At 44.8% G+C, this 69,988-nt stretch overlaps 2 protein-coding genes across 5 annotated transcripts; one reads left to right on the forward strand and one right to left on the reverse strand.

Moving 5' to 3' along the window:
* Positions 1-11,215: 11,215 nt before the first annotated feature.
* On the forward strand, positions 11,216-12,337 carry LOC130210661 (ATP-sensitive inward rectifier potassium channel 1-like). Its single transcript, XM_056441142.1, has one exon. It carries the CDS (start codon positions 11,216-11,218, stop codon positions 12,335-12,337), a length of 1,122 nt encoding a protein of 373 aa, XP_056297117.1.
* Positions 12,338-14,125: 1,788 nt separating this feature from the next.
* On the reverse strand, positions 14,126-53,549 carry fli1 (Fli-1 proto-oncogene, ETS transcription factor). 4 transcript variants are annotated; one of them, XM_056441139.1, is made up of 9 exons: positions 53,483-53,549; positions 38,616-38,827; positions 38,196-38,350; positions 37,018-37,221; positions 30,013-30,081; positions 20,905-20,964; positions 19,514-19,573; positions 18,866-18,913; positions 14,126-17,954 (listed from the first exon to the last, which is right to left on the reverse strand). In XM_056441139.1, the coding sequence occupies exons 1-9, from the start codon at positions 53,519-53,521 to the stop codon at positions 17,425-17,427; spliced, it is 1,377 nt and encodes a 458-aa protein (XP_056297114.1). In that variant the 5' UTR covers positions 53,522-53,549; the 3' UTR covers positions 14,126-17,424. The 4 variants fall into 4 exon arrangements, with proteins under 4 accessions (XP_056297114.1, XP_056297115.1, XP_056297113.1 ...); XM_056441140.1 differs by lacking the exon at positions 53,483-53,549 and adding an exon at positions 44,005-44,299; XM_056441138.1 differs by lacking the exon at positions 53,483-53,549 and adding an exon at positions 43,835-43,953.
* Positions 53,550-69,988: the final 16,439 nt, after the last annotated feature.

The raw sequence follows: 69,988 nt of genomic DNA on the forward strand, positions 1-69,988 counted from the left end.
CGAGCGTACGTACGCACCCCCCCACACACACACACACACACATACATTAGAAGCAACGCAAACAGTTATCTCCAAAGTGTTACGCTCTACGAGAGCTCCACGAGTGAACGCACAATACTGAACACTATAGCGAGGAGACAGAACTTATGAAGGGAAACCGGTTTATTTCTCCAAAAACCCGTTATACTGACGACAGGGGAACTAATAATCCACAAAGTCCCGGACCAGCAGCGAGTCTCCTCCGAGGTGGAAGTGGAGGACCGAAGCCGGGGATCCAGAGCTGACTAGAGCTAGCAGGCTAAGACAGGCGTGCGCGGAAGCACGGAGGAGAGGAGGAGCGGAGGTCCGATGCCGGGGTTCCAGAGCTGACGTGAGCTGGTAGGCTGGGGCAGGTGTGCGTGGAAGCACGGAGGAACCCAGACGGAGGAATGGTGGCTGGACGTGGCAGGCAGAGGAGCAGGCAGGGGGGTACTGGACAGAGATACTGAGAGTACAAGGTACTGCTAACTACGTTTTACCGAGTCGATCTACCAGCGTGGTGAAACGACGAACTGGTAAATACTGGATGAAGGAACCGGGTATATATGCAGGTGGAGGTGAGTAGTAATCAGGAGGATGAGCAGCAGCTGAGGAGGAGAGTTGGTGGGAATCAAAAGTGGGTCAGCCACGCCCAGCCCGGAAGACAGATAGACAATAACAAACACAAAACAAAGGGGAACAGAAGGAGAGAGCACTGCAAATCCTCACAGTACCCCCCCTTCAATGGGAGCCTCTGGCGACCACCAGGCTTGTCAGGGTTTGCCCTGTGGAACTCCCTCAACATGACCGGGTCCAAGATGCGTGACCGAGGCACCCAGCAACGTTCCTCCAGGTTGCAACCCTCCCAATCAACCAGGTATTGAAAGCCCCTGCCCCGGCGCCTGACATCCATGAGCCGACGCACGGTGTAGGCAGGATGATCATCAATGACCCGGGGGGGAGGTCGAACGGTAGGAGGGCACAGGTCACTGGTGTGGACTGGCTTGATCTGGGACACATGAAACGTGGGATGAATCTTCATGGTTCTGGGGAGCTTCAAGCGGACAGCAGAGGGGTTAATGATTCGCTCAATGAGGAAGGGGCCGAGAAACCGAGGGGACAGCTTTTTAGACTCGGTGAGGAGGGAGATGTTTCTGGAAGACAACCAAACTGATTGTCCAGGGGTGTAAGGGGGAGCGGCATGTCTGTGAAGGTTGGCTGACCGTTGATTTCTGGCAGACGTCCGGAGGAGTTCAGAGCGGGTGTCCTCCAAATCTTACGGCACCGTCGAATGTGTTGCTGGACGGACGGAACTGCCAATTCACTCTCCTCCTCAGGAAACAGGGAGGTTGGTGCTCCAAGGAGGCTTCGAAAGGTGAGAGACCAGTAGCGGAGGACGTGAGTGAATTGAAGGAATACTCAACCCAGGGTAGCAGGGAGCTCCAGGTAGATTGATTGCGATTGGCAACACAGCGGAGAGTAGATTCCAGGTCTTGATTGGCCCTTTCAGTTTGACCGTTTGACTGGGGATGATAACCAGAGGTTAAACTGACAGACGCACCAAGTGCATGACAGAAATTCTTCCAGACCTGAGAGATGAACTGAGGGCCACGGTCGGAGACGATGTCAGCCGGGATTCCATGCAGGCGGAAAACATGCTGGGTGAGAAGTTGGGAGGTCTCCAGGGCTGAGGGGAGCTCCGGCAGAGCTACAAAATGGGCACATTTGGAGAAACGGTCAAAATGGTTAGAACAGTATTGTTTCCTTGTGAGGGCGGTAGGCCGGTGACAAAGTCCAGTGCTATGTGTGACCAGGGTCGACTAGGGATTGGAAGGGGCTGAAGCAATCCTGCAGGTCTCTGATGAGAGGCCTTGTTCCTGGCACATGTAGTACAGGCAGCACCGTACTCCTTAGTGTCCCTGTCCATTGTTGGCCACCAAAAATGTCTCCGGAGAAGGGAGAGTGTGCGGTTGGCACCTGGGTGATTGGCGAAACGGGAGCTGTGGACCCACTGAAGAACTTGGGAACGGACAGAGTTGGGGACAAACTGACGATTAGGCGGACTGCTACCAGGGTCAGGTTGCTCCAAAAGCGCCTCGGATCGAGTTACTGATCTCCCAAGTGAGGGCACCCACAACACAACTCTGAGGGAGAATAGAGTCCAAAGAGGTAACTGGTCCCACAGAAGTGAACGCCCTGGACAGGGCATCAGGCTTGGTATTTTTGGAACCAGGGCGATAGGTTAGAGAGAAGTTGAAACGACCAAAGAAGAGAGCCCATCTGGCTTGTCGGGAGTTTAGCCGCTTAGCTGACTGGATGTATTCGAGGTTCTTGTGGTCCGTCCAAACTAGGAATGGCAGTTCGCTGCCCTCGAGCCAGTGTCGCCACTCCTCCAACGCCATCTTCACCGCCAGCAGCTCCCGGTCGCCCACATCATAGTTTCTCTCAGCTGGGGAAAGACGGCGTGAGAAGAAAGCACAAGGATGAAGTTTATTGTTTGGCCCTGCTGTCTGGGACAGAACAGCGCCAACCCCGATGTCTGATGCATCTACCTCAACCACAAACTGCTTGCTTGAGTCTGGCTGGATGAGAATGGGGGCCAAAGTGAACAGTGATTTTAGTCTCAGAAAAGCATCGTTAGCATCAGTGGTCCAGGAGAACTTGACTTTGGTTGAAGTGAGACTGGAGAGTGGAGCTGCAACCTTGCTATAGTTCTTAATGAACCGCGATAGAAGTTTGCGAAACCCAGAAACCTCTGCAACTCTCTCCGAGTAGTGGGACTGGCCACCAGTAACAGCTCTAATCTTTCCAGGATCTGCCTCCAACCTGCCTTGCTTGATGATGTATCCCAGGAAGCCTATCCGTTCCTGGTGAAACTCACACTTCTCAGATTTGACGTACAGTTTGTTCTCAAGCAGCCTCTGAAGAACCTGGCTGACGTGGTTCTGATGTTCCTCCAGGCTCTTGGAAAAGATCAAAATGTCGTCAAGGTAAACAAACTGATTGAGAAAATCTCGCAAGACATCATTAACTAGGGCCTGAAAAACAGCTGGGGCGTTAGTGAGTCCAAAAGGCATGACTAGATATTCAAAGTGACCAAGTGGGGTGTTAAAGGCAGTTTCCACTCATCTCCTTGGCGGATACGAACCAGGTGGTAAGCATTTCTGAGGTCGAGTTTTGAGAAGATGGTGGCACCTTGAAGAGGCTCAAAAGCGGAGTTTATCAGGGGAAGTGGGTACTTGTTTTTCACTGTGATGTTATTTAACACACGAAAGTCAATACAGGGCCGGAGTGATTTGTCTTTCTTGCCCACGAAGAAAAACCCAGCACCCAGAGGAGAGGAAGAAGGACGAATGATACCTGAAGCCAGGGAGTCACTTATATATCTTTCCATAGCCTCTCTCTCAGGCCGGGACAGGTTATAGAGCCTGCTGGTAGGTAAAGGAGACCCAGGAAGAAGATCGATGGGACAATCATAAGGACGATGAGGAGGGAGAGAGAGAGCCCTCTCCTTGCTGAAGACCCCACTCAGGTTGTGGTAGACCTCAGGAACGCCGGATACATCTATGACCGCTGAGACACAAGGGGCAGATCATGGGAGATCAGAGACGGGAGGCACCGCTGACTGCAAACAGTTAAGGTGACACAACTGATTCCATTCAATGATTCTACCTCCAGCCCAATCGATATGTGGATTGTGGGTGCGAAGCCAAGGGTAACCAAGAACCAAAGGGGTTATTGGGGCAGAAATAACCTTTAATTGAATTAATTCTCTCTGATTACCAGAAATAATCAGGGTTACGGGTTGTGTTTGCTGTATTACCTTAGAAATCCTTTGACCATTTAAGGCATAAGCAGTCATAGGGTCCGGTAATGTTTCCAAGTGGAGACCCAGTTGTTTGGCTAGTTCCAGGTCCACAAAACTGTCCTCTGCTCCAGAGTCAATGAGGGCCGAGAGGGGCAAAGACTGAGAGTTAGAACCAAGTCTGGCAGGGATGAGAAAACGGCGCAAGGTTGGGGCTACAATAGTAGTAGGATGTGGACTCGTCAGGACCCCCAAATTCACTGACGAGCTCCTGCGTTTGGGCGGACAGGACAGCCAGCCAGGATATGCCCCAATTTGCCACAGTACAGGCACTCTCCAGACTTTATACGTCGAAGACGTTCCTCCGGAGATAGTCCGGCACGTCCCAACTGCATCGCTTCCTCCTTAGCAACGGTGGGCACGCGAGGTGGCGAAGTGACGCCAGCCGGTCTGGATTCAGAGGGGGCAAACTTGGGTGAGTAGTTTGACTTGCTTGGCAAAGTAAATGAAGACCGCTGCGTTCGCTCCGCAAGGCGCTCTCGCAGACGGCTGTCGAGACGAGATACCAAGGTGATTAATGATTGAAGGTCGGCCGGCTCGTCTCGTGCAGCCAGCTCATCCTTCAGTTGATCTCTCAACCCCTTAACAAACACTGCCCTTAGCGCCGCCTCGGCCCAGCGGGCCTCTGCCGCCAGTGTGCGAAACTCGATAGAGTAGTCGGCCACTGTACGAGTCCCTTGTTGCACATTTAGCAGACGATTTGCAGCTGAGCCAGCGTAGTCGGGGTGATCAAAAACATCGGACAAATGTTCAGAAAAATGTCCAAAGGAAAGAGAGTCATAGTCCACAGCGGAACTCAATGCTTCAGCCCAAGTTAATGCCTTGCCACGAAGCAAACTCAACACATAGTTAATTCTTGTCACATCAGAAGCAAAGGACAAGGGGCGCTGGCGAAATACCTTGCTGCATTGAAAAAGAAATCCTCTGCATTTCTCCACCTCTCCATGGAAAGGCTCAGGGTCGGCAATGGGGAAATCCCGGCCTGGAGTGGAGGGGGCAGGAAATGCAGCAGAAGACGTCAGGGTTGTGACTTGAGCAGCAAGGTTCGAGATGTGTTGTGCCATGGACTGATGGCAATCAACTAAGGCTCGGATCATCTGCTCATGTTGGCCCAGAAGACCTCCCTGATGAGACAGGGCGTGCTGGATAGCGGCGGGATCCGATCCAGTGTCAGAGGGGTTCATAATGACCAGTTCGTACTGTTACGCTCTACGAGAGCTCCAGGAGTGAACCCACAATACTGAACACTATAGCGAGGAGACAGAACTTATGAAGGGAAACCGGTTTATTTCTCCAACCCCCGTTATACTGACGACAGGGGAACTAATAATCCACAAAGTCCCGGACCAGCAGCGAGTCTCCTCCGAGGTGGAAGTGGAGGACCGAAGCCGGGGATCCAGAGCTGACTAGAGCTAGCAGGCTAAGACAGGCATGCGCGGAAGCACGGAGGAGAGGAGGAGCGGAGGTCCGATGCCGGGGTTCCAGAGCTGACGTGAGCTGGTAGGCTGGGGCAGGTGTGCGTGGAAGCACGGAGGAACCCAGACGGAGGAATGGTGGCTGGACGTGGCAGGCAGAGGAGCAGGCAGGGGGGTACTGGACAGAGATACTGAGAGTACAAGTTACTGCTAACTACGTTTTACCGAGTCGATCTACCAGCGTGGTGAAACGACGAACTGGTAAATACTGGATGAAGGAACCGGGTATATATGCAGGTGGGGGTGAGTAGTAATCAGGAGGATGAGCAGCAGCTGAGGAGGAGAGTTGGTGGGAATCAAAAGTGGGTCAGCCACGCCCAGCCCGGAAGACAGATAGACAATAACAAACACAAAACAAAGGGGAACAGAAGGAGAGAGCACTGCAAATCCTCACACAAAGCAGATATATATATTCAGTTCAAACAAAGCATATCTGAGGATATAATGCCGCATTTCGATTGTTGCAAGGCACGTCTCATTAATCAAAAAGGCTTCATTTTCTATTCACACCGGAATTAATTTAACGGTTTTATTCCAGTGCTCAAGGCTACATTACATAATTAATTCTGACTGCAGAGGAACAGTCACATGTGATGTGCAATCTGAGGTCTTTTCAAACATTTCTAGAAAAGAACAAAAGTAATAATGAACGGTCATGACAGGAGAATCAAAACCAATTTTTTTTTCTTTCAAAAATAACAGCCTTATCAAATCCATAAAGTTACTTCTCTCACCATCAAATACTCGCTGACTAAGCACCGGAGTTCACATTTGGAGAGTGGCAATCTGTGTGACAGGATGTGAGCCTTAAAGGCTCACGACGACATGTTGAGTGTTTAACGGCTTCACAGAAGTGTTCACCGACTTAAAGAGAGATATTTGGTCTTGACTTCACTGTTTAAGAAGTGTTGAGAATTCTAATCCTCAATTGACCTGCAGCTTCTCCTCACTTCTCCGCTGTTGATTTGAGGGGCCGGCCCCCGACACTACAACACTACATCAAATAAAGTACCACACTTTTCTAACATAGAGTTGAACATCTTCTCTGTAAATCTGGCGCTGAGCGAGTGGTAATTGTAATTTGTATCATTGCTCAAGTTTGTTATATAATTCTGGTTTAACATGGAAATGGCTTTCCATCCCAGGAGGCGGGTTTTCTGTGGAATAAGTCATGAACCCTGCGACAATGCGTCGAGACAAGTCTCTTATGAGCTGAGGTGGTGGAGGTTAACAGGTACTGCCGACTGACCGCCGTCAAGCTATTGGCCCGAGGACGCCAATCTGCCAGAAACCGATACCGAAACCGGGCCTTATCGCGGCCTCGTTAAGGAGGAGAGAAACTACCACTCACACACTAAATGATGGCAATTTCCATTCAGTTGCCAGAAGAATTCACAAAAAACCTTCTGCTTATATCCGCCATGGCACACACCAGTTCTCTGTATGTAATCTTGCATGGGAACAATACAGTTATAAGGCCACGTTACTAATTCTGAAAAAATAAATGTCTCTCTATCTCTCTATCAAAGGCGCCGAATGGCTGATCTCTCAGCTGAGGACTCCAAGGGCCAGTGGGCTTATCGGCTTAGCAAAGGTAACATGAACATACACTCCCGTTCAAAAGTTTGGGGTCATGCAGACAATTTCGTGTCTTCCATGAAAACTCACTTTTATTTATCAAATGAATTGAAAATTGAATATAAAATGTAGTCAAGACATTGACAAGGTTAGAAATAATGATTAATATTTGAAGTATTCATTTTGTTCTTCAAACTTCAAGCTCAAAGGAAGGCCAGTTGTATAGCTTATATCACCAGCATAACTGTTTTCAGCTGTGCTAACATAATTGCACAAGGGTTTTCTAATCAGATATTAGTCTTCTAAGGCGATTAGCAAACACAATGTACCATTAGAACACTGGAGTGATAGTTGATGGAAATGGGCCTCTATACACCTATGGAGATATTTCATTAGAAACCAGACGTTTCCACCTAGAATAGTCATTTACCACATTAACAATGTATAGTGTGTATTTTTGATTAATGTTATCTTTATTGAAAAAACAGTGCTTTTCTTTGAAAAATAAAGACATTTCTAAGTGACCCCAAACTTTTGAACGGTAGTGTATGTTAACATCCAACAGTGTTCCGGTAACTTCATCACTACGTCATGCAAACTGTATATTTGCCATGTCCTCAATTAATGCCATCATCTGCCCAATAAATTGAGAGTTTGACTCTTCAATTCCACATCATAGATTTTAATTGACACATTATAATTACTCGATAGTTCAGAGAGACGCATTGATAATGTATTTCACACATATGTCATCCGCAACCACATTTGTATTGTTCTTCTTAGATTAATTACACATTGTCGCAGTCAACTCGGTGCCTTAAATTCAATGTCTGTAATTAGCTGGTTATAGAGTCTGGATGAACCATTTCTGTTGATAATTCTTTCTTCTGTGATGAAACGGCCTCGCCGTATCTGGGGGACATATCGGTGTTTGTTGTGTATTATTACGTGTCAGTAATTGTCTCGCATTGCATTGCTGCCATTCAAAAGTCGCCTCTGCAGCTTTAAAATTGTTAAACCAGCCTGAAAATCAGTGCGTGCTATGTGGCGCAGTGGCTATTGGCGAGCCTTTTGTCTGACATAAGAGGGATGAAAACGTGACAGTTTAAATCACCTCCAGAATAACAACAGCAAAAAAACGCGTGAATACAAAAGGTCTGTCATCCTTTTACAATAGCATGAATTAAGGAAAAAAACAGGCAAGTCTAATCTTGTTGTGTGTCAACAGTAATGCATTGTGGCTGTCAATAGAAAACACATTCTGCAGCATGTAAGGTAATACTGGAGGCTTTTCTGTCACTTTTTTTTTTTGGTCGCTGAGAACAATGGAGTTGAAAAATGACTCCCATCACAATTCACAACTTCGCTCCCCTCAGCATTCCTCCTGGGCTCGTGGACTGATTCGGTTCCTGGCCAACCCCGGAGACCTATCTCTCTGGATATGGAGCGTCTTCTTTTTCATTTCGGCAGCTTTCTGCTATCTCACTCCATCACCTATTTATGTCCCCCGGCCCCCACCACCACCACTCCCAACCGCCCCTCCCCCAACACCTTGCCTGGGATGTGTTAAACATATTTTTATGGTGACCATTTTTAAGAGAAGCGGAGGAATACACGCATAAACGAATGCCTGAGTTATGGGTTCTTTTCAGTCATGGACACATACTGTATTCGAAGTACAACGGCAATATTATATATTACGTGTTAATATCAGAAGAGGAAAAGGGTTGTATACCTTCCTCCTGAGGAAAAAAAGAACAGAAAAGGAAACGATTTACCCAAAACATGGCAATTAAATTGGGTGTGTACAGTAAATAATAACACACGGTCTGTTCGTCAGAGACACGTGGAGGACCGGAACCATACAGGTACAGTAGACAGTACAGACAGGTATTGCATTCGCATTGTGAATTAAATAATAGAATAACAAAAGAGAATCAACCGACAGTGAATCCGGAAGCAAACGGCACACCGCGGTGCACCGGGAGGGCGGCGGATAGAGGTCAGCTTGGCCCTCGGTGCCAGGCATCTGTGGGGTAAACATCTTATTAGAGCCGGAGGAGGGGTGGGGGGGGGGGAGGTTATGCGTGTGAGTTTAGGGGCGGAGGGGTTCTTGATCTCTCTCTGTGGGTGTAAACATCGACTGAATGATTCGAGACGGGACGGTATAAATGCACGCAGGTGTTGGTGAACCGGCGTCAAAGGAGGACACGCCTAATCTGTCTCAAATCAATTGTCAACTGGAGAGAGAGGGAGAGGAGAGAGCTGGGTTTTGCCATTCACCGACCTTTTGATGTGCATCATACAACTTTCACTTCACATTACAGAGGTGAGTCGTGACTCGTTCACTCTTTCACATGTTTCATTTTCAGCTGTAAGGTGAGTGTGATGTCTTACTGTGAGGAGTTCAGATGCCATCAATATCATAGGAAATAGGATTGTCACTGTTTATTTATTATTATTTAACTTTATACATTCGCGCATGAAGATGGTTTCTACCTCACTGACAAATGAAAGCATTTAATACAAATAAGCTGCTCATTATATGTGTTCCAGTAATCTAACTTCAACATCAACTTTGTTATAGTAAATAATCAACACAGATATCCATTAACTGATATTAGAATGTGCGAAACTTAGTTCCGGCGTTCTACTGTATGATAGTTTAAAAAAAGGTAATTATTAATTAATTACATATTGATAATCTATGACTTAAAGGCAACGGAAGCAACAGAGGTAGCACTATAACTTTACTTCTCACTAGCTTTTAGTGGTTTCTACTATAATGGATTTTTTGTATTAGCATGGGAAGTAAGATGTGTATTCTAAATCGGTTTGCATGAAGAACACACTCAAGGGTATCAAAGGTAAATCTAAACCTGTACGCCTGCATGTATTGCAATGACTCGGGGCTGGTGCAGTTTACTTGGCTAAATACAGTTTTAAAATGAAAGGCACATTCAAAAAGCCTGTGTAAGGGAAAAATAAATATTGACTTATTACATTGAAAATGTGAACTCTGATTATTAGTAAGGTTGAAACGTGACTCTTAGTCATTACAGTAAATGGGTTAAAGTTGTGTGTCCACTATTCTGTGGATGCTTTCCAATGCAAAGTAACAATTTAAAGTGCCTTGTCGAACATATAATTAAAATACCAAATACCTCAAATCATTGCAGCACATATCTTGTGACGGTACAAAAACATGCTGACCCTAATGATCAGGTGTGGAATGACTAGGTTTGCTTCCAAAATGATTGAAGCTCGCAAAACAAGCAACACAGAGCAATTATCAGATTTGTTTTTGACAGCACGACTGGATGTGTGCTTTTAGGGTTGAAAGTGAAAAAACAAAAACTCCCTGCACGGATCGTTTTGTAGTCCTTCACTCTCACAAACAAGTACGCCGTGATCCAAATGGGGGAGTTTGCATGATTAACAACAGAGGGACGTACTTACAAAACCTCTGTACAGCCGGTTACCATCCAGAACCAGAATGTTTCAATGCCATATTTATTTGAAGCTAGCAAATAAAACGGATCCTTGTGTTGAGACACTTGCTCAGGACCAACATTATTTTTTTTATTGGAAGCTCTTATGTGCTGCATTTCATTGGCTTTCTGCATTCACCCAGGACTGAAACCTCTCAGTGCGGATTAAAGCTGCAGCTTGGAACATGTGAGACTGTACATACGCAGTCCAGTTCATCTATGGGAGGAGGAGTGAAGCATTTGGAGCAGGAGAACAAGAAAGCTACTTACGGAAAACAGATGTAGGACATTAAATAATCCATCAACTTAGTTTACCTTCAAGCAGAGTAATTACTTTATTTTTGCATACCCACCACCAATAATTCTTGCTTGGCATACACTGCTCTTATCCTCTTTTTTCCTCCTTGTATACTCCTCCCTTTCAGCACCTGACTGTCAGTGTCATCTTGACATTTTGCTGTCAGATTGTAGTGAATTCCAGTCCTCAAGGACGGTTGACAGCTTGGGAGGACCTATATAACTGACTGGCAGGTTACATGACAGGGACTGTAATGAAAAGCTCTATCAAGTATGAATGTTTTTCAGCATATTTTTTCTTTGAAGATATTTTCTGCCATTATTCCAAGGTGCGGTGTTTGATCTGCTCGAACAAGTCAGCTATAGGGGCCGTTTGTTACTGCTTTCCACAAGAGGTGGCGCATAGTTACTGTAACTGATGACTGGTGTTCTACATTGTACTTGAACGCTGTTCCTGTTTCATTGTCTTCTAGGTTGTGGGCGGCTAGAAAATGATTGGATTCATCAACAGACGTTTCGAGGACTATATGGTGGAGCGGAAAAGATACAAGAACCGACTAGTTACCAAAGACGGTCGCTGCAACATTGAATACGGAAACGTCAAGTACAGCAACCGATTATACTTCCTGGCCGACTTCTGGACCACCTTCGTGGAGATCCGGTGGCGTTTTGTCCTTTTCCTCTTCAGCGCCTCCTTCACCCTCAGCTGGTTCATCTTTGGCCTGCTGTGGTACTGGATCGCGCGCACGAATGGTGACCTGACATGGCAAAACCCCCCATCAGACCACATTCCATGTGTCGATAACCTGGTCGGACTCACCACGTCTTTCCTTTACTCCCTGGAAACCCAGACAACTATTGGGTACGGTGGCCGAGCGCTCACCCCTCTCTGCCCAGGTGCTGTGGCCCTCCTCATCATCCAGTCCCTGTGCGGAGCTATTATCAACTGCTTCATGTGTGGAGTCATACTGTCCAAAATCTCTTTGCCCAAAAAGAGAGCAAAGACCATCTCATTCAGTGACATGGCGGTCATCGGCCCCAAAAATGGTTCCCTTTCCCTCTCAATCAGAGTGGCCAACCTGCGCAAGACGCTGATGATTGGAAGCCAGATCTATGGCAAGCTGCTGAGGACAATCAACACACCCGACGGGGAGACGATCATTATGGACCAGGTGAACATTGACTTCATGGTGGACGCCGGGAAGGACAACCTTTTCTTCGTGTGTCCTCTCACGCTCTTCCACATCATCGACAAGAGCAGCCCCTTCTTCGAGATGGCCGTGGACACGCTCCACATGCAAGAGTTTGAGCTGGTCGTCTTCCTAGACGGCACGGCAGAGTCCACCAGCTCTGCTTGCCAAGTGCGCACCTCCTTTATTCCTCAGGAGATCATGTGGGGCTACAACTTCTTGCCCATCATCTCCAGGAGCAAGGAGGGCAAGTACAGAGTCGATTTCTCCAACTTCTCCAAGGTGGTGCCGGTGGCCACTGCACACTGTGCCTACTGCTTCCACAACATCAAGGGTCATCACCATCACTCCATAGATGAGCATGACAGCCAGGGCTTTGAGGTGATTGAAATCAATGACGCCCCCATCGCCACCAAGATGTGAGACCGTGGGACACGTAGTAATGGACAGTGGAGACAGGTCACGGCTTTTGCGTATTGACGAACTTCTCAACTCTCAGAAAGACAAAGGGGTGCTGGAGGCAGGTGGGGCTACCCAGTGCCAGGCAGCGCATTGTGTAGCATTTAAATATGAAGTAGAGAAAGCCCACTTATTTGTTATTCCATTGTGTTGAACACAGATAAGAAAGCCGTCTGTGGGCCAGAACACTTATTGTGAACCATTTGTATGTAAAACCACACCTGCCACTGTGTGACGGAAAAACCTGTTTTCAAAAGCGAGTCCAGGTCATGCAAGACAGAGAGGCTAAAATCCAGCAACAGGAACGGAACGGAACGTTTCCCCAATTACTCTCAGATGGATTGAACGTAGGTGCTCTCACCTTAAATGAAGACGAGTGGTTCTACTTTACTTTTGGCCTTGCACATCCGGTTTGCCAAGCACGGAGAGGCAGACAAATGTATCCAATCTATTTTCCAATGTATAAATCTTACTGACTTGAAGGACCACTGTTGAGAGCCGTGCTTTTCGTCATGGGTGAGAAAAGATAAAGTGGCTTGTTCAATAATTCATGCTACTGTAGGCTGCTGTACACAAAGAGACACTTGGACTCGAAACATTAGAGTCTGCTTAACTATTCAGACGCCGAGGCACTGGCAAAGGGTGGGGCTCGGGGGCCACTCTTTTCAAACAGTGAGTGATCTAGTTGTGGTTTTCTCCTTGAGTGAAGACATTGTGAGAGAACAAAGCGTTCAGGAAACCCTTATGCCTGCATGCAGCCCTGAGTAGCATGATAACCATTTGTCTTTGTTAGTTTTAGTATTTGATCTCAGGGGAAAGAAAAAATTACAGTGAAATAAAGGCTATTTTTGTATAGAAAATGTCCGTGTCATCTTATTGTTCTGTGCCTAAACCGAGCCTGGATGTCATGTATGGACTGCAATCAAAAAGGTCAAAGCGGCGCGATGACAGGTGCCAACCCCTATCGCGCCTTTTCATCGGCAAACAAAGAGAAGTTGTGACAGCAAACACAGATCCAAACGCAACACAGAGTGCATGTTCTTGGGAGATAAACGCTGTTGCCTGCTGCCCATTAGTTCACGTGCAGGTTCTGAACATGAAACCAGAACTTTCCATTTTGAGAAAAAACCGCACATACTGTACGCTACCGTGGAGCTTTGATATTATTATTTTTTAGCTATCTAATGAACTATATATCCATATGTGTGCGTCTGCACTCTTGCATTGTAATAAGTAGGGCTGGGGTAAAAAAGTGTGAATATTATGGACACATTCTGTGAAATTACAAAGCAGCATGAAGATGATATATGCCAGAATATTCTAATGCAAAAACAAGGCCACAACTTTCCCTTGCCATCTGTTCACTGTGTCTGTGATACATGTTTGTCTTGTGCAAACTAAAGCCAGACTGCAGCTGTCCTTACACACAGACAACAGGCATGGACACCGGTTGTTAAACTACCAACACGTATCATTTAAAGCTGTCCTCAGAGTGAGATGGAAATGATGCAAAGACGTTAATACGCAGAAGCCGTATTAGTGGTTTTACACCTACAATTCCCTCACGCGCAGCTCGTGGCTCTGAATGACCTGTTGATTCAAAACCGAATAACCGAAGAGGGTGTAAACAGCATTTTGTCATTGTTTTCCCAATGACAAAATGGAACTTTTAAAAACCACGGAACAAAATATGGAATCATAAAAAATAAAGACTGTAAAATGGTGGCACTTGCCAGTAATCCTTTCCCGTGCACCGGAAATTATTCATTTTAATTCGATGAAACGACATGCGGTTATTCAGGTATGGCCAGTTAGAACAAAGTAAAATGCTAATTACATCATCAATATGTGGCAATTGGGGTGGAAACATTTTGAAACAATGGTAATACATTGAACTCTTTTCATTTAGTGAGGCAACAGGCAGGCAATGAAAGATAATTGAGAGGTAAAAACATTTATTTTGTCACATTTTCCTATACAAAAGCCCTTTTTCAAAAGGTATTACTTCATACATTGCAGGAATGACAATAATAATAATAATAATATATTGGTTAATTGTAAAATTATACACACACATATATATATATACATATATATATATATGTATATATATATTTGATATCCGAAATACATTGCATATACGAAGTAGCACAGATCCCTTTTCATCGATAATGCTTGTGAAACATGGAAATTGAAAGGTACATTAGAATAATTTCTTTCTGCTACAAATTACAAGTTCCCTTTTTTATTCGGTCTTTTAAAGCTATACACTTTCAGGAGAAGCTAGTTGTGGATGTTGATACAGTTTGTATGGTTTTTCATAGCATACTTGAAATGATTTAATGCACAGGAAAAGCTATCAATTCCAGGGCTCTTTGGCATAAAACTTGATTCACAATGGAAAAGTTTCATCATACTCACATGTTGCATATAAAGTGAAGGAATCCTTGGTGGTTGGGTTATGATTCAAGCACGTGTTTGTGGTTTTGGGAATACAAGAAAATATCCCATGCACATAAAGACACTTAGGATGTTTCAACCGGATTTCAGAAATAATAACAATAATAAAATTGTAAAATGTATTGCCCAAATGTACAGATATAAAAACGCTTAAAATGCTGAACAAATAGCAGAAAAGGACTTTAAAGGTTTGCATTTTTGACCGAGGTCAACTCGTATTAATTCTCTTGACTTTTTATACTGTGTCACATATGAAAATAACTCTGCATAATTTATACAGTAAGTTGCTTTAATGCCTAGTTGACTGATGCTTATAAAACAATAAAAAATAGGTCTGACAAACGCACAGCGTTTGCGAATCTGAGGATTTCTTTGTTTCATCTCGTCATACTTTATTGGTTTTGTTCTCTGAAAAACTACTTAGTCCCAAGTAATTTATTTTCAAGTGTCCATTTTCCGTTACTCTAAAGGAATACTTTTGCTATCAACAGCTTTGAACACCTGGAGATGGATATGTTTTGACATGATACTATTACATGATGATGAAATTCTGACTTTAGATTCATGTGCATTTTGCTGGGCTTTAAGATCAGTGAGAAACTAACATTTAAACACACATGCTGCTCTCAAACTAGGATCCAGCCCTGGTAAAATACAACTTAACTGTCTATTAAAGGAGCAATATACGACATTCAGAGCATTAATATAGCAGCAAACAACTATTTGCCATGTGAAGATATAGTGGAGTAATGTCTACCTGAGTAGAGAATGAAGTCACTCTCCCTCTGCGTGTGTTGTTAGCGTTAGCTTAGCTTCGAAGACAGTCAATCCTGCCACGCGTTCTTTTAGTGCATGTGAGCGTGCCCCAATTTCTAGCTCGCCCACCGTCGCTCGAATGCAGCCGATGACGTCATGCCGACCGACGGCCTCGCGGTGGAAGTGTAGCGCCGTTCCCCCCCGGGTCGCCATAGTTTGCACCGTTAGCTCTGTTAGCACCGTGAGCTACAATGTTGAGAGCCAATCCAAATGCTCCCAATCTCGTATCTTGCATCCTTTAAACATGACTTACTGCTCGGCCACTCCTCTGTGCTGACCTTTCAATGTCCTGACTGGCCGACAAAGAAGAAGGAGACACTGTGGCAGCCGTTGTTAGACAGGGTGCACTTCAAAATCAAAAATTGTCAGATTTCTGTTGAGACATGGAGGGGAGGATTTCATACGCATTTGAACTCGTTATGCAGTTTTGTCTGTAGTGAAAAAAACATACGTTATGAAACAGCAGTTAAGGCACTGTGGGGGGTTCTCATTGTGCCATATACTAAAACTGGATACACTGTCAGGCACTTTGGATAAAAACAATACATCCTAACAACATAGCCTACAGTCTTAATGTGTAGATAACATCTACGGCAATAAAAAAAAGGCACTTTCATGTTTTATATTTAGATGTGTGAGGTGGTAAAAATGACGGATTAACTTCACGAAACTACATTAGAAACATCTGACAAATTTTGATTTATCTGCAGGGTGTCCCTTTCACGTGTTTCACAAACCAGAAGACATTCACATTAATACTGACATGGTCGAGCAACAAAACATCTGGAAATGGCATGGCTGAAAGGCAACAACATGGCAAACATTTAATAGCCTAGTGTGTGGCCCCCTGAAAACATCTGACCTGGGTTGAATTACTGTTGCAAATGACTTCAATTACATCTCGACTCAGCTTCCTCAGCGCAGTCGAGTCAACTGTACGCGCCGCCCATCTTGAGCTCCACGCGCACACACACACACATACAGAAAGCATTTTAAGTAATTGAGTTGACCCAGGCCAGCAAAACATACAGCGCTTCCTTCTCCGGAATTTAACTCTTCTCTCGCTTTCCAGTTTGGAGGATAAATAAAAATGGTGAATGGCATATTCCAGTTGCCAAATTTCATTCAGTGCTGAGAAAAGTTCAACTCTTGGAGAGCTCCTTCTTGTCCAGCGAATTCCAGAAGACTCTCCACACACACATAAAAAAAGATGCAGATGAACAGACGAGCAGGCGGAGACAGTGGAAGCGGAAGGCGAGTTGTGGTGGGAATAGAAAAACCCCAACAAGGCTGTAGACAAGCATGAAAGTCAGATGCTTTAAGCGTTATGTACATAATGTACTGAGGAGGATGTCGATTGAGACCCATAAATCATAGGCCCATGTCTGGTACTGAAGCGCGGCGAGAAGGGAGGCGGACTCAAGTTGTTCTTCCATCCTGTTTGGGGATGTTTTGGAAAGTAGGAAATTCAGATGCGCGTACAAAAAAAAGCAGAAACGAATAGTTGCTAGTCTGGTAAAGGTAAGTAGTATTCCATTTTGGACCGTAGCATCCAGTTGTTTATAGATTCTTACAAATAGAAAAAAAAAATAATAAAAAAAAAATTTCCTTCGATTTTAATCATCCTTCATTTTTTTTTTTCAGAGGACAAATGCTACCATCGCAGCCTCTAACTCCGTCTTCACCGGGTCGGAGGCGATGGAGGTGCAGATCGTCAATTGTAGGCTTGGGTTGTGGCTGTCTGTCGACGTTGGTGGTTGGTCACAGTGGGATGTTTAGTAGTAACTACCCAGGTGGGACGGCACATGGGTGTTGGGGTGGCGGGGCACATTTGGGTTGGGGTAGATGCCCGCGGTGGGCGAGCTCCAGTACGGAGCGGTGGGTCCAAAGAAATTGGAGGAGGTGACAGGCATGGATGGAGGATGCTGGGTCACAAAGTTGACCTTCTGCTGGTGGGCGTGGTAGGAAGGCACGTAGGCCAGGTCCGAGGGGTACTTATACATGGAGGACTCGGTGGGGTGCGGCTGCAGTGCCTGAGCGATGCCGTGGAAGTCGAACTTGTAGGCGTAGCGCTTGCCGTGCACCTTGGTCATGATGTTCTTGTCGTAATAGTAGCGCAGCGCGCGGCTCAGCTTGTCGTAGTTCATGTTGGGCTTGCTCTTGCGCTCGCCCCAGCGCCGCGCCACCTCGTCCGGGTCGGTCATCTTGAACTCGCCGTTGGTGCCCTCCCAGGTGATGCAGCCGGCGTTGGCGCTGTCCGACAGGAGCTCCAGGAGGAACTGCCACAGTTGGATCTGACCTGAACCTTGATGGCGGACACATGAACACAAACAGTGCTTAGAAGACGCGACCTCATCCGAGAGCGACGTCGTCCGCCGTCGCAACCGGCTGGACGACTCGTTATCTGCCCATACTTCCACGTGAACTGCACTCAAAGAAATGACTCATTGGATGAACTCAATTAAATTGTTGGCAGGTTTTCCATCCAATAATTATATGCAACTCCAACTCAAATTTAGCACATCAGTGCAACAAAATGTAATTAAGTTTTTCCAACTCATTTGTATCAAATACATCTAAAATAAAATAACGATATTCATTAAATTAAATTAATTTGTGTTTGTCCAACTCAAAATATAAAGTAACTAACAAAATCCACACAGAAGGAGCACCCCGACTGGGAATTGAACCCACAACCCTCTGGCTTTGAGGCGACAGTGATAGCCACTACACCACCATACAGCCCTGAAAGTGTCTTCACCTCATGTAAACAACTGATTTTCAGCTGGCGCATGTGCAAAGGGTAGTCCTCAATGAAACACATTTATTTTGAGTTGATATGCACACCATCTAACCTAAATATATCTAATAAATGAAAGTATTCATACATTTTGTGTTACACCCATTAAATATAAATATCTATTTTTGTAATTGATTTATTTAAATGTATCAAACAATATTTAAATGTGTCACCTCGAAGAAGGGCTTGAATCGTTTTTGTGAGTGTAACCTAAATAAATCTAATAAATGAAAGTATTCCTACATTTTGTGTTACACCCATTCAATATAAATATCTTCGTTTTGTAATTGATTTACTTAAATGTATCAAACAATATTTAAATGTGTCACCTCTAAGAAGGGCTTGAATCGGTTTTTTTGAGTGTGTCTATTCGCAGTGGGTGAAGTGTAAGGACCACAGTGTGATCACCATCTTACCTGGATTGGCGAGGCGACTACTGGTGGGACCCAGAATCTGGTACGGATCTGCGGACCAAAGGAAAGCGGATTACTTACAACAATATGTGACCCACACCAATTAGAATGTGAGACTGAAGACAGCATAAACATTTCATGCAGTAGCTACTGATTTAATCCAAATTAAAAACCACCCTCAGTACTACTTTCACTTATACTGATCACTAAATATGCAAAATAACTAAACAAGAGGGCCTTAAGTGGTAAACTCTTGCTTTAGTGCGTTTGGATTATTGTGCTCCTCGTGGTAATTCATGTGCTGAGTGATAAGAAAAAAACTACCAACACTAATAAACACTCGAAGCTTGTTGGCAGACTGGATTCCAAACAGGCCATACATAAATTGCTGGTGAACCACGTGTCAACAGTCGCTTTCGCGGTTTCCTCAGCCTGTGATGACTTGGCCTGCTTACATAAACTGTGACATCTCACGCCTTCACCTACGACCGACTTATGACGATGCAACCGTGAAAGCTCAGAGAATACAATCGTCCCGGAGAATGATCATTCTCGGCCGTCGTTTGGCACAAAGTGAAGCTGGTTTCTCATGCTGACACATTAGTGCTTATGACTACGACATCAAGTATAGGACACCAGGTGAGCCGTTACCTGGCTGAGGTCTGGGCTGCTCGGTGGACTTGGTCACATTCTGAGTAACCACCGGGGAACCTGCACAGAGACACACAATCAGCGAAGGATAATATAGAGAGAGAGAGACAAAGCAAGTAGGGTGGCAACAGACATCTTGAATGCCAAAGTGAACAAGGCGGTGTTTCTTGGCTGGCCTGATTTTCTTTTGACTGACTTGTTCCTGCTTTGACAACAGACGGCGTTATCTTGAGGAGGGTGTCCTGCACGTCTAGACTGGGCAAATGTTTGAACTGCCTCTCCTGGCCTAGGTCAAATGTGTTGTACAGTGGGAGGTTCTTTTGTTTGCAAATTGGTACTTTGTGGAACAATAATTGAAACCACAAACTTGTGTATCATCACAGTCAGTGCGTTTACATGATGGTATAATTCGAATCTTGCTTTAGTCGGACTATGCTATCTTTTGGTGGATCTGCTATTATCCCAATATACATGGCAGTGAGTAATTCGAATCATTGGCCGAAAGCATGTCATATCCGATACGATAGGTGGCGCTGTTTTCATTACAACTCGTGGTGATACAGCCATTTCCGCTTGACCTCTTCACCACTACCAACAACAACCAACATCAACATTTAGAGAAAGATGGCAAACAGAGAGCAAGGCGAAGCTACATCCCTCTACTATTCTTGCATGATGTTAATAGTGACATTATCGTCTCTTTCGACTCTTTCGACTTCCGGGTCACGACATGGGAGGGAGGGGGGAGGAGGGCGGCGGGATCTCAAGCATGCGCAAAGACGCAAAGTCCAGTTCCTAATCCAATTCACCGTTACATGCCGCGATAGTCGAATTATCAACTGGATCGGATCGAGTTATCCAGGGATCGTAGTCGGACCGCACATAGTCGAACAAAGGTGTTTACATGAAACGGATAATTCGATTTCAGTCCGACTAAGCCAGTTATTCGAATGCATGTAAACACGGTCAGTTATGCTTCCTACTGAATTAAGCCAATAACTACATGCAGGCATCTACATTAGACACATCGTTGGAAAGTAAAGAGCCTGTGTGTGTGTGTGTGTGTGTGTGTGTTGTTTGCCAAGCTCCGCCATTGAAACGCCACACTCAATTATCAATAACCTGCGCCCAGAATGAACCTGACTACATCTGTAACCACTTGGATCACTTAGAACACACCAGAGACAGGACTCCGGTTCCGCTCCTTGGTGTGGACAACACAACACTGGAGGACAATTTTGGAGAGAGACTATGAGGACTAATGGCAAGACAAAGAGGGCCCTAGTAATAAAAGGAAGAAAAAATGAAATCTGCACAGTGCCAGATGACAGAATTCACATCAGGAGAAATGCAGTCATGTCAAATGTTCGTGATATTTTGTGTGTGCTCACCTTTGCCACTGTGCATGTTGTTTGACCATCCTGTCCGCCGTACGGCATCATACGAAGGGTCTGACGAAGAGAGGAGACAAAGTTTTGCTCGTTGTAAAAAGTATATATTTTCCATTTTGGAAAAATGCTTTTATTTTAAAGCGGGTGAGACATATATTAAGCGTGTGTGTATTTGACAATCTCTAAATGTCGCAGTGTGTATGAGACTAAAGCCGGCGTCTCATCTAATTATATGTCCTCTAACAGGACGGCGACTGTCGCAGCACAAGAGAAAAGAGGAGAGCCCGATTGCCAAACGGCTTGAATAAATCTGTGAAAACATGGTTCCAGATGCTCTTCACAGGATATGCGGACACTGAAATGTGGGTTTTATTTGGATCACTGCGATGGTTTAAATGTAGAAGATGGCACAATCATCAACTGAGTGCAGTCGGTTGAAGCAGCTTGCAACACCGTGACCACGAAATAAATAAAAAAAGGATTGATGCAAATTACGGCACAGCAGAGACACACGCAGACGATACATGTTCATCATCCTCACCCCTCTTCCCAAAAACGAACGGCTTTAACGAAACCTTGACAAACAGCCAAACTGGCTCGGTCTGCATGAGTTCTACCTGCTGTGTGTCTGCGGTTCAAACCAAAGCCGGGGTGAAGCTGGAGCGCTTCCAGTAACAATCAATCAGTCTGACACAAACCGATAAAAAAAAGAGGATGTTTTCTTCCCCTGGCAATGTCTCAAAAACACCCTGCTTCACTCACAGAGCACCTGGCCAGCACCCTGGATGCTTTTTAATATTGCGTGCGGGGTGAAACTGTTCAATCCGTTGCCAGAATACATTTCCGCTAAATACACTTTACACCGTATTGTGTGCACATTTTCACAGTGTTCTTGTGACCTGCACATCTTCGTCTTTTTTTTTGTCAGCAGTTTTCTTCCAGAGGGCAGCGGGTTGAGAACAGCGCAACGGCGATGACAGAGGTTGACAGAGACGGTGAAAGACGGACATTTAAATCCCCTGAATCTTACAGTTTGTCCTCGCAATCGCTAAAACACTATTCATGAGGCGAAGGGCCCGCCCCATCTGTCGAAACTCTTCACACTAAGACTTAAAAGCAACTTTATCTTACATCTCTTGCCAAAGCCCACACCTGATTCCAAATATTCTAAAAGGTTGATTCTCAATAATTACATAACAGTATCACACACACACAGCAATACACACTTTAACTGTATGTCTATTAATGTTTTTATGCTCAATTCACCAACATGTAGCTTGTACATGAAATACATATATGTTGTAACACAGTTACTAACACAGTTACTACATATACATGAAATACAAATAATTGTCTTACAGTAAGGTAAAAAATCTACTGGGGACATTTCATATCTATTAGTGACTATTTTTCTAAACATTTTTTTTACCGTATTCACCTATATGTTGTAACACAGTTACTAACACAGTTACTACATATAAATAAAATACAAATAATTGTCTTACAGTTTGGTAACAAATCCACGAGGGACATTTCATATGTATAAGTGACTTATTATTATAACTTTTTTGTTGTTACCGTATTCACCTATATGTTGTAACACAGTTACTAACACAGTTACTACAAATAATTGTCTAACAGTAAGGTAACAAATCCAATGGGGACATTTCATATCGATTAGTGACTAATATTAATATTTGTTATTTTTTTAACCATATTCACCTATATGTTGTAATACAGTTATATTGTATTTCAAACAAAACACAATATATTCCAATTGCAATCCTCTGTCGTGGTGCACACACACCAAACAACCAGCCAAATCCCACCAAATCCCTCTGATTGCCGAGTGATCTAATTGGCTCCAGGTGTTTTACGAGCACTCTGGGGGCAGGTGATTGCTAATTGAGTGGTGTGTTCAAGGGGCAGTGTTAAGCAAACGACACACAGGCGTTTAGTTTTGAATGATGGGTCTAATGAGTGCGACGGTGTGTATTTATTTGGAAAATGTGCGTCTTTTGACATTTCAAACTGTGTAAAGCAGACGCTGTGTGCTAATGCTTTGGTGTACTTGCTCAATGGGCTCATAGGCTGCATGACTTGGTGGTTTTAATAAGCCACAGGTTACAGAAGAGGGAAACTCAAACCCACTGGGTTTATACAGTGCATTAGATCCTCATCTCAAACAATGTTTGTGGCTTGCAGCATTGTTTCAACTCAATATGCATGACTAATTATGAATAGATAATTACAATATGTTTGACAAGTGAGGGAGTGTGTTTATCATACTTTAAATTCATTGTGTGTGTGTTTGAATGACTAGGTGTTTGTTTGTTTGCCTTTGCAAATTATTCTCAACCGAGTTTTAATCAGTGCAGCCAATAACTCGCATGCTGATCATCCGTCAATCACTGAAAAAAAAGAATAGCTTGTTCACTATTATCTTTATCGTCTCCTTCTAAACGGGAGAGATTGTATTTGTTAATAATCTGAAAAGTCCATCAATTTGATAAGCAAGACCCCCTTTAAAGATAGCTGTGTGTCAGAAAGCAATGCAAGTCAAACACATACAGACTGCGTGAGCCATCTTGACTCATGCAGCACCACCGGAGGACCATCCAGCGACCGTCAACCAACATTCATCGTCAGCTTCCGCCTCATGACCGGCCATCTCTCAGCACTGTGCCACACTGCCCTCCTGTGGTATGAGACCATTTTACATCTCAGTTTTCCTTCAAATAAACAACAAACAATAAATCACCCCCCGAAAAATATCGAACTCCTTATTTTTTTCCTCTGCAAACATGAAAGCAATGTTGGCCTGGTACCCTGCAACATGAGTGTTTCATTGTTTCACTCATTTCATAATCATCCAGAGAAAATGTGTCTTGCGCTACTTTCAAAAGGAGGTTTTTGTTGCCTCGTTTTGCCCTTTTCAGAAGAGTTGCTAAAAAGGACCCAGAGAGGGAGAGAGAGAGAGAGAGGAGAGGAGAGAGAGAGAGAGAGAGAGAGAGAGAGAGAGGGGTTCTGATCCCTGTGGCCTAAAAGAGGGATTCTGAAGTGTAGGAGAAGTGCAGGACGGACCAAGTGGTGGTGCAAAAGCGCACGGGTGAAGTAATTGAAGAATATGAGCTCAAAGAAAAAGTGAATAAATTAGGATCAAAAGAATGAAAGAAAGGAGAGTGAGAGAGAGAAAGAGAGAGAGAGAGACAAAATAAGAAGCGGGCTGCTGTGGCTCAGCGGGGCTGTCAGGTTCAATCTGGTGTGGGCCGGTCGGAGAGCCAAGGAGCAGTGACTGGGGGAGAGTCCTGGGAGACTTGCGTTTCCTGCCTGCCTCGCCTGCAGACAACCTCTCTTTGTTTTACTGGCCCTTTTTTCCCCTCTGCTCACCGCCAGCCACCTCCCCACCTCCCCACCCCCCCTTCCCCCCTCCATCCACTCTCCACCACCCCCGGGAAGAAAAAAAAACGGCGCTACTACCTCCATACGTGAAGGTTAACAAACAGAGATGGAGAGACAAATGAAGCAGAGAGATGAGAGAAAGAAGGCGAGGGAGACACAGAAAGGGATTTTATTGAGAAGCAGACGGACGAGGATGGAGACGAGAGTGACTCTGGGGGCATGAAAAAGGGCTTGAAATAGAGAGGAGAGAAAATAATAGTCAGACGAAAACACATTTTTTGGGGAATTTGAAAAGAAAACAAGGGCAGCGGAAAAAAAACATCTGGCATTCGGGCTGGAAGGAGATGCCCAGTCGTACGCGGGCTCATTCACATCTCTTTTTTTCCTTCTTCTCGATACCCTCAGCGTTATTGTCGTTGGCAGCAAATTTACATTCATCTTCAAAACAATTTCCCTTTCATCGACATTCATCATTTTTTTATTATTCAGAGTGAGTGAAAGGTAGGGAAGTTGAAGTGCAAGGGAGGGAAAGAGCAGCTGATGTAAAACGTACAAAGACCAAGTGGTCGGGGGGGGGGGGGTACACTCACCAACGTCAGACCCAAAAGTACACACACAAACACAAACACACACACACACAAACACACAGAGCTCTTCCCCAACAAACAGCCCCCCCCCCCTTCATTTTTCCAGTCCTCGTCTCTGACTGAGACGTGAGCCAGTTTCCACTCTGGTCTGGGGTGTGGTGTGTGCTCCTGGGAGACTAAGACTGCAGGACACGTTAGTCAAAACAAGGCCCGAGTAGCTAGACAGAGAGGGAGAGAGAGAGAGAGAGAGAGAGAGAGAGAGAGGGAGGTAGACAGTCTGAAACTGAGAGAGAGAGAGAGACCCAGACGAAACCTTTTAATACGATAATACAGGTGCTTTACAAGCCATCTGTGTGACGGGGGAGCCATAAGAGGAGGAGAATGATGTAAAAACAACAACAACAACACAATAAGTTTAGAGCAACAGGGGACTGCGACACTGCTGCACATAAATAAACAGCATTATTATTTCATATGCAAAGCGTGGCGCAATGTTGTTCATATTATTGTTGTTTTTTAAAGAGAGAATTACGTCTTTTCATTTGCCTCGTTCTCAAAATGCAAAAGGGAGCAATTGAAAGTCATAAACTTCGGACAGCCGGTACACGTAATGGCGCACTTCAAAGCTGCATCGCCACTCGGAGTTGGCGAAGAGACGCCGAAAAAATACCAAATTACAAAAGTTCATATAGCAGCACCTCGTTGCAGAGAAACAAACATCAACACCAAGATAAGGCCACAAACACAACACATACACACTGTAACACATGCTACATTAAGACAGGAACCCACACACGCACACACACACGTCTATCAACAGACATAGACATTAGATACACACTAAGATCTACACACACACACACACACACACACGTCTATCCACAGACATAGACTTTAGATACACACTAAGATCTACACACAGACACACACACCCACGTCTATACACAAACATATACTTTAGATACACACTAAGATCTACACACACAGACACACACACACGTCTATCCACAGACATAGACTTTAGATACACACTAAGATCTACACACAGACACACACACCCACGTCTATACACAGACATATACTTTAGATGCACACTAAGATCTACACACACAGACACACACACACGTCTATACACAGACATAGACTTTAGATACAAACTAACATCCACACACACACACACACACACGTCTATACACAGACATACACTTTAGATACACACTAAGATCTACACACACAGACACACACACACACGTCTATACACAGACATAGACTTTAGATACACAATAAGATCCACACACACACACACACGTCTATCCACAGACATACATTAGATACACACTAAGATCCACACACACAGACACACACACACACATGTCTATCCACAGACATAGACTTTAGATACACACTAAGATCCACACAGACACACGCACACACACGTCTATCCACAGACATAGACTTTAGATACACACTAAGATCTACACAGACACACACACACACATCTATCCACAGACATAGACTTTAGATACACACTAAGATCCACACACACAGACACACACACACACATGTCTATCCACAGACATAGACTTTAGATACACACTAAGATCCACACAGATACACACACACACACGTCTATCCACAGACATAGTCTTTAGATACACACTAAGATCTACACAGACACACACACACACACACACACATCTATCCACAGACATAGACTTTAGATACACACTAAGATCCACACAGATACACACACACACACACACGTCTATCCACAGACATAGACTTTAGATACACACTAAGATCCACACAGATACACACACACACACACACACACGTCTATCCACAGACATAGACTTTAGATACACACTAAGATCTACACAGACACACACACACACACACATCTATCCACAGACATAGACTTTAGATACACACGTCTATCCACACAGATACACACACACACACACGTCTATCCACAGACATAGACTTTAGATACACACTAAGATCCACACAGACACACACACACACACCCACGTCTATCCACAGACATAGACTTTAGATACACACTAAGATCCACACACACAGACACATACACACACACACACCCACGTCTATCCACAGACATAGACTTTAGATACACACTAAGATCCACACAGACACACACACACACAGATCTATCCAAAGACCTAGACTTTAGATACACACTAAGATACACACACACACACACACACACACACACACAAACACCCTTTCGTAGCAATAGCATTCCATGTTTTATATGCTCTCTCTTATTCATCAATTTGCATTTTCCACCACCGGGCCTGGAGCAGACTGCCTCGTGTCCTGCTGCTCGGCCGGCTTCCTCCACCTCAAAGAGCCGGAGCGTAACTCCCTGTTCCTGAAGGCAGCATGAACATCTGGCACCGCTGATCGGAGGACACTTCGATAACGACTTCCTTTATTGTCCAGTCACAATCCTCCCAAAGTCTTTCTCCGTGTCTTGTTTCACCTTTTCACTCTCATTTTGCAACACTTATATTAAATATGACTCCAATGTGCTAATATGTCACACATTGTGGAAACTTTTAGGGCACAAAAATCGAAAATATACAATCAAAAGTCCCTCCACTTCATTTAAAAATTGATTTTCTCATCTTAACGTAACACATTTTCATCTCTCTCCATTGTCATTGTGTAGCATGCTGTTCATATGAACGATGCACACAATGCAGTATATTGCTATTACAGTCCTCCACTCTCGCCAAAATAAGCCTCCATTGTTGTGACCGGGGAGAAAACTTGAATCCTTTTTTTCTAGTGTTGACATTTCCAAGTAATCTAATTGGTTTCAGGTGTTTTCACTTGGTGGTGATGGATAATTCCGTGTGGTATTTCAAGCATCAAACGACACACACAAATACTTTTCATTTCGAATGCTGTGTTTAATGTAGACGACCGGGTGTAGCCAAAATGTGTCCGAAGCGGACAGCGCGCGCGTGGTTTACCGAAGTCGGCCAATACTACATTGTCTACATGAGTTAGCGGTTTCAATAATGAAGCCACAAGTACCAGTTTGTGTGTTTGTAATTGCAAAACATGGTTGCTGCATAACCTTAGGATGAAAAGAAACTTTTTTTTTTTGCTGTATTCATTTTAAATTGGACGTGTATCCGTCCAATAACTCCATTGTATTCCCGAATTCTTCGAAAGGTCAACCCGGGAGGAGACGCAGGCCTTCCTCAGCTCGACGCCGCCGATTGGCTGTGACCGCGGGGGCCACGAGGAGAGGCGCGGTCCGTGCTACAGGAGCCCATTAGAGAAGCCACCGCCCCGCGAGAAGAAGAAAAAAGAGGGGGAAATGCTGTTGAAGGGAGTGACCGTGTATTCCTGCCAGTCCAAATACCTGGCGCTGAGAACCAGGAAGACCGGGGTCGGGGGGTGACCGAGCAGAATCTTATCCGGCCTGCCCATTTGCTCTGTTGGGATCGAAGCCCGTGGAGAACGAGCCTGCTGACGCTCACCGCCGGCGCAAATGGAAAGGGAACGAGGGCACTCTCGGACACTTATCAGACTTGGTGTTTCCTCTCTCCTCCTGCCTCGATAGGGCCCCCCTCATCCTGCGAGCGAGGCTATCGCTGTTATTGCAGCGCCTTCCTCTCGTCTCTGGTGGTGACACCGTATAGCCGATGTAAAGGACGCGTCGGGTGTTTCTTTCTTTTTTTTTAAATTTTCAACTGATACGCAGGGCGGCCTTCGCCTTGCTGGTGTTGTGTCAGCACAAAATGATGTTTGGAGAGTGAAAAGGTATCCAGAGGAAAGAGGCGATCATTCAGTGGTGCTGCGGGGCGTTGCTCTCAGAAAGTCGGCTGCAGGCTTTTGAGAAGAATTTGCCCGGTGTAGCGTTACCGACATCTCATTCGGCTGGTGCATTTATACTTTACTGCAGAAACGTGGACTGAGTGTAAAGCCCGCTGAGGCTAATTCGTTTGTGGTATTGGGCTATATACAATAAACTGAATTGAGTTTGTAAATGTGAACGCTGATTCAGTGATCAAACTAGAAGCAGTTCAACTGATACATTTACAGTCAGTTTATCCAGTTACACTCACCACGGGAATCATGAGCACATGTAAATAACAAATAAATAAATAAATAAAACTGATCTATTTGTTCTGTTTGATTTAGGTAGTATGCCTTTGAGAGAGGAGGTCAATTCTTAAAATACAAATAATTAATTAAATTCATCTAATAAAAAAAGAAATGCATTGATACAATTCTTTTGTAAAGTTAAGTTCAAAACAAGTAAAATATCCTCCACTAATATACATATGTTTGTGATTGTTAAATACAAATTGAGTGAGTGGGATATCAATGGAATATATTGTGAACGTAATAAAAAACAATGGAACATTTACAGATAGATTCTGCAGTGCAAAATGTGTTAAAGTACAAGTAGTGCACACTCTCTCTCTCTCTCTCTCACACACACAAACACACACACACACTCACCACACAGTCTGAATCAGCCAATCAGGCTCCCCGGCCACATTCACCGCACATGTTCTTGCTTTCGCACCTGTCCCTGATGTCTGTCACACAACCTCATTCACACTCCATGCGTTCTCTTCTCTCCCACCGTCGTCTGTTTTCAGCCCCCCCCCCCCCCCCACCCGGTGTGGATTGAACTCATCGGCACACTGCTTTTGTCTTCTTGTTAAAAAAAACAAAGGAAAATCCCGCCTCTATTCGGACACCCTGTCCGCTCTGAGCCAGTATTTGTCACAGCCTACAGGTAGCAGTCCTGAATAGCTGTAGCAGCTCGGCCCTTATTATTTCAACGGCAACAAAAGGTGCACCTGCGCACAGCTTTTGGCGAACCGGTTACTGCGTGTGCTTTGGATTTGTGTAAGTGGTGTGTCTGCTCCGTGTGTATCTGCTCCTCTGAAGCTGGCGGTTACTGTGAAGCAGCGCTTTTGTCTCCCTTTATTCTATTAGTCCAACAATCTCCCCTGCTATTTGTTACATCAGCCCAAATACACGCACACACACACACACACACACACACAGATATTAAAGATAAAGCACAGAGAGTTCAAAAAAATACAAAAACAAGTGTCTCTACCCTCTTTGGCAACCAGACGTGGGGATGGGTCCGTGTGAGCCGGCGTATTGTAGGATAATGATGAGCTACCTGTAATGCGAGACAAAAGAAAGCATAGTAAGACAAAACAATGCCAGACACACAATCACTACCATAACTACAGTATTTTAAAAACCTGGATAAGACATATTGAAATGTTCATCCACTCTAACACAACATCATCCAGTGATTCCGGTTCACTTCAAGCTCAAAGGGTACTCGATAACAAAAGCCAGCAGGTGGCAGTAGAAGGCTCAGCTCAACACGGACAGTTTCATTTCTCGAATTGTGTTCCAGTTTTGCCTTAAGAAATAATGTCACAAATTAATCATACATGAATACAGTCCAAAATAAGCAAATCCAGCACACAGTCAGTCCTTTTAAATGAAGGGAAAACCCTGTTGCCTGTCAGCATTTCAACTCCAAAAAACAATTCCTGAATAATAAAGTGAGAGAGGCAAAGAGTCTGCATATGGCCGCCCTATTCATTTCACCTTATGGAGCAGAACTCTGTGCCGCATTCCTCCACTTACTCAGGCACCCTGGGCGGCACCAAAATGCTCTCTTAATTTTAGCTGCCCCCAGGCATAAATCAGCGAGTGGAAAAACAGAGCCAGAAATGCACAGTGAAAACACAAGAGCAGCTACTGCATGTGGAGCGTAGAGCTTTAGCACCGAGACGTCTGCGGAGGGCTGCTGAGTCGGGAAGATGCCCGTTATGAATGCGCTATTCTGAGAAAGAAGAAACTCCACAGCTAAATGTAATGTGCGATGTGCTTTTCTTGAGATTTGAAGTATAGGACCCCCTTCTCCTAACTCGCTGTGCTGCTGGCGGTGGGGTTGGGGGGGAGATGAAGGGGCCCACGATGGCAGACTAGGGGTCTGTTTTTTTAGGGGGATGGTTGGGGGGGAAAAAAGAGTGGGGTGCTCCACAAATGTATTCTAACCCCACCCCTCCCAATCTCGCTACTCCACGGCACCCCCAAGGCTCTGGGTCGAGTTTAGAAACCTGGGGGCCTCAGAACAGGGGAGCCATTGTACGAGGCCGGGTCCCTGCGCAGCAATCAAACGCAGCTCCCCGCACCAAAAATAATTCCGCGCGCACACGCGAGTGTTTTGAAGCAAGCGAGCCGCCCCAAAAAAACACGCTTCGGAATGAGTGGAGAAAGTGTAAGAGAAAGATGAACATGGGGGGGGGAGAAAAAGAAAAAGGAGTGAGATGGGGGAGGAGGGGGGGGGGAGGGTGTAGGCCGTTTAACCCTTTTCCTGCTGTGCGCCACAGATGTGGCCTGACCCAGACAGGCAAACAGGCAGCACTGCTGAGAAAACCTCAAATCATCCCACAGAGAAAGTCAGGGCTGCTGTGCGAGCGAGCGAGAGAGAGAGAGAGAGAGAGAGAGAGAGAGAGAGACACCCGCAGCCGACAGTTCGGTGGAGGGAGTCTCGGCTGCGCTGCCTATTTATTTGGACGGCTTCTTCCTCTCTCAGAAAACAAACACGTCCCGATAATCTGACAGCGCGGAGGGAGAACTGGCCAGTGTTCAGCCCTTAAGACCCTCACTCTCTTCTTTCCCATCTGCTCAGAGTCTGGCCGATTACATAACATCCACAAACAATTTTCTTTTCTCTCCTTCCCATGACTGACGGCTCTCTCTCCCCCCCAGAAAAAAATAAAAGAAGAAAAAGGGCCCTGTCCTGGAGTATTTGCACGCCCATCATAGTGAGCTCTGTTGTGGGCTCGTTCAGCTTTGTGCTTGACCTCCGTCGGGCCCCCGCTGTTTATTCTGCGGGGCCACGCGATACCACTGCCCCCAAACATGTGGTCTGACATGTGTCAACAGACCGAGGGTCTCAGTCGCCCAGTCTTGTGCATCTTGCCACCTCGAGGCGGCCAACAGGAAGTCATCCTTTGAGGAGCACCAGTGCCACATGTCTTTGTACCAGTTTGTTATGAAGCACGACGAGATGTTTGCAACACGTCCTCCAAAACGAAAAGAGATCATTCGTCACGGCCTCATAAAACAACGCTTAAGCATTTTCTCAAACTGTGAAAAGGACATAGTTTGTTAGAAGTGTTTGGGAAAGTTGCTGATATATATATACTTTTTTACCAACAGTCAAATTCAAGATTTCCAGGGACCGGGTCCAGCTTTTCAGCAACAGCACTGAAAACTCAACCCCGTAGGCTACTGTTGTCTTCTTTGCTGAATGTTAGGAGGCGAGAAGATGCAAAGAAAAATACTGACAGGCCGAGAATCTGAAAGGTTACAGGTGAGCAAAACCCCACGCGAGGACAACAGAGACGATGGGAGCACAGAGAGGGGATACACAAGGAAATGGGGGGATAATAAAGGACAGGTGACAGCGGGGCTCATGAGCAACAAGGGCGGGGCTTGTGATCATCACACAGACGGGGACAGAGGACTTTCAAACTAAAACAGGAAACAATGTAAAACCAAAAAGCCCCGGACTCTCTGGAAATTCTGGTTCTCAAACATTGCGCTGACAGTAAAAGATGCTCACAGTCCTCATGGCCCTTCTTCTTGGACAGATACATGGTTAATGTGTACTGTATTTTTATTTGATTTTAGGTTTTATTATTATTATGAAGGTTGTATTTCTGTAAAAATACCCAAATAAAATATCAAGTATAATTTTTTTTTTTTTAAAGATGCTCACAGTTTAAGTTTACGCTGAGATGTCCGAGTGACTGAGCACCAAAGGTCACCAATTGGACGACCTCCAGTACCTGATGGAAGACATCCTTGTGATGTCTGAAGTGGAGGCTCACCAATGGCTAATGTTAGCAGGCCGGCTACGAAGGCCGCCTCCAGTCCACTGAAGGGAGATCCATCCTTCAATAAACTCAGAGGAGGACAACAAACAAAAGGACCCTCAAAACGCCATCGTGTTACTGACGTTAGGAACAGTTAATTCACTACTTCTCACCTTACCGAAATAGCCTAATGAGGGTATTTCAGTAAAAATGTATTAGTGACTTTCTTATTGCTTGTGAGATTGCGTAAGTGTTTATTTCTGATCCACTGTGGTTAAGATTCGGTTTGGTTCAGGCACAACAACTTGGCCATTGTTTGATTCTTATAAATAAGGTTCACTGGTGGCCTGTGACTGGGCATACTCTTCCATGTACAATTCAAAAAGACAATACTATGACCTCTGCCTTTTTTTTTTTACATTTTATTTTGGAAAAATTGCAAAAAAGTTGTAAATTAAGAAATCTTGTACTTTTGTTTTTAGATTTTTTTTGTGTTGCAGTCATTGTTTTAAATGGTTGTAAAATATTCCTATTCAGTTCTCTAATTATTACACTAATGGACAAAGTTCATACCGAGGATATATAGCTATGGTTTTATCTTTCAGTGCAGAATCGTTCTATATGAACGTAGTTCTTCATGATACTGAATGACATCATGAGTTTTTAATTTAAATTCAGAAAGTGAGGATTATGGAAGCAGGGTGATGTTGTTAAAATATAACCTGTTAGTAAGAAGACTATGGTGGATGGGTGGAACAACACAAGTGTATAAACTTGATACAGATATAGGCTACTGCTCCCATCCCGTCTTCTACCAATAATCAACGTTGTTTTGTACGATTATTTGGGAAGCAAAATGGTTTTAAACCTTAAAAGACTTTATTATGCTCAGAAAAGTGACAGAAAAAGATATTACAGAAATGTCTGTGTGCAGCGCCCACATTTCAATGTTGAGAAGCCGGGTGTGGTTCACTTTTACCTGACTGAAATTCAAGTGCCCGGAATAAACCGACATTCTTTAACTCGGGTCGCAATCACGATTATTATGCAACTCTGAGCAGCTAGTTTTAAAGACAGCTGAGCTCCCGAATAGCAACTGCTTGTTACCCACCGCCGCTTATGCTAATGCGATCCGTGCATCACTATCCTGGAGTGCCAAGTGCCTGAACCCCGGCAGGCGGGAGAGCCGCCGCCGCAGACGGCTCCGTAACGGTGGCTAACTGCAGACGGCTAGCAGGGAAGGGCGCCGAGCCAGAGCGCTGAGCCCCTGTGCACCAGTGCTAATCTGCCAATAGAAGGAACTAATGCAAGGGGAGCTCAATAAAAATGTTGTGAGGGGAGAGAGAGAGCGAGAGAGAAAGAGATAGATAGAGAGAGAGAGAGAGAGAGCTCTCCAGACCTCCTTTTTCCCTACTCAGCCTTCGAGCCCAGATGTTTATGGTCTGTATAAACTATTGAGGGCTCGAGAATGTCCCCCACTCTGGAGCGAGCAACAGCAATGCAGAAGCCCAGACTTATCCCTCTCTCCTTCTCTCTCTCTCTCTCTCTCTCTCTCTCTCTCCCCTCGCTGTAAATCCATCCAGACGTTCAAGCAACGGCGACAGCTGGGAAACAGAACTCTTGCAATTCTCCAAAGACACTCAATCACGACCAACTCAGACCGTTTCCACACACTTCTCAAAGATACTTCGCCCCCACTTCGACTTCTTTATTCTATATCGCACTCGCGCTCTATATTGTTGTTTCTGGTGCTCACACCCTCCTGCCCCATGTCCTCAAATAACTACTGTCAAAAATCAGTCAGGGATTTATTTCATCATCCAGTTTCTACTCATTCTCAAGTCGTCATGTCACGTTTTTTCTCTCCCTCCTCCTAGCTCCCTTTCAATTCTTCTCATCTCGCATCTCTGTGCATCGGAGGATACGCTTCTTCGTTGTCTGAGGTTTTTCTTTCTTCCTCCGCTCCGTTTCCGAGCACATGTGGTATCAAACCGACCTCCACGGGTGCGATAAAGCAAACAGTCCGTGGTCCCTCCCCGACAGGCTAATTTGAACAAATTCTCAAATTGCAACCCAAATTGAAAGCACATTGGGATGCGGGCAGCCATTACTTCTAAAAATCTGGATAAGTGACCAAACAATGAGGCCAAAATAATGCACGGGCAACTACCCTTGTTACTGTAAGCAGCTGGGTAGCCCGGACAGATGTTCAGATTGCGCCCCGCGGTTGCACCATTCAAGGGTGTCTGAACGACATTTCAGCCCTGTGACGTGGCAGGAATGTTTTGTTACGGTATCGCTGCAGGGTGGGGGGGTGGGGGGGTGGGGGAGCGTGTCCCTGCCCAGTGCCGAGTGCACGTACACGGCTTAATGACTCAGGAATGTTACTCAGAGGTTGAATAAACAGAACCAAATACACACATGGTGCACACAGATGTGAATGAAATGATTGGACCCATCCATTTTTTTTCTGGAGGAGGAGGATGGGGGGTAATATAGGGAAGAGTGGTGAATGGGGTTTGGAGGAAGACATCACATGACCCCGTAATTTACTCATGCTTCCAGGGCTTGGCTCACTGTTTCCCCTTCCTCTCTCTCTCTTTTTTTGCTGTATTCTGGAAGTTCGGCTCAGCTCCAACTCTCGTGAGTGAAGCCAGAGGTCTATTTTCTGGACGGGGTTACTACTCGTCTATGATTGTGTTTGTTTGTGCTTCAGGGGAAGAAAAGAAAAAAAGAGCAGCTTTAGTTTTTAAATCACCAGCCCCGCAGGTTCGGCATACGGCCTCAACCCTCCTCCTCTTCCTCCTCCTCCTCCTCCGTCTCAGTCTTCATGAGACATTCATTTACTAACATGGTTCCTCTTGCCCCGGGGCTCCCAGCGTCAATAATGCACACTGCTCGGTTGTCAGAGAGCCGCCCCCAAAAAACAGGGCAGTCGGTCCGGGGCCACGGGACGGAAGCGCTCCATCTTTTTGATTGTCGGGAACGGATCCGAAGCAATTTCAAGCGGGAGAGGATTCCCGAAGACTCCTCTGTCTCCAAGACACACGAGATCTAAATACTTTTTTTTTAAATCGGGCTGTACTTGGGCGGAATGGAGCGCGCAGCACGCCTAAGCCGTGGCTAAGTCACGCAGCCAGTGGCCGTAATGAAAACTGCTCTGCAGAGCGTGCCCAGTGGCGGTCGGACGGATCCACCCGCTGCACAATGAGGCTGTTATACTCATGGCAGCCATCTCTCTCGAAGCCCAGAGAAAACTGTTGACACCCACATAAATGCAGTTCCCATTACATCACATGGAGGAGGCCCATCACCATTTGTTTTTTAGTTTTTTTAGGGAGTAATGCTAAACTCAGTTGGGCGATCAGTCACTCCACCCAATGCGGTGTCGCGATGTTCCCGACATCAGACTCTCACTCTTTAAAGTGCACGATGATGAAGATGGGACAAACTGTTCTCTCTGTACGCACAACAATCATATCACTCCTTATCTGGTTATTATTCTCAGAGTAAACGGTAGACATACCCACCGTCTGAACTCGGCATCGCTGTGTATTCAAGGCAGCAGCCGTGCCAGATGTTACATCTTATATCAAAATGTCATTTGCATACCGCCTCCGAAAAACATACGAAGCGGGATCGCACCGAGGAACACTTCAAAGGCGAGAGGCTCAAATATAGTTGCCTCCATTGCAAATTGCAGATTAACTTTCTTCGCCGGGCTGAACGCGCGAGCCTAGCGTGCTTCCTGAGGCGATGCACCTGGGCTTCATCTTTCTGGACCATGTGGAATAAGGCGCAGCAAAGTCAAGTGGGGGGGGGGGGGGGGATGTAGTCGATGGTTATCTTGAGAAGGGAAAGAAACCCCCTTGGTTTCCACAGCTTTAATACTGGAGTAGCCATTATAGAGAAATGTGTTTCCAATAAGGGCGACTTCATTGTTTGTTGACGGTAATGTGTGTACAGTGTGGTGACAAAAAAAAGTATGGTGTTGTTTCCTGGGGTTTTGACATGTCTTCACTCATCCAAAAGTAGAGAATAATACATGAAAAGTGAAAGTAGATGTTCTGGAATCCGGTGCCGACTTCAACTTAAGCGCAGACAGCAGGATGTGACACGTTCAAGTGCTGTCAAAAGAATTTGGATTATCCAAGTCAGTGCGACATTTGTTCCAATAACCCTTCGAGCGATTAACTACAAAGCGTACTTACTTTCCCTGAGGTAATTGAGATGAGAGAGAAGCACTTCGGCGTTGTACATGGTGGTGAGCCGAAGGAAGTCGTCCTTGCCCATCTTGCAGAGCTCTTTGCCGTCCGTGTTGTGAAACATGGCCGTGTCGATCTCCACCAGGCCGTACTCCTTGATGGCCCACTCCAGCCACTGGCGCACATGGTCCTGAGACCACAAGGAGGGGTCTGCATGGGGGAGAGGGGAGGTTTATTGACTCCAGGATAACTGTTCCTGGACAGACACCAGAGTTATGGGGAGAGCCTCAAATCGCAGTATAAAGGCAGTGGGGAAGCAGTGAAGAAATGTAAAACAGATTTTTGTGTCAGTAGCAGATCTTGTTCAGGTAGTATATAAATATTCTTTGTCTTGTTTTCACCACATGAATAGGATTTGCCATATGACTCTTATTCCGATAAATTAACTTCCCGTGTTAGTTTTAAACGTTTAACTATGTTTTTCATTACATCTGTGAATATTCTTTGACCCGAGTCTGATGTACTGCATCACCTGGATACCAAAACTCCACATTTACCACTTATGGGTAGAGTGGCCTCCATATGAAGCTCCTAATAGATAGATATTTGCATCAGTTTAGCACTAACATTTGAAGAGCCTTCACAATGGAATAGTAACCACATGTTTTTAATATTTTAGGGAAGGTACAGTTGGCTCTCTGGTTTACGTGTAGCTACATAGTCAACGTACGTGTTGAAACCGAATTTCTAAAGGCTATAACCCTGAAATTGCACTTGTTACTCCCTGAACTGTGATATTTCACATTCTGGATTAAATTATGAAACCAGTGAAGAAATATATGGGTCTGGCAGCCCAACAGACATCTCTACCTGCACACATTCAGCCGCGCTCCCAGGAGTGACCGAACACATTGGAACAATGCTTTACCTCGCAAAACCAGCTCAATAGAAATGGGACTCATAAAACATTTACAGCACTGGTAGAATTATACCAAACAGAAGAGTGATTCTGTCTGAAATCGCAGCAGCAACACAGAGAAATAACCTAAAACTATTCGCACCTGTATAAATACGCAGATATACGGTTTTATAACACATATTCCCCCCATATCCATCTCACATCAGATAGGAATCATTTGTATTATATACTGCACATGCTTTTTTTTGGTGTAATCATTACATACCTGCAGGTACAATGACTCTCCGCTCATTGGTGGTCATGTTGGGGGGAGGGGCATTCTTCTCATCCATGTAGTTTCCATAGTTCATCTGAGATGTGTCATTACCCCCCACAAGCTTATTGCATTTACCCACACTGCAGTCCACTGGAGACTCCCTGCTACACAAACACAAACACACACACACACGAGAACATAGTAAAAAATATTGTCAGCAGTTCAATTGGGTGTTGTTGGTTTTCTTTTTCAGTCCGTTGACTTTGGCACGGGATGGCTAAACCCTAAACTAGCTTAGGTCAAGTATAGAGACGATTAGAAGCAAAAAGTTAAGGTTCGTTGTAGTAACATTTATGAATGAATACACACTCCTATACCTCAATGAACACAAAGCAATGTAAGACACAGGATGTGGATGTCACGTCATACCTGGATCCATTCATGTGCTCATATTCTCTCTTGACGTTGACCCGCACCGGCTGGTTGATCCACTCCTGCGGTGGGGGTAAGGGGTTGATTTTGTGGGTCTGGCCGTAGTCCTGTGTGCCAGATGCAGTCATGTCTGTCTTGGGGAGAGGTGCAGCAGCAGCGTACGGAGGCTCAAATAGGGACTGGTCTTCACTCACCACTGATAGCGCCTCCTGTAGGCAGAAGGAACGAACACTTGGTTTGCCTTTCTCAAGTCTCTTTACAAGTGCAACAACGTGAGATACCAAATAGGCCACGTGTGTTCATCAGACCCGATACGCAAGAAAAACATTTTGAGAGTCAATATTTTGTGACACTTTGATTGCTAAAATTGAGAAGATCGACCACACTCTTACGTCTGCCCATTTCGAATAAGGCTACACCCGCAGCTAGTTAGCTTAGCATAAAGGCAAAGTGACTTCCTGGTGTCTGCTGGTTGCCTGGCATTTAGCCAACTGGTTTTAAAGCTACTTGAAGGCAGTATATTCTACTTTTGGATCGAGCCAGGCGAGCTGTTTCCCCCCCCCCCGCTTCTTTATGCGAAGCTAGGCGTACCGTCTCCTGGCTGTAGTTTCACAACGGGCAGATATGAGAGCGGTAGCAATCTTCTCATCTCAGTCTGAAAGCGATATGCCATACGTCCCAAAATGTTAAACTGTACCGAGTGGTGAGACATAACCATGTCATAAGAGTGATAAGAATAAACAGTATACAACTCAAGTCTTTCATTTGACATCTGTGACGTCGGATTTTCAATCTCTTGAGTATTTTTTTGTTTTTGTTTACTGCAATTATGAGCAGTTATGGGTCATATCGCAGTCCGACATCCAAATAGTTTGTGTACACAACCCACGTAGCAAGAGCTTCCTGTTGATGTTAGGGTGACTTCAATCACGCCCACGGTGGAGGAGGACAGTTGTATGGCTGGGCTCTTAAGGTACTGGTTTACTTCCACTGTCAGTCATTAATGGCCCATTGGTTCAGAACCCCCAAAAAACTGAACCATTTCTTCTCAAAATCTCCTGTCCACTGTATTGTCTGACAATCACAAATATTACCACATGTCCTAGATTCCTGGTTGTGTAACCATTTTCTCTCATTGAGCTCATTCTCAACTTCATTGGACTCAAAAATCCCCCGACGTGTCCTGATTCTTCTGTCTGGTCTGAGTGTCCCCCCCCCCCCCCCCATAAGTGAAGACTCAACAGAAGCAGGGGGGGGGGGGGGTTGCAGCTATACTGACCCCTCTGCTGTGGCTCAGCTGGAGCAATGTAAGTTTATTAAAGAAAACAAACGAAGACACTCACGGCTGGCCAAGATGTTACGTGAGCGCTCCTCGTGTAACGTCTCGGAAGTACAAAGCACGGATTGTGTACTTTGGTGTGTTACCTTTCAACACAGAGATGTCACCACTCAGTGTTTGACAATAAACAGTGTTGGGCAATGTGTCACCATCTCACACTGGTGCCCGGGCAACTGGTAGATGGGGATACTGTTTCACAATAAATTCAGCCTATGTCGTAATAATCGTTCCATCCATCACTGGTCAAAAACAACAAATATACAACAACAAAACCCCCGAAAAAACAATAAGTCAGAATATCAAGTGAATTCATCAGAGTCATATGCTGCTGCTGGGGATTAGGCTCGGGTCTGATGCACATCTGGATCTGATAGGATCTGATAGCACAGCTTAGGCCGAGACGTGTCTAATTCCCGAGGACTGAATTATTTCATTTCAAAATGCCACATATCTGCTTCGGGGGGGGGGGGGGGGAAATGCTACTTAATATTCATTGATCGGGTTTTCCAACATGTTGCTTTTTGCATTTCGTGAAAAAAACGTTGCTTCTTTGAAAGCAATATCCTCATAATCTCCCAGAACTTTGAGGATCATTCCATTCTAAGACGTTTCATGCGAGGAGAAAGTTTCCCCTTATCCCCGTTTGGATGATGACTTTAATAATGTACGTGGAATATTCTATAGACGCATACACCGAAACACGACACTGACTGTAAATGCTCTTTCACTAACTCCATGTTGACACTGAATTGAAAAATACAACATGTGTTTCCTTTCATTTAACCTTCAACCCTCTTGAATGTCTTTTATGGCAGTGAGAGCTGCTTCATACTTTATGAACGCAAACAAATCAACCCGAGATAGTCTGAATTTATGAAAGTGAAAGCATCAGCATGACAACATTATTAAATTTAGCAAATTATTGTATACGATTAGTCACATACAAAAAAAACCTCTCTGATCATCGCTTTGCCAATACGTTACCTAATATTTGCACCATATTTTTGATTGATTTGATACTCATGCTCGGCTTTTCCTAAATTCATAAAGTTTAAATCATTCTTGTTCAATTCAAAACCGTTACAGATATTCAATTCTGTTTATTTTGTATAGCCCAATATCACAAATTAAAAATGTACCTCTGTACACATACAACATCCCTGTCCCAGGACCTCACATCGGCTCAGGAAAAACTCCCAAAAGATACAAGATCCATTTGCACTGTAGTGACCTCTGTTGTCATGCCACAGACCCACTATGTCTACACAAAGTATACAAATATGTACTAAGAGTGACAGCTCGTAAACACCCTGAAAAAAAAGGCAACTAACAGTCGTCGGTTTTAAGTTCGGCGGGGAGGAGCGGATCGACAAGTCAAACCCTCATTGAGAGAATCTTTTCTTTTAGAAAGCCACACATCTCATCCCAAACAACGTTTGTATACTACACATTCAATAAAGTGTACTACTCCTCAGGCTAATGGGTGCATTTAAAATAGCTTGAACCTCTCCAGAGTATTTAACCATCTCGCCAGAATTAGATTTTCCAGTGATTTCATCAGGGGGATCCATCACAGTCTGACGCCATGGCAAGAGGACTCGCTATCAGAGCCGAGCACACCAGCTCGTCTGCGGACGATAACGAGCGCAAGAGTGAAGGAACGTCTCATTACAGCCCGATAAGGGCGTACTGAGCGACTATGACTGTTGCCTGATATATTTACAGTGACATATCAGCCAGTGCAATTGGAACCATGATTGGCAAGTGGTGTGTGCTATCAAGAGAGTCCATATTCACATATTCTTTTTAATAAGTAACACCACTCGTGAGCAGAAGCCGCGAGGATGACAGAGCATGTGGCTGCGTTTTCTTTCCACTATCGATGGGGAACACACACACACACACACACAGACAGTTTTCTGTCTGCTTCTTAATGTCCACAGAATTTGACACTTAATCTAGATGAATTCAACCTGAGGACCATACACGGATTCAGTGAAAACCCTTCACAACGAGTACACAAAATAATATAGATGTATATATACATCTAATATATAGACATATGTTTATGTTTTTTTGAAGCATGAACAAGATTACAACTTGAAAAGGGGGGAAAACATAAAATAAATCATAGCTCCACACGCCCCATCCCAAGCATTGTGTGAGTGTGACACCTGCTGGGAACCACCTCTGTTGTGTTTACAACAACCAAGTCTATACCTCTCCAAATGCGTCACGAGTCTGGAGCCGACTGGATATCTATATCTATCTATATATATATCTATATATATATAGATATATATATATAATAACTATTATATAGGTTTATATATAAATATATACATATATAAATATATATATTATAACTATTATATAGGTATATATACCTATATAAATATATATATTATAACTATTATATAGGTATATATATATATATTGCAATAGCTCCACATCCAGACTACACGTGTGATTGTTTGACGTTCACACACAGCTATAGCAGGAGACATCCAGAGGAGGGGGGGGGGGGGGGCATTCCTGTCTTTTGTTTAAGAAGGAAGAGGAAACCTGTCAGGAAAAGATTGTGTGGAGCAGGAAGCTCTCATGGCTAGAGAGCCCTTCCTTTCTTCTTCTAATTTTTTTCTGTTTGCGTGCATGAATGCATGCTATACAGCGGCCAGTCTCTTACAGCCGAGGATTCAATTGTGATGAGAGTGACTGTCACAGCTCCTTTGCTCCGGTACACAAACACCCATCGCTCGAGACGTCAATGTCCTCCCCGTCGAAAGCACGACGTCCCGAACAACCGCCGCGCTGTGAGCGCTAAATGACGGGCACTGAAGTCGCCGTCTGACATTTTTGTGTCTGGCCAAAGTTTACACTCTTCCAAAAACTCACACCACACCCAGCCGCCGCAAACCCGCTACTTTAAATGCCCCAAAAAGAAAACACGTCGCGTTGCTTTTCTGCGACAAGGAGCAGGAGTGCGCAGACGCGGCGTGCGCTCTTCTGAGTTTACACGTCCACTTGGTAACCAGGAGGACACGCAGACGAAACGCATATCGCAGGGGTGGACTAATAGGGGGACTTGCCATTCAACATCTGGCGCGCTGCAGCCATAATGCATCTGGAATTCGACTGTCGGGGGGGGGGGGGGGGCATTGTGGCATTGGCCACAGTGCATGTAGACCGGCGCTCTCGCTATACCGACATAGCGTTTTTCAAAAATAGTTGTGTAACTATATATAAGGAGCAAGCCAAGGTATCATTGTGAAGCTTGTGGGTTTTAAGTGTTGCAAACGGAGCCGTTACCGCATGAAGTTACCAAATGACATGCTTTCACGTTCACAACGCTCTCAGTGCAACGTGAGGGAGAGAGACGGTAGCCTACAGTTATCAACAGCAACACAGGAAGAAGGAGCATTTTTCTTTGTGTGAATACAAAAGCCATCACACTTTTCTTTTTCTTTTGTGGACCCACGAGCCACGGCAGGATCTCCGGACGGAGCCGGGCGATGTGCCACACCGCTGTTGCGCAGCTCCACACCTCGTATCCAGCGGTACATCCAGTCATGGGATGTTGCTCAATCCCCGCTGCTCAGACACAAAAAAAATCGTCGACCTCGTGGATTACGTGTGTCTATATAAAAAGTACATTCTGCTTGTCTGAAATAAATAGCCACTCCTCTTTTTAGCCTATACTCCAAAAAACGTGCGTAATTGTGCGCTCGGTCCCCAAAAATCCAAAAGCGTGATTCCGATTTAGCCCTGAATCCACAACGTAACGTCTCCTCACAAACAAGAGCAGCTTACCGGAGAAAGAAAAAGAGGAGTGGGATACTTTACAATAAAGGGTGGAAAAGAAGGGAAATCTGGTTACCGCTTTCAGACCGAGAGAAGAAAGCCGCTCATCGTCGTCAGATCGGAGGTCCCAGCTCACAGACCGACACAGGGGCATTTCAACCCATTGCTTTAAAAAAAGGAGGCGCAACTCCGAAAAAGCAGTCTCCCACAAAAAAAAACCCAATACACCCCGTTCTCCACCCTTACCTTAATAGTTCCGTCCATTTTGCGCACTTTTCAGCGGACCCCGACAATATCCAAAACATGACACGCTCCTGAATTAATTCCAAGCCCCCCCGGTATGTGGCGGAGAAAGAAAGAGACACTTTTTTAGCCGGATTGAGTTTTTTCCTCTCTCCTCTAAATTTGGGAAGTGAAGTCACCGTTGTTGAGAGAAGGTTGAGGAGGAAGCTGTGTGTCACCGAGAGAGAAGAAGAAAAAAAAGCCCTGCCTTCAAAAAAGCAGGATACTGTCCCAGAGAGATAAGCAGGGAAAACAATTGAGTGTTCGCTCCGCTGTTATGTTGCTCTGCTCGGAAATATTTACAGGATGACTGGCTGCGTCGGGCACAGCCATTGCCGCGCAGCCTGCTGTCCAATTGGCTTTTGCGTGTGTTTTTTTGTTGCTTTCCAAGTATAGTGTAACAGATGGTGTGGAAGTTTTTTTTCTTTCTTTCTCTCTTTTTGTGTGCGCCTTTCTATTTGTCCGAATTATGAGTTATTTCGGCACACATTTAACTGAGTTTTTCTTCTTCTGGGAATGAGGTTTATTGTCGCGGGCACTCTTTAAATTATGTGATCCCAATGTTTTGGAGCGTTTTTGTATTTTTAGCCCACGTCTAAACTTCAAACTTCCATCTGGCCATGCCCTCCATCCATCCTTCTGGAAATCAGCCGGTTTCTCGGTTTTTGTCCTATATCTCATATAAAGTGATACATGAAATACAGTTTGTCCTTGCATGTTTCTCTCTCGCTGAGCGAGATCTAAATCAAAACCGGTCTGAAACCACGAACACCTATAGGCACCTTGTCTTTTGTTGTTTTGTTGTTGTTGTTACATCTCTCTGTGAAGTTCCGCTGAGACACCATTAATAAAAAAGCCGAGCATTCAGCTCCTTAACCGCACTCTAGTCTGAGGGTCTGCTCGACACGTGTGCGCGCTGCTGCTGCGCAGCGCAGGAATGAATGGATGAAGCGCAAACAAAGGCGCGGTTGAGAATGAGACACACATGTTATTAAATCCGTTGGTATTATTGTTATTAGTGAGTTTGCGTTTGTTATTCTATACTATATGCTTACTCGCGTGAGCCTAAAAAAAAGAAGAGAAATCCCCTAATCCCCACCCCCACATTTAGGTATCCCTCCCCCGCCCCTCTTTTGTCTCCCCTATGAAATTGCCCTCATCAATTCCAGCATAAATTGAGATGTATAGCCAGCTTTGAACGCGAGAAGATTAATAACACTGCAAGAAACGTCCACTTTTCACAGCACATTCAGCATTTTAGTGACAAATGAAACGCTAATAAGCAAAGGATATCCACTTGTCCCAGATTGAGTTATATGAAAGGGACTTTCTAACAATATTTAGTAGATTATTAGCATCACGAAAGTCAAATATAATTACAAAAAAAACAAGAACAAAAGTAAAGATGTCCCTTTAAACTTCTATTTTAAAATGAAAATAAACGATATAATGCGATTTACTTGAAATTGTTATTATGGATATTGTTTGTCTCCAGTGGCCAAACGAGACTGCGCCGGCACAACGACTGACAGCAGGACCGGCCTGTCTGCTCTCTATATAGTTGGGGCTCTGGTGGGGCCTATAGGGCCCCCACCCTTGGGACCACCACATCTGGATCCTGCTAAGGGTCAAGGCTTCTCCTGCCTGAGGCCAGTTCAGACTCGTGTAATTAAGGAGACACCTTGTTTAACTCTTCAGTGACTGGTTTGGTTTCTTTTGGGGGTCTTTTGTTTTCTTTACATTCCTGGGTATAGGTGTTTTATTGAAAATAGAAAAAGTGACACATTGTGGTAGTGCGTAAAGATTGCATCTGAGTGATTCACCATGACATATCAACCACATATCTTAAAACACCAGAGTTATTTATTTATGTGTGTACCGCGGTGTGCGCTTTTGGTTTCATGTCATCAGGTTTCATTAATATAAAAAGTGAGCTTACCCTCCATTGCACCTTAATGAGTTTGGGTCGTGTAAACAATTTAATTGCAGTGGTATAAAGCTTCATGTTTTCCCGGGAGGTCTGATTTTCTAATCAACCGACATCTTCCCCTCACGTGAGAGATACCTGCCATGCCATGTCATGGCGCTTATTAAGGAGGACAGGAGGGGCCCGGGACCTACCAAGACCATAATGAATACAGCGGTAACAAACATTTTGGAAGGCCAATAAACAGATGCAAGTCGGTTTACACAGCGAACCACAGAGCATCTGGCTTGACGCTGGAACTAGACAGCCAGACATTTCTTCCTTACACCACGAGCTCAGTAGCTCCTCGGTCTCTCCGCTGGGGCAGCCAGCCAGAGGTGGGCGGACACTCCGCAGAGCTTATGTTCAGCAGCCTTTCAATTGTTAGGCCGGGCCTTTATTGTTATAGCTCATGAGATCTGCTAAGATTTAGTGTATATATGGGGAGTTTGGTATCGGGAGTTTTATTTGTCGCAAAGGCCTAAGGAGTGAAAGCAATCTGTCAGAAAGGAAACACGCACATGGGCTACACTTTAAGAGGGTTCTTTAATCAGGCACATTTTTGTGTTAACAGTCTTGAGTGGATTCAGCTGCATGCCAACACTTTCTTAAAACAAGTTAACGTGGGAAATTGGCCCCAACAATGTTTTTAGGTTTTTTCTTAGTATTATTTTCTTATTATTTGTACAAATATATATTATATATATAATTATTTATTTTATTTTATATTTTTGCACCAAAGTGGATCATGTCTGAGTTTTGGGGGGTTGAGAACATGTCCTGTAACTTTTCGGCGGAGCGCTATCAGGGGAAAGAAGAATAAGAAGAAAATAGTCCCATGCAGTCGAGATGAGATCCGTGCTAACTTTGCTGTTTTTTTTAGACAGCACATTGGTATTCAGATCATTCCTTCTCTCGGGCTAAAATACAGCCCGAGTCAAAATACTGAGGGCAAAAAAAAAGAAGAAGAAAAAGAAGTGGAGTCTGCAGCACATAAGCACGAACTGTCTGGCCCCTCGCTCTAGGCCATAATTAATTTGAGATTTATTTTTATTGGAGAGTTCCAGTCTCGCCTGGCCTAAACCAAACAAAACCAAATGTTGGGCCGTGGATTCGCTCGAATGAGGACTATTTCTTTCAGTTTTGTATTGAGGCGTGCCACATACATACTGACCAATATCTCTCTGAATGTGACTGAGCCAGGAGAGCACGCTGCTTGCACGCAAAACAAACAAAACAAAATGCACGCTATACCCTTGAGTCCCGGCCCGAATACAAAAAATATATATTTAAAAAAAATAACATTATTGGAATCAGAACAAACAGAAATAATCCAGGCAAATCAAACAAGCTATATTCAAGCACTGTGAAATTGAAAGTTAACTCCTTCCCTGCTCCAGTCCCACTACCTCTGCTTGTTCCTCGTCGGCCTCCTGTCTTTTATTAAGGAGCAGAAAGACTCTTTAAAAAGCATATTTTCTCCTCAAACATTCCGCGCTATTCAACTCTCTCACAACAGATCAGGAATTGTTCGAGCCCTGAGACGCCGGCTCTCTCTCCATGAAAAGAGCCCTTATTCAAATGGAGGGAAATAAGTCTTCAAAACATTAACAAGTCGCCCTTGGAAAATACCTTGATTATGAAGATATTGCCAATACAGCTCGCCTCTCTGCACAATGGCTCATTTTAATAAGGCACAATGCGAGCAGTCACACCTCGGAAGATTATTGCGGATGGATATGGAGCAAACGTCACGCGGCCAAAGTATACCTGACTGACTAAATGCGAGCAAAGTGCACAATGAACCTGACATTATATGCTCATATAATGTTTATAGGAAATATTTATATGCAAGGGTTTTCAGTGCCTTTAGATATATGTAGCAGTTGCAGGTATTCCCTTTTTTTAATTATTATGTAAAAACCAGATGTGCGATGTTTGCTTTACATTCTGAGTATACTGTGGCAGAGAGAGAGAGAGAGAGAGAGAGAGAGTGTGTGTGTTTGAGGGGGGGTCATGACGTCAAACATAATAATGAGCCATAACAGCAGTATTTCTTAAGACAATAAAAATCGACCACAACAGAGCCGCATTTCAACAACACGTGACTTTACAGCACAGGGCAACTAACAACGTGGCATGTAGACCGGCGCTCTCGCTATACCGACATAGCGTTTTTCAAAAATAGTTGTGTAACTATATATAAGGAGCAAGCCAAGGTATCATTGTGAAGCTTGTGGGTTTTAAGTGTTGCAAACGGAGCCGTTACCGCATGAAGTTACCAAATGACATGCTTTCACGTTCACAACGCTCTCAGTGCAACGTGAGGAGAGAGACGGTAGCCTACAGTTATCAACAGCAACACAGGAAGAAGGAGCATTTTTCTTTGTGTGAATACAAAAGCCATCACACTTTTCTTTTTCTTTTGTGGACCCACGAGCCACGGCAGGATCTCCGGACGGAGCCGGGCGATGTGCCACACCGCTGTTGCGCAGCTCCACACCTCGTATCCAGCGGTACATCCAGTCATGGGATGTTGCTCAATCCCCGCTGCTCAGACACAAAAAAAATCGTCGACCTCGTGGATTACGTGTGTCTATATAAAAAGTACATTCTGCTTGTCTGAAATAAATAGCCACTCCTCTTTTTTAGCCTATACTCCAAAAAACGTGCGTAATTGTGCGCTCGGTCCCCAAAAATCCAAAAGCGTGATTCCGATTTAGCCCTGAATCCACAACGTAACGTCTCCTCACAAACAAGAGCAGCTTACCGGAGAAAGAAAAAGAGGAGTGGGATACTTTACAATAAAGAGTGGAAAAGAAGGGAAATCTGGTTACCGCTTTCAGACCGAGAGAAGAAAGCCGCTCATCGTCGTCAGATCGGAGGTCCCAGCTCACAGACCGACACAGGGGCATTTCAACCCATTGCTTTAAAAAAAGGAGGCGCAACTCCGAAAAAGCAGTCTCCCACAAAAAAAAACCCAATACACCCCGTTCTCCACCCTTACCTTAATAGTTCCGTCCATTTTGCGCACTTTTCAGCGGACCCCGACAATATCCAAAACATGACACGCTCCTGAATTAATTCCAAGCCCCCCCGGTATGTGGCGGAGAAAGAAAGAGACACTTTTTTAGCCGGATTGAGTTTTTCCTCTCCTCTAAATTTGGGAAGTGAAGTCACCGTTGTTGAGAGAAGGTTGAGGAGGAAGCTGTGTGTCACCGAGAGAGAAGAAGAAAAAAAAGCCCTGCCTTCAAAAAAGCAGGATACTGTCCCAGAGAGATAAGCAGGGAAAACAATTGAGTGTTCGCTCCGCTGTTATGTTGCTCTGCTCGGAAATATTTACAGGATGACTGGCTGCGTCGGGCACAGCCATTGCCGCGCAGCCTGCTGTCCAATTGGCTTTTGCGTGTGTTTTTTTTTGTTGCTTTCCAAGTATAGTGTCACAGATGGTGTGGAAGTTTTTTTTCTTTCTTTCTCTCTTTTTTGTGTGCGCCTTTCTATTTGTCCGAATTATGAGTTATTTCGGCACACATTTAACTGAGTTTTTTCTTCTTCTGGGGAATGAGGTTTATTGTCGCGGGGCACTCTTTAAATTATGTGATCCCAATGTTTTGGAGCGTTTTTTGTATTTTTTAGCCCACGTCTAAACTTCAAACTTCCATCTGGCCATGCCCTCCATCCATCCTTCTGGAAATCAGCCGGTTTCTCGGTTTTTGTCCTATATCTCATATAAAGTGATACATGAAATACAGTTTGTCCTTGCATGTTTCTCTCTCGCTGAGCGAGATCTAAATCAAAACCGGTCTGAAACCACGAACACCTATAGGCACCTTGTCTTTTTGTTGTTTTTGTTGTTGTTGTTACATCTCTCTGTGAAGTTTCCCTGAGACACCATTAATAAAAAAGCCGAGCATTCAGCTCCTTAACCGCACTCTAGTCTGAGGGTCTGCTCGACACGTGTGCGCGCTGCTGCTGCGCAGCGCAGGAATGAATGGATGAAGCGCAAACAAAGGCGCGGTTGAGAATGAGACACACATGTTATTAAATCCGTTGGTATTATTGTTATTAGTGAGTTTGCGTTTGTTATTCTATACTATATGCTTACTCGCGTGAGCCTAAAAAAAAGAAGAGAAATCCCCTAATCCCCACCCCCACATTTAGGTATCCCTCCCCGCCCCCCTTTTGTCTCCCTATGAAATTGCCCTCATCAATTCCAGCATAAATTGAGATGTATAGCCAGCTTTGAACGCGAGAAGATTAATAACACTGCAAGAAACGTCCACTTTTCACAGCACATTCAGCATTTTAGTGACAAATGAAACGCTAATAAGCAAAGGATATCCACTTGTCCCAGATTGAGTTATATGAAAGGGACTTTCTAACAATATTTAGTAGATTATTAGCATCACGAAAGTCAAATATAATTACAAAAAAAACAAGAACAAAAGTAAAGATGTCCCTTTAAACTTCTATTTTAAAATGAAAATAAACGATATAATGCGATTTACTTGAAATTGTTATTATGGATATTGTTTGTCTCCAGTGGCCAAACGAGACTGCGCCGGCACAACGACTGACAGCAGGACCGGCCTGTCTGCTCTCTATATAGTTGGGGCTCTGGTGGGGCCTATAGGGCCCCCACCCTTGGGACCACCACATCTGGATCCTGCTAAGGGTCAAGGCTTCTCCTGCCTGAGGCCAGTTCAGACTCGTGTAATTAAGGGAGACACCTTGTTTAACTCTTCAGTGACTGGTTTGGTTTCTTTTGGGGGGGGGGGGGGGGGGGTCTTTTGTTTTTCTTTACATTCCTGGGTATAGGTGTTTTATTGAAAATAGAAAAAAAGTGACACATTGTGGTAGTGCGTAAAGATTGCATCTGGAGTGATTCACCATGACATATCAACCACATATCTTAAAACACCAGAGTTATTTATTTATGTGTGTACCGCGGTGTGCGCTTTTGGTTTCATGTCATCAGGTTTCATTAATATAAAAAAGTGAGCTTACCCTCCATTGCACCTTAATGAGTTTGGGTCGTGTAAACAATTTAATTGCAGTGGTATAAAGCTTCATGTTTTCCCGGGAGGTCTGATTTTCTAATCAACCGACATCTTCCCCTCACGTGAGAGATACCTGCCATGCCATGTCATGGCGCTTATTAAGGAGGACAGGAGGGGGGTCCGGGACCTACCAAGACCATAATGAATACAGCGGTAACAAACATTTTGGAAGGCCAATAAACAGATGCAAGTCGGTTTACACAGCGAACCACAGAACATCTGGCTTGACGCTGGAACTAGACAGCCAGACATTTCTTCCTTACACCACGAGCTCAGTAGCTCCTCGGTCTCTCCGCTGGGGCAGCCAGCCAGAGGTGGGCGGACACTCCGCAGAGCTTATGTTCAGCAGCCTTTCAATTGTTAGGCCGGGCCTTTATTGTTATAGCTCATGAGATCTGCTAAGATTTAGTGTATATATGGGGAGTTTGGTATCGGGAGTTTTATTTGTCGCAAAGGCCTAAGGAGTGAAAGCAATCTGTCAGAAAGGAAACACGCACATGGGCTACACTTTAAGAGGGTTCTTTAATCAGGCACATTTTTGTGTTAACAGTCTTGAGTGGATTCAGCTGCATGCCAACACTTTCTTAAAACAAGTTAACGTGGGAAATTGGCCCCAACAATGTTTTTTTAGGTTTTTTTCTTAGTATTATTTTCTTATTATTTGTACAAATATATATTATATATATAATTATTTATTTTATTTTATATTTTTGCACCAAAGTGGATCATGTCTGAGTTTTGGGGGGTTGAGAACATGTCCTGTAACTTTTCGGCGGAGCGCTATCAGGGGAAAGAAGAATAAGAAGAAAATAGTCCCATGCAGTCGAGATGAGATCCGTGCTAACTTTGCTTTTTTTTTAGACAGCACATTGGTATTCAGATCATTCCTTCTCTCGGGCTAAAATACAGCCCGAGTCAAAATACTGAGGGCAAAAAAAAAGAAGAAGAAAAAGAAGTGGAGTCTGCAGCACATAAGCACGAACTGTCTGGCCCCTCGCTCTAGGCCATAATTAATTTGAGATTTATTTTTATTGGAGAGTTCCAGTCTCGCCTGGCCTAAACCAAACAAAACCAAATGTTGGGCCGTGGATTCGCTCGAATGAGGACTATTTCTTTCAGTTTTGTATTGAGGCGTGCCACATACATACTGACCAATATCTCTCTGAATGTGACTGAGCCAGGGAGAGCACGCAGCTTGCACGCAAAACAAACAAAACAAAATGCACGCTATACCCTTGAGTCCCGGCCCGAATACAAAAAATATATATTTAAAAAAAATAACATTATTGGAATCAGAACAAACAGAAATAATCCAGGCAAATCAAACAAGCTATATTCAAGCACTGTGAAATTGAAAGTTAACTCCTTCCCTGCTCCAGTCCCACTACCTCTGCTTGTTCCTCGTCGGCCTCCTGTCTTTTATTAAGGAGCAGAAAGACTCTTTAAAAAAAGCATATTTTCTCCTCAAACATTCCGCGCTATTCAACTCTCTCACAACAGATCAGGAATTGTTCGGAGCCCTGAGACGCCGGCTCTCTCTCTCCATGAAAAGAGCCCTTATTCAAATGGAGGGGGAAATAAGTCTTCAAAACATTAACAAGTCGCCCTTGGAAAAATACCTTGATTATGAAGATATTGCCAATACAGCTCGCCTCTCTGCACAATGGCTCATTTTAATAAGGCACAATGCGAGCAGTCACACCTCGGAAGATTATTGCGGATGGATATGGAGCAAACGTCACGCGGCCAAAGTATACCTGACTGACTAAATGCGAGCAAAGTGCACAATGAACCTGACATTATATGCTCATATAATGTTTATAGGAAATATTTATATGCAAGGGTTTTCAGTGCCTTTAGATATATGTAGCAGTTGCAGGTATTCCCTTTTTTTAATTATTATGTAAAAACCAGATGTGCGATGTTTGCTTTACATTCTGAGTATACTGTGGCAGAGAGAGAGAGAGAGAGAGAGAGAGAGAGAGAGTGTGTGTGTTTGAGGGTGGGGGGGGGGGGGGTCATGACGTCAAACATAATAATGAGCCATAACAGCAGTATTTCTTAAGACAATAAAAATCGACCACAACAGAGCCGCATTTCAACAACACGTGACTTTACAGCACAGGGCAACTAACAACGTGGCAGTAATGACATGCATACACGTTACACTTTTTGTCATTTATTAACGTTATTTATTGAATAAAGTGCACCGTATACATTGAATTCGGCTTGTTTCTATAAAGCAAATAACTGGGGACACTAGTCATGTATATTACATATTAGACTGCTTTGAAATTGGCTCCAGATATGGTTGAACATCACAGCCTGAATAACTACAAAATAATAACATACAGAAAGGACCCCCAGCGCGTCCCTCCAACATTACCTGATGGAATAGGCGGTGCACGGGTCTTACCTTGACGTAAGACGACGTGTCAGGGACAGTTTGAAACATGTCTACTTGGCAGACAGGCCCAAGGGTGCTCAGTGTCCAATGGGCCCTGCAGGGACAAGGAAAACGAAGGGAATTGAGAATATGTCATGATTATTATTATTATTATTTATTACTATTATTTAATTTGCAGAATACATGACACTCTTGTATATTTCACGCCTCTCCATCAGAATAAAACACAACATAATGCTGACTTCAAAATCAGCACGATGTATTTTAATTTCCATAAGACGATATTCACGCAGGAATACAACAACACAACAACAACCAGCAGCAGCAGCAGTTCCACTTGCAGCTCATGTTGACCCCACTCAGTTCACTAACTCCATTTCCTTCACATTGCTGCCCCCCCCCCCCTCCTTATCTTCGACCAAGGGTCCCCATCCCCCCCACAAAGGATGTGGGGCAATTCACGGTGAGGAAAGTCGGCCAAGCATAGAGCAGTTTATAGCCATGGTCGCTTTTTTTTCACCTAGAGAGAGAGAGAGAGAGAGAGAGAGAGAGAGAGAGAGAGAGAGAGAGAGAGAGAGAGAGCAACCGAGGTGAAAAGCGAGAAGTCGCCTTTCTTTGATACACATGGTGAGGATGAGTGGGACTTGGGGCCTTCATCTCACCATCATTGTCTTGCTCGTGATTACTTTGTTTTATTTAGCACTGAATTACTTCAAGAAACAGATGAAATACAACTTTTTTGTGGGGGGTTCTTCATTCTTTTCTTTCTTATTATTTGTGTTTCACGGTGTTGTGGGTCGTCTGGGAGGAGAAGGTCCTCTTTCATCACCGGCCCCGCTTCCTAATGCAATGATTAAAAACAACAACATTGATAAAAGTGTTCCCAGCACCAAACAATGGACGGAAATCCCAACATCCGTTTTACTGGAGATTTAAAAAAAATGGCATTCACGAGCCTGCTGTGTTGCCTTCCTCAGGATACAGTACACAACCTTTTTGTAACACATTTGAACTGCAAATATGAAATTCTTCAACAACAAAAAGAAATATATAAGACATTCATTCTAATATGAATAAAGATATAGATGCATCAGATGTTTCGGGGGACCCAGTTAGCCCAGACAGCTTTTGGCGGGAAACTTAATGTTCAAAACTACTACATTTATGAGCAGAAATCCATCATCAGCGAGAGGTTATCCAGCACGTTAAATTAAATCCATTCAGTGGACAATACATTGGAAGGATTTTGGGAAGATGTATGGGGCAGACGTTTGCAAAAGCCACTGTTTCACATTAAAATACACTCTACCATACTGTCACTAAGGTAATTCATATTTTCCAAGTCTGTTCTCAGTGTTTAATAACCTCAGATAGCTGCGAGTGATGGCGTGACAAATAGCAAATGACAAATAAGTTTAATTTATCCGCTGTGACTGCTCTAGCTTCCCTGAAATGCTTTGTACACATACAGCATACGGCCAAACTAAAGCGATTGCCATATACAGAATATATTTGCAAAATCTACCTTCTCCAATCCTGGTTGTCTCATCCAGCTCTTCCAGGACTTCTTTTTGTTATGATAAATCAGAATGTGGCTTCATTGGGTGACTGGTATCCTTGTGTGTTAGCGGAGGAGTTCTCTATTGTCTTTCATGATTCCATTAACGCGTATAGGCCTCGATGCATGCTCACGCGCTTTTAAAATGTGTGGACAGAATCCCCCTTTTTTCGTTACTTTTTGGGGCAAACTTAATACGACTGCTGGCGAGGCCAAACGCAATCTGCCATCAACAACAGCTTTCCCCATCACATTCGCCTCTCTCACTGGTGTTAACGTTTCAGCTCCTTCTCTTGAGATTCCACCCCAAAACACTTTGTATTGAAGGAGATGTGGGCAACCTGCAGACATCTGCGATTACATCTCGCTGAGTAAATGAAACTCCTTACTCTGAACTGTAATGAGTTATTTATTTAGTTGAAGGGGCTAAAATGATCTGGAGATGGAGATTGAGGTCTGGTTCAACCCTTTCTTTTTTCCTTTTCTTTTTTATGCTCCTCTGGGAGAAGACATGTCAGTGTGGCACTATGGGAGGCATGAGGCACAGTATCAAATGGTTTTCACAGCCAGACATGAGACAGGTGCAAGCGCGTAGGGGGGTCACTTTCAAAGGGTGGACATTTGAATGTTTAAAAACAATTTGTATTTCCACACCGAAGGCGGAAACAAGCAGCAGACAAAAGAAACAACAAACAAACAAAAGATCAGCCAGTTACAACCCAAGCGGATACCACCCAAAAACTAAATTCAAGAATTTGTCTGTTGAAAATGTCTCCATGAGCGCAGACAGCTGCTTACTTATTGACCGTGTTAATGTAGATAATTACTTAAGGGGAAGTATTAGGGTAAAAGCAAGGCAGTTATTTTATGAGGCAGGCATTTATGAAGGTAATAGCATCCTATGATGCTGACCTCACGATGTATTCCCACTCATCCAGGTCCGAGACCCAACCACTGATGCGTCACTATGTGACCTCATCCCTTCAAGTCTTTGTTATTCTCGGCCTCAGGGGGCTTTGCATGTTTGTGGAGGGAACATGTGGTGTCGAGGCCGAAATGCATGTTATCGTTACGTATAATGCTCTGGTATACTCTTAATCAAAGAAGGCAGTGCATTTGGGTCACTGTCGCGTGTGTCTGTGCTTTGTCGTCTTCAGCGTGTGTGTGTGTGTGTGTGTGTGGGGGGGGGTTTCTCTCTTCTGCGGGTGTAGGTGGTTCCTCGACCACTTATCTTATGTCAATTCAGCTGTATAAGTGTGGACACCTGCATCAAGCAACTTAGGCGTGGGCATGAGGAGACAAGGTGCTCACTTCACATTTAAATCAATCTTGGTTGCCGAGGGAGGGAGAGTCATCTCTACATGAACAACATACGGGCTGAAATAAAAGCCTCTCAAAATGACTGCTCCATGTGGGAGAAAAAGAAAGAAAAGAAAAGAAAAGCAAGAAGAAGCAATTGCCATTCAAGAGCCTTAATCATCCCTGGACTGATCACACTGACCGCTCATCATTCAACGGCATTTTGAAAAAAGCCCTTAAAGAAAACACACTGAGTGAAATGAATATGCTGTCACACCTCTCATTTGGGTCTGGCCTCCGGCTCAATAAGAAAAGTGTTGTTCCCTGGAAGGCTGGGGCGAGCTGAGCTCTCAGGTTTGAGTTTACCCTGTCCCGCATTCTCAAGGCTTTTAGAGGCGCGTCTCTCTGCTCCCCGTCCCCAGACATGGCTGACAGAGCTGGAGCTCGATGTGGGCTGCTCACCAGACTGCAAAAATCATTCATCTCTGTGCGTCAGGCGGTCAAATCTGGATCCTAATAATAAGTGGAGCCTCGCCTAATGATCTATTCATGGGAAGGCTGCTGCCAACTGTCTCACAGGAGGGCTCTCTCTGGCTCAGGCTACAGGCGGGAGGGACACAGTGGCTCTTGGACCAGCTCAGGTCATTGTGTTCAAAGAGATGTAAAAGTTTCTTTTTTATTGATTATTTGTGTTTCTAATACAATGAATTAAAGATACCGACTGATTGGTCCAAAAGACAACATGCAGTTTTTTTTACAAATATCTGCAGGATGTTTGCTTCTTATTGCGAAGCGGCCTTGTGGGGTCGTTGAGGTCATCGACACCAGCAGCGCACCCTCTCTTTTCACCTGTGGCACAAACAAACACGTGGAAACAGGAAACATATATATATATATATACGGCACCGTGCTCCAACAACGTGCCAGCCAGGACGTTGTTTTCCTCTAAACACTCGAGTGAAGCAGAAGGAACGGCGCAGGCCGCACAAAAGAACAGGAGAAAGCGTCCACGCGCGTTTGAGGCGCACGGAGGGGAGAGTCCATCCGAGAGTGAAAAAAGACAGGACGGTGAGTCAGTCACTTTTTAGGTTGGTGGTTATGTGCGGGTGAGGGCACTACCCCAAACGCCTCGGCGAAAACCACAGCATTCCACGGCGGCTCTTAAAGAGACAGAGCGACGCTGTCATCGTGGGTATTTGGGGAGTAAAGTGTTAACATATGGCGAGGGCTGTTCGAGACGCACAGAAGCCGGTAGGTGGCCGTGCCAGCTCTCTGTTTGCATTCTGACAGAAGACCTCAAACATGTTGGTTTATAGAAAGAAAAAAAAGTAGGGTTAGAAATGAGTGACAAGGAGCTGATATAGTTTACCAAAAAAACAAAAAACAAATATACGTATAACAATTTCACATCAGGAATTTGTTTTTATTCTTTGCCAAGCAGACATGTAGTGTTGGCATGTGTCATGCCAACAAAAACTAAAATGGTTAGTTTTAAATGGCACTGCACCTGCAATGCATCGAACCAGAGATAGAGGGCAGAGTTGAGCTGTGAAACTAGTGTGATGGCAGAAGTTTGTCATGTTAGCCCTTGAGTTCACACATGCTGAAAACTTCCCCGTTAACGACATTTTAGTTACACAAAAATTGTATATTTCAACCGTGAAATAAGGGGAACGCGGAGAGAGAGAGAGAAGGAGAGTCATACAGCTGCTTCATACACATCTCCCGGTGAAGGAAAGTGTAGCATAATGTTTGTAAAACATTTTTTATTTGTGTTTAAAGATGTTTTAATGTGTATGCATTCGGGTTGCGAGGTAAACTGTGGAGTCAGAAAGCTTCAAAAGCACCACAGACATCATTAAAACAAACAACAACATAGTGCCTCCAAGAAGTTGTCCTCTTCCCCTCCGCAAATGAGGTGCGTTCAGGTGTATTGTAACAACAGAGAGAGCATATCACATCTGGCTCTTTTCTCTCTCTCACTGAGCCAATGAAACATCATTCACAGGGGTCGGCGCTCGACCGGCAGAATACATGACACTCTTGTATATTTCCACGCCTCTCTCCATCAGAATAAAACACAACATAATGCTGACTTCAAAATCAGCACGATGTATTTTAATTTCCATAAGACGATATTCACGCAGGAATACAACAACACAACAACAACCAGCAGCAGCAGCAGTTCCACTTGCAGCTCATGTTGACCCCACTCAGTTCACTAACTCCATTTCCTTCACATTGCTGCCCCCCCCCCCCTCCTTATCTTCGACCAAGGGTCCCCATCCCCCCCACAAAGGATGTGGGGCAATTCACGGTGAGGAAAGTCGGCCAAGCATAGAGCAGTTTATAGCCATGGTCGCTTTTTTTTCACCTAGAGAGAGAGAGAGAGAGAGAGAGAGAGAGAGAGAGAGAGAGAGAGAGAGAGAGAGAGAGAGCAACCGAGGTGAAAAGCGAGAAGTCGCCTTTCTTTGATACACATGGTGAGGATGAGTGGGACTTGGGGCCTTCATCTCACCATCATTGTCTTGCTCGTGATTACTTTGTTTTATTTAGCACTGAATTACTTCAAGAAACAGATGAAATACAACTTTTTTGTGGGGGGTTCTTCATTCTTTTCTTTCTTATTATTTGTGTTTCACGGTGTTGTGGGTCGTCTGGGAGGAGAAGGTCCTCTTTCATCACCGGCCCCGCTTCCTAATGCAATGATTAAAAACAACAACATTGATAAAAGTGTTCCCAGCACCAAACAATGGACGGAAATCCCAACATCCGTTTTACTGGAGATTTAAAAAAAATGGCATTCACGAGCCTGCTGTGTTGCCTTCCTCAGGATACAGTACACAACCTTTTTGTAACACATTTGAACTGCAAATATGAAATTCTTCAACAACAAAAAGAAATATATAAGACATTCATTCTAATATGAATAAAGATATAGATGCATCAGATGTTTCGGGGGACCCAGTTAGCCCAGACAGCTTTTGGCGGGAAACTTAATGTTCAAAACTACTACATTTATGAGCAGAAATCCATCATCAACGAGGATTATCAGCACGTTAAATTAAATCCCATTTCAGTGGACAATACATTGGAAGGATTTTGGGAAGATAACGCCATGAGGCAGACGTTTGCAAAGCCACTGTTTCACATTAAAATACACTCTACCATACTGTCACTAAGGTAATTCATATTTTTCCAAGTCATTCTCAGTGTTTAATAACCTCAGATAGCTGCGAGAGTGATGGCGTGACAAATAGCAAATGACAAATAGGTTTAATTTATCCGCTGTGACTGTCTAAACTTCCTGAAATGCTTTATTACATACAGCATGCGGCCAAACTGAAACGGTGCCATATACAGAATATATTTGCAAAAATCTGCACCTTCTCCGTCTGGTTGTCTCATCAGCTCTTCCAGGACTTCTTTTTTGTTGCCATTAAATCAGGAATGTGGCTTCGTGGGTGACTGAGCGTCTTGTGTCAGCCGGAGGGTTCTCTATTGTCTTTCATGATTCATTAGCACGTATAGGCCTCGATGCATGCTCGCGCTTTTAAAATGTGGTGGACAGAATCCCCCCCCCCTTTTTTTTCGTTACTTTTTTTTGGAGCAAACTTAATACGACTGCGAGGCGAGGCCAAACAATCTGCCATCAACAGCTTTCCACATGCATTCCGCTGCCTCTCCTCACTGGCGTGTTAACGTTTCAGCGCTCCTTCTCTTGGGATTCCACCCAAAACACTTTGTATTGGAGGAGATGTGGGCAACCTGCAGACATCTGCGATTACATCTCGCTGAGTAAATGAAGCTCCTTACTCTGAACTGTAATGAGTTATTTATTTAGTTGAAGGGGGGGCTAGATGATCTGGAGATGGAGATTGGTCTAGTTCCAGCCCTTTCTTTTTTTTCCTTTTCTTTTTTATGCTCCTCTGGGAGAGAGAACATGTCAGTGTGGCACTATGGGAAGGCATGAGGCACAGTATCAAATGGTTTTTTTCACAGGCCAGACATGAGACAGGGTGCAAGCGCATGGGGGGGGGGGGGGTCACTTTCAAAAGGGTGGACATTTTGAATATTTAAAGCAATTTGTATTTCCACACCGAAAGGCCGAAACAAGAAGCAGCAGACAAAAAGCAAGCAAACAAACAAAAAGATCAGCCAGATTTAACAGCGGATACCACCCAAAAACTAAATTCAAAGAATTTGTCTGTTGAAAATGTCTCACGCAGAGCGCAGACAGCTGCCCACTTGTGTGTGTGTGTGTGTGCGCAGATAATTAGCAAGGGGGGAAGTATTAAATTAAAGCAAGGCAGTTATTTTATGAGGCAGGCATTTATGAAGGTAATAGCATCCCTATAAATTAACGACCTCCCGATGTGTTGCCACTCATCAGGTCCAGGGCCAACCACTGATGCGTCCACTATGTGACCTCATCCCTTCAAGTCTTTGGTATTCTCGGCCTCGGGGGGGGGGGGGCTTTGCATGTTTGTGGAGAGGGGACATGTGGTGTCGAGACGAAATGCATGTTATCGTTACGTATAATATGCTCTGGTATGCTCTTAATCAAAAGAGAAGCGAGTGCATTTGGGTCACTGTCTAGCGTGTGTCTGTGCTTTGTGCGTCTTCAGCGTGTGTGTGTGTGTGTGTGTGGGGGGGGGGGAGTTTCTCTCTTCTGCGGGTGTACACGTGGATTTCCTCGACCACTTATCTTATGTCAATTCAGCTGTATAAGTGTGGACACACCCTGCATCCAAGCAGCCCAGACGTGGGCATGAGGAGACAAGGTGCTCACTTCACATTTTAAATCAATCTTGGTTGCCGGGGGGAGGGGGGGAGAGTCATCTCTACATGAACAACATACGGGCTGAAATAAAGCCTCTCAAAATGACTGCTCCATGTGGGAGAGAAAAAGAAAGAAAGAAAGAAAAGAAGCAGAAGGAAAGCAGTGCCATTCAGAGAGCCTTAATCATCCCCTGGACTATAAATCCACTGACCGCTCATCATTCAGCAGCATTTTTGAAAAAAGCCCTTAAAGAAAACACACTGAGTGAAATGAATATGCTGTCACCTCTCATTTGGGTCTGGCCCTCCGGCTCAATAAGAAAAGTGTTGTTCCCTGGAAGGCTGCGGGCCCGAGCTGAGCTCTCAGGTTTAGGGTTTACCCCTGTCCCGCATTCTCAAGGCTTTTGAGGCCCGCGTCTCTCTTTTCCTCCCCCACGTCCCCCCAGACATGGCTGACAGGCTGAACTCGATGTGGGCTGCTCACCAGACTACAAAAATCATTCATCTGTGCCGTCAGACGGTCAAATCTGGATCTAATAAGTGGGAGCTCGCCTATTGATCCTATTCATGGGGAAAGGCTGCTGCCAACTGTCGCCACTGGAGGGCTCTCTGGCTCAGGCTACAGGCGGGAGGGGGACGCAGTGGCTCTTGGACCAGCTCAGGTCATTCAGTGTTCAAAGAAGTGTAAAAGTTTCTTTTTTTATTGATTATTTGTGTTTCTAATACAGATTAAGATACCGACCTGCGATTGGTCCAAAGACAACATGCAGTTTTTTTTACAAATATCTGCAGGATGTTTGCTTCTTATTGCGAAGCGGCCTTGTGGGGTCGTTGAGGTCATCGACACCAGCAGCGCACCCTCTCTTTTCACCTGTGGCACAAACAAACACGTGGAAACAGGAAACATATATATATATATATACGGCACCGTGCTCCAACAACGTGCCAGCCAGGACGTTGTTTTCCTCTAAACACTCGAGTGAAGCAGAAGGAACGGCGCAGGCCGCACAAAAGAACAGGAGAATGCGTCCACGCGCGTTTGAGGCGCACGGAGGGGAGAGTCCATCCGAGAGTGAAAAAAGACAGGACGGTGAGTCAGTCACTTTTTAGGTTGGTGGTTATGTGCGGGTGAGGGCACTACCCCAAACGCCTCGGCGAAAACCACAGCATTCCACGGCGGCTCTTAAAGAGACAGAGCGACGCTGTCATCGTGGGTATTTGGGGAGTAAAGTGTTAACATATGGCGAGGGCTGTTCGAGACGCACAGAAGCCGGTAGGTGGCCGTGCCAGCTCTCTGTTTGCATTCTGACAGAAGACCTCAAACATGTTGGTTTATAGAAAGAAAAAAAAGTAGGGTTAGAAATGAGTGACAAGGAGCTGATATAGTTTACCAAAAAAACAAAAAACAAATATACGTATAACAATTTCACATCAGGAATTTGTTTTTATTCTTTGCCAAGCAGACATGTAGTGTTGGCATGTGTCATGCCAACAAAAACTAAAATGGTTAGTTTTAAATGGCACTGCACCTGCAATGCATCGAACCAGAGATAGAGAGCAGAGTTGAGCTGTGAAACTAGTGTGATGGCAGAAGTTTGTCATGTTAGCCCTTGAGTTCACACATGCTGAAAACTTCCCCGTTAACGACATTTTAGTTACACAAAAATTGTATATTTCCAAAGAATCTCTAATATTCTCGTATCAAGACCTTCTTGGGGTTACTATTCCCTCCAATTAAAAATAACGTACAACACCAGAGTGTGGAAGTCATAATTATGACAACTGTGCATCTTCCATCCATCGACCGAGCGGCCCAGAATGCATTGAGGGGAAGATGAATAGCTCGCTGCGAAGAGAGCGAAAGGAAATGAGAACGACAAGAAGAGGAGAAGACGAGAGAATGGTGCGGGTGTGAGGGGAGAGCATGGCGGTGGTGTGTCGACAATCATCCGGTTAGATCGTGGGCTGAGGCTATGGGAGAAAAAGAAAGTGTGTTAGCATGGAGGGTGGGGGGGGGGGGGGTTACAAAGAGGGCTTCGGAAAGAGAGGATGCAGAGAAGGAAATGAAGCGGAGGTTTAGGGGCAAAAAGAGAAACAGCCTGTTTCCTCCATGAAAATCCATGGCACAGAGTGGACCTCACATCCTTGAACCATCGACCGAGCTCTAAAAATAACCCCATTTCTGCACAGTAAGAGGTGGGAGTATAGGGGCGAGTGAAGTGTGGGTGAGCGGGGGCGGCTGGCGGCTGCAAATGTGAATCGGGCGCATGAGAGAGCGAGAGAGAGCGAGAGCGAGAGCGAGAGAGAGAGAGAGTGGGAGTGAAAAAGTTGGAGGGAAAGAAAGTAGCACCACCCTGCCAGACAGTGGAGACGGGCCTAGTGCATGTGTGTGTGTGAGAGGGAGACAAAGATGGAGGGAGATAGAGAGTGGGAGTAAGAGAGTGATAGTGGAGTAGAGAGAGAGAGAGTGAGAGAGAGAACCCCAATCTGCAGTGATCTCAGTGGCCTACTTTCAACCTGTGAAAAGACGCTTTTGGAAATGTGCCTCTTGTTGAACATTGAATTCTTTTTTGATGGGCTGCTTGAAAGGGGTGATGCACCTTCTGATTGACTGGATCATTATGGTCTGTATAGGATGCCTCAGCCGGCTCTCAGACAAGCAGCACAGGGTTGTCACAGGGCGAGGGGCCACTGCTCCTCCTTTAGCCCCACATACTGTCTTCGGCCCCCCCCCCTCCCCCGAAGAATGATCATGCTCGTAAAGGGTCCGGAGACTAAAGTGGGTCTGGTCTGCACTTTGACGTGGCATTGCAGACTCTGACTCCACCTAGGGAAGTCTTTACATCACTAATGTAGAGTGATGGTCCTCCTCCTCCTCCTCCACTCGCCCAGCTGAAGTTGCATTTCTGTATCAGGACGGCTGGCCTCCTTTAACCCACAGACACTATGATTTAGTGGCGGAGAGGTTCTCCGAGCCAAAATATTCCCTCTGTCTTTAGAGATCACTCGTCTCGGAGAAAAGAAGCATTTTTATTCATTTTTTTAACTGTGAAGAGAAATGCACCAGAAGGTGATAAATATTCGGAAGTTTCGTTGCTAGTTTGGACTCAGGCTTCCAGTCAGAAATTCACGAGGACTGCAGAGAACTGTGAGAAAACGCTGCATCCGACCACTTTAATTTCTCCACACCCTCTGAACACATCGCAATAATTCATCCGAAACCCACAGATCACAAACTCCAGACTCTGGCTCTTCTGTCTCCATTGTGAGCACGGATCTTTCGAAATTCTCAACTCAAAGCTCCCGAGTATATATTATTATTAGCAGTTTCGTGAAAATAGGGCTTATTTTGTAGGAGAAGGAGGACAAACCAATTTTGTAAGTGAAGAAACATTTAAGTTAATGGAGTAAAATATATATTCGTTGTTTACACATGACATTTTCCCCCCTTGCTTCTGATTGGTTATTTCAGGGAGTTACAAACCAGGAAGTGTTGTCATGAAGCAGATGAGAAGAGCAAAGTGCAGCTCGAGTGAACGTACCCGTCTCCGTCCTGCTGTTTCTTCTCTTGAAGGGTGACCCGACCCCCACGGACAGTTTGTAATGCTGATGGACAATGACTTGAAAAAGACACCGGTTACAGGAAATAACAAGTGTGTAGCATATGCTAGTCGCGCAATCTAATACAAATATCCCTGCTACTTGTAAAAGTATATATATATATTTTTTGTTACCTGGGTCATATACATATATATATATATATAATTGTTAAAAAACAATACAAAAAAACAATATATATAGAAATATATAGAGAGAAAAAAATATATATAAACATATATATAAAGAAACAAATATATATAAATATATAAATATTTATATATATATATATCAATGTATATTAAAAAAATCTCTATATAAAAATCTATATATACATATTAAAAAATATATACATATTTATATAAATATATATATATACAAATATATATAATTTAAAAAAATATATATATATATATATACATATACAAATATATAGATATAAAGAAAAATATATATAGAGAAAAAGAAAATATATAAATATATAAATATATATATATAAAAAATATATAGACATACACCTCAATCTGGTGGTATAGGGAAGTGATGTAATGAAATATCTAAGACCGGACACAAGACAGAGTGTGTTGAAAACCAGCCACTGACAAGCAGCTCCTTCTTCCCTCTCATCGCCCTGATAAGCCGCCCTGCGCTGCCTGAACCACACGCCTCATCACAGGCTGGATGGGCCGAACAAAGCCGACAGGTCTACTAGGGCGCCGACGATGCTATCAGTGTGAACACATCGGGGATGGAGTGGAGCTAACAGCGCCTTTTTTCTCACACGCCGAGTGACCGGGGACATCCTGAAAAGTGACCGCGAGGGCCTCAGCCGGAGTCCGTGACTTCTGATGAGAGTGTAAGAGACGTAGAGGGAAGAAGTCACAGTATTCTATTTGTGATGTCCCCTTTTTTCTGTGTTTTGAATATGATTGAGAATGCTGAGCTAGGTCGTTATAATTTCTACCAGACCGAGTCTCTCTCGTGTCGCCAATTGGAACAAATGAGTTTTTAAAAAATCTCGCCCGTCGTCGCGTCAGTTTCTATTTTTCCTCGTTGCTATCAACACTTTGGTTTCCGGCACGTTCTCCCTCCCTCCGTCCGCCGTGTCTTTCTCTCTCTCCCCCATCTGTCTCCCTGATTGCTCTCCCTCTCCTTGCCTCCCGAGGCCTGCCTCTCCTCTTTCACTGCGGCCTTCTCTCACTTCTCTAATGAGAGCGTGTGTTACACAGGCATTCAGAAGAAAGAAAAGAGGAAAAAAAAAAACTCCTCTGCTAATTACATGACGAGCATCTCGTTCTGGAACACTAATGAAGAGGAATAGCGAGCGGGAGACGCCACTGGAGTGGTGGTGTGTGTGTGTGTGTGTGTGGTGGGGAGGGGGTCAAGCTGGCCACTGGGTTGGGTGTTTGTCTGTGTGTGTTGGAGGGCGGGGGTGTATTCTGGCGCCAGTCCAGCAGCTTATCAACCGGGGCATGTTGGACTCAGCATCTCCCTCCCTCCTCGTCCTGCTTTCATCTCCCTACACTCATCTTTTTTCTTTTTTTCCCCCTCTCCTCATAAAAGATCAGGAAAAATAAATAAAAAAAGGGGCGTCCTTTTGCCAAGCGACGTTAACTGTACACTTATGAACAGGACGCCGTGCCGTCGGTCTTTTTCAAGTTCCGTGTAAAGTTACGGCGCTGCTCAGTGCCCATTTTGCTCGATCGAGGTTTGATTGTCCACGAACCGACTTACAAAAGCTGCACACACACACACACACACACACACACACACGTAGCCGGCAGATAAACCCACACACACACACACACACACGAGAGAGGGGACCGGACAGGAAAAAGGCAGCGAGGAGCGACCCAGGCGGAAGTCCAGCGACGCAGCATGTGGTGCGGAGGAAACCTCGTCCTGTCGGGAGGCGCGCATCGGAACAGAAGGCCGCTGTCCCGTACCGTCCCCGGTGAAACGCCTGAGAAACACAAACCATCTGGAGGCGAGAGTACACACTCTTGACCCATCAAATATTGGAGGATGTTTGTCTGATTTACAGGCCTCTGTTTAGGCCTGTTTGGACAACATGGCTGAGGGATTAGTGCTTTTAATTAAAGATAATATCAAAAAGCCTTTGCCTCAGTCAACAGTGGAACGGAGTCACGGCTCTGTGGGCGAGGGTGAGAGTCTTAACCGACCGCACGCACGGCTAAATGAATCTAGTCAGGCCTGACACAAAGGCCTCTCCGTGGGATTTATTTCGTCGAGGTTACCGCCCCACGCCCCCACGCCCCCCCCCCCCCCCCCAAACTCTCTCTGCCGACGCCAACAGCAACGGAGGCCCAAGCCCACCGCGGCGACGGCATATTGATACGGTCGTGAAATATGACATCCTCGCTTTATTCATTAGGACGGTGCTTTAATCTAAAAATAACGCGGGCAGGGAATAAAACGGAGTTTTCAGCAGCACGTCGACGAGGCCCGCCGCTTCTCTCTCGCTGAGCACCGCGGTTCGGAAACATCGAGGCCCAAAATAGATGTTCTTCTCATAAAGGGCTCCTTCTTTGTAGTCGGCATACAGCAACAACATCTGCGGGGCAGTTTCTATCGGGGGGGGGGGGGGGGGGGGACAGATTCGGGCAGGCTATCAAAGAGAGGGAGACGATCTCCTGTGAGAAGCGGTGGGCGGAGGGGAGGACTTCCATATTCTCTCTTTTTTCTTCTTCTTCTTCTTCTTCTTCTTCTTCTTCTTTTTAAAACTCTCGCTGTCTCTTGCTTCCCGAAAAAGTCTGTAGCAATCAGGACGATGCTAATAAAAGACCATTAATATCACCTGTCAGCGCTATCTTTGGAAGATCCAAAATGAGAAGATGAGACAAAAGGATTCACAGACTGGAGCTGTGGGAGGCCGGTGGAGGACAGACGGTGGTTTGGTTTGGGGGGCTGGTTCTTTAAAAAAAAGAAAAAATAGAAGACAGGAATCAATCAATATCATAAGGGCCACAGGACAGTCCGACTTTTTTTTTACTGACGTGTCCTCTACAAATCCCTTGGTTTGTGCGATTTATGTCTCAGAAGTGCGTTTTGCCTGAAACAAAAGTATAGTTTAAAATCGTTTATCTCTGATTTAACGTTTTCCGAGAGACATCACTTGTGTACAGATGGTAAGGATAAGCAACGTGACCCCTCCGTGACCCCTCCGTGACTCCACGTACTGTATATTTCAGGGTAGAGAATCAACCCGTCATGAAACCCTTCGGTCACCTTTTCCAAGTCATACGGTCAGGATTACTTTTTTAGGTGCAGGAATGTATCGTATGGGTAAAATAAAGTACGCGGGATTATTTGTTTCAGCGAAGATTACAGATCTCCAGCAAGAGACGGAGAGCAGTTTTTTTTTAACACAGAGCTGATGTAGATGCATGAACGCTGTAAAAATTTTCCCGAAGCGAATGGCTTTGAGGGCCATAAACCCGCCCCAGAGGATCTTTTTTGACTAATGGCTTTTACTGGCGCTGATGGCAAAGCGCTCACTATCTGTTTAATGCAAAACATGAGCGCGAGCCAGCGCGCGTATAGGACTCTGATCGGAAAAAGGTGGTGCCATGATGGGGAGGTGAAAAGGCGAGGGGGGGGGGGGGGGGGGGGCAACGGGATGATAGTGGCTTCATGCGGAGCAGAAGTGCATCGGAGGGCCCTTTCGCCTTTGAACCGGTGAGCCGGGCTAATTGAAACAGCATTGCTGGTGTGTGTGTGTGTGGGGGGGGGGGGGGGGGGGAATCGGCCCCCGAAAAGATCTGGATCGCATTCAACCCCTTTGCTTTTTTATTCAATTTGGTCCCATCACAGGGGTGTGTCCCACGCTTTTTTCTCTCCACACGGCAACGAGTCATACCACCCGCCTTTTGCCCTCGACGTGTTGCCCATCTGCGCCCCCCCCCCCCCCCCCCCACACACACACACACACACACACACCCCCCGCGTGTGCCGAGGCCCGTGTAACGGACATGGATTCAGACGAGGTCTTGAGAGAATGCAGGCGGCCTGCCACCGAGCCCCTTATGGTACTTCTTCACGCCTCTCACCTTGGACTTGACCCCCCCCCCCAGCCCCCTCTCCTCCGCTCTTCACTCTCTCTCTCTCTCTTTCACACACACACACACACACATCTCCTTACCCCAAGACTTCTAAGATTTACTGTCAAGAGCAGTGGCTGTCAGGAGGATTGAACCGTGCACTTTCTAATTCAAACAAATGCTGCACTGGGGTCACAGAATTATCATGGAGTCACAAGGTGTTTCAGATGACTCGCAAGTGTTGAGTGTTAGGCTGATAGAGAGAGAGAGAGAGAGAGAGAGCGAGAGAGAGCGAGAGAGAGCGAGAGAGAGAGAGACCTCTATGCCGTTATAGCTCGCGACCTTGCAGCGTGTAAATAAATGAACAAATATAGCGATAAATAGATAACGCTTCCAACTCTACACCTGGTTATGGCCAACCTCTATCGGAGCTGGGTGTAGATCTTGCGTTCTATACCGGGTGTAGGAGTGCAGGTGTGGGGGATGGGGCGTGGGGGTGGGACTTCTCATTTCGCAGAAGAGCGGTCAGTGTCTTTAATCGGTGTTTCCGCATGCACTGGCTGTCGGTTGGGTTTAGGTGGAGGATGACGTGAGGGTCAGTGATGTACAGTAAATACATATTCGAGAAGCAAGATGCTTCTCACGGGCATTCTGGCAAGACCCGAGACAAATCGATTTGACGGGGCAACACTTCTTCAAAGGGTTGGTTTGAGGTTCACCCTGCAGGGACAATAGGAATGCCAGGAGCTTCTTTTCTCTTATTCTTCCGATTCCGGCATATTTAAACAATTAGGGCTTCACTGGAAGAAGAAAAACACACACACACACACAAGGTGGACACACATGTGCAAAAATTGCACCAAAAAAAGAGCACAGATATTGTTTCTCATGTTGACGACATCACAGGAAGATCATCCATTGTCGTCGTCATCACACCCACTCGCTGTGTGCTGTTTTCCTCCCTCTTTCCGGCTGTTTTCCCCCACCAGTCAGACTTTGGGCTTTCCGTGAGAGGAAAACAAACAAACAAATAAACACTGGCGAATTCAAATTCAGCCTAAATTAAAACCACAACTGTTTTTGGGTATTTATTTTGTCTTGAAACGTAAACAAATAACAAGGAGAACATGTTGATCTGGGTTATTTAAAGGCACGATGAGTGGATACCATCAGTTGTTCCATTGTTTAACTTCGGAGCTGACACTGGGATACAGATAT

The sequence above is a fragment of the Pseudoliparis swirei genome, chromosome 20 (assembly GCF_029220125.1).
Source record: "Pseudoliparis swirei isolate HS2019 ecotype Mariana Trench chromosome 20, NWPU_hadal_v1, whole genome shotgun sequence".
Classification (NCBI taxonomy): Eukaryota; Metazoa; Chordata; class Actinopteri; order Perciformes; family Liparidae; genus Pseudoliparis; species Pseudoliparis swirei.

Bases quoted from the DNA above. Each gene is read 5' to 3' on its own strand.
- LOC130210661 (XM_056441142.1), top strand. From the start codon at position 11,216: ATGATTGGATTCATCAACAGACGTTTCGAGGACTATATGGTGGAGCGG.
- fli1 (XM_056441138.1), bottom strand. From the start codon at position 43,912: ATGCCCCTGTGTCGGTCTGTGAGCTGGGACCTCCGATCTGACGACGAT. The intron at 38,351-38,615 runs GTATGACGTGAC...GTGTTTGTGTAG, and splicing joins GAGCACATGAATGGATCCAG to CAGGGAGTCTCCAGTGGACT. The intron at 19,574-20,904 runs GTGAGCACACAC...GTCTCTGTGCAG, and splicing joins CAACATGCACAGTGGCAAAG to GTTCCCCGGTGGTTACTCAG.